This window comes from Rhododendron vialii, chromosome 7a, assembly GCF_030253575.1.
Source record: "Rhododendron vialii isolate Sample 1 chromosome 7a, ASM3025357v1".
Classification (NCBI taxonomy): Eukaryota; Viridiplantae; Streptophyta; class Magnoliopsida; order Ericales; family Ericaceae; genus Rhododendron; species Rhododendron vialii.
The window spans coordinates 5,003,139-5,059,770 of record NC_080563.1 but is presented as its reverse complement, the minus strand read 5'-3'; the positions used below and the strand labels follow the sequence as shown (position 1 = coordinate 5,059,770).

At 36.7% G+C, this 56,632-nt stretch overlaps 3 protein-coding genes and 1 long non-coding RNA gene across 7 annotated transcripts in view; 3 read left to right on the top strand and 1 right to left on the bottom strand.

The window, feature by feature from the left end:
- The first annotated feature begins 3,871 nt into the window (after positions 1-3,871).
- LOC131334177 (AT-hook motif nuclear-localized protein 23-like) lies at positions 3,872-5,180 on the top strand. Its single transcript, XM_058369077.1, has one exon. It carries the CDS (start codon positions 4,100-4,102, stop codon positions 4,847-4,849), a length of 750 nt encoding a protein of 249 aa, XP_058225060.1. The 5' UTR covers positions 3,872-4,099; the 3' UTR covers positions 4,850-5,180.
- Positions 5,181-14,401: 9,221 nt separating this feature from the next.
- Positions 14,402-19,012, top strand: LOC131334176 (uncharacterized). 4 transcript variants are annotated; one of them, XR_009202068.1, is made up of 4 exons: positions 14,402-14,473; positions 16,849-17,295; positions 18,174-18,326; positions 18,446-19,012. It is a non-coding gene; the product is annotated as an uncharacterized LOC131334176 (long non-coding RNA). The 4 variants fall into 4 exon arrangements; XR_009202067.1 differs by having other exon boundaries at positions 14,403-14,473; positions 16,297-17,295; XR_009202066.1 differs by lacking the exon at positions 14,402-14,473 and having other exon boundaries at positions 15,166-17,295; positions 18,446-18,518; positions 18,644-19,012.
- A 5,100-nt stretch (positions 19,013-24,112) lies between these two features.
- Positions 24,113-30,742, top strand: LOC131332559 (uncharacterized). Its single transcript, XM_058366865.1, has 5 exons — positions 24,113-24,319; positions 24,446-24,583; positions 25,279-25,352; positions 25,567-25,682; positions 30,643-30,742. The coding sequence occupies exons 1-5, from the start codon at positions 24,175-24,177 to the stop codon at positions 30,740-30,742; spliced, it is 573 nt and encodes a 190-aa protein (XP_058222848.1). The 5' UTR covers positions 24,113-24,174.
- A 20,518-nt stretch (positions 30,743-51,260) lies between these two features.
- LOC131334175 (protein DA1-related 1-like) overlaps positions 51,261-56,632 on the bottom strand; it is a 6,052-nt gene continuing 680 nt past the window's right edge. Inside the window, exons 2-7 of the mRNA XM_058369076.1 lie at positions 56,343-56,453; positions 54,144-54,365; positions 53,210-53,266; positions 52,397-52,503; positions 51,996-52,054; positions 51,261-51,755 (exon numbers count right to left, since the gene is read on the bottom strand). Of these exons, the coding sequence (XP_058225059.1) occupies positions 51,457-51,755; positions 51,996-52,054; positions 52,397-52,503; positions 53,210-53,266; positions 54,144-54,365; positions 56,343-56,453 (855 nt within the window). The 3' untranslated portion in view covers positions 51,261-51,456. The remainder of the gene's footprint in view (positions 51,756-51,995; positions 52,055-52,396; positions 52,504-53,209; positions 53,267-54,143; positions 54,366-56,342; positions 56,454-56,632) is intronic.

Genomic DNA, 56,632 nt, shown 5'->3' with positions numbered 1-56,632 from the left:
TTTGTGGGGGGACTCCTCTCAGTTTTTGGAGTACTCTTGGAACAGCATGCAGCTGAATCCGGGCTGCGTGCTGTCTCTCAGGGACAACATGCATGTTGGGGCTAATTTTGGTGGTCCGTGCTCAGCAATAGACGACTCAAATTGCAACTCGATCGAACAAATCTCGACCGTTCATTGCTGTTCAGCTGAGATACAATCTGAGCCGTTCATTATCGAGCATGAACGGCTCGGATTGGCCCAAGAAGCATGTTGTCCAGCAGACACCCTAAATTACATGCAGCTATCCGTACAGTAAAATCTCACTCTCTTCTTCTTCTGTTTTTTTCCCACAGAGAAATGAAGACATAACTTAGTAATCTTGAACAATGGTACATAGAGAGAGAGGATTGAGAAAAATTGATACTAAGCAATTTCTCAAATCAAAATTATTAATTTGTCACGTGACCTCAGAAAATGACATCTAACGTTCAGTCATTTCTCAAAGCGAAAAATAATATTTTTCAAGTCAAATTTGGCACAAAAAATAATTAAGTCATGATTTATCATCGTATCAACATTTCTATGCCATTATCTTTTTTCCCGGAGTCTTATGAATTGATTCAAATAATCCAACTATCGTGATAATTTAATGGTAAAAAGAGACTTTGGCACCATTGAAGTAACTTTGCCAGATTTTTAAAAATTACTACTACTACTACAGTAAGCAAAAATCAACCTTTGCTTTTTAGTAAATGACTCGAACCAATGGATCGATATGTTGTGAGAATGTAATTCCAACATAATTTTTGAATGTTGTCCAATGCCGAATGAGCAATGATTTCAAATTTTCAACTAACTATTCAAAAATCAAGATGATATATTACATGCACTCTTTTTTCTTTGTCTTTCCCATTAAAAATACTTAACATTCTTATTTTTATAGGAAGTTGAGGGGTACTGTATGTATTGAACAATAACGTAGAGGGGAGTGTGAGGTAAAAATGATTAAAGTAGAAAGGGTGTAAGTAAAAGTTCTCCAATTTTTTGAGACAAAAATTTAAAAAGTTGCCTTTCTCACATTGAAAAGTTACTTTACTAAATTCGAATTGCAGATGGAAGCGATTTCCAACATTACGAATCGGTTGAAAAATAAGAGAACTCATAAATTGAGTTTCGGAAAAACAAAAGCAGAACAATAATCGTATTATCCGAAAAATAACAAGAGAACTGATTTTTGCAGTTCAATTCATTTAAATTTACATAGAAGAACACAAGTACGACAAAACAAGTTTTGGAGTACATTTACAAGGAGTAAAGTGCAAAAATAATTTTCAAGAGACAAAAGTGAAAAGGCCAGAGAAAAATTAAGAAAAGGGAGTGGGGGGGACCGTTGAAGAAGAAAGTGCGAACACAACATGCGCAGGGTAAGGGGCCGGGTGGTGGGCACGTGGAGTGAACCCCATTCCTGACCCCATTTTTACGGTCCAATTCATTTTTTTGTTTTGTTTTGGGCCCTAAGCTCCCCTTTGACTGATTGATTCCCAATGAAAGTTACTACCGCCGATTGACGAACTGTTCTATAACGCCGCGAGAGAGAGAGAGAGAGAGAGAGAGAGAGAGAGTATGATTGACTAAATTGTGAGATGTATATATAGATGAGGAGATTGATGAATCAATGGCCTAGCAGGAGGAGTACTTTAGATCAGCTGTCATCTGTGTAGTACTAAAAGTACTTCCCCTGTTTCTTGTGGAAGTTGGCTTTGTCTGCTTTTCAGATCTGTTTCCTAGGATTTTTATTAGTCTTCAAGTATTGGATTCTTTCACTGCTTCTCTCTATGATTTGGGACAAGACCATTCACCAACTGTGTGTTTCTTTAAAAGGTGCCAACTGAAGAATTACTTGATGGTCTTGGAACACCGCTACGCTTTAACAATCCTCAACACCGTACAGTCTTATTATAAGACAAACCATGCAGTATGTATGGTTTGAGGAGCGTAGGGGTACCACTTGACAGTGCTCCGGAACACTAAATGGTTACCCGCTCTAACTTGGTTAGTGTAATTATCTTGGTTAGTGTTGCATCTAGACAGCAAACATACTAGTCATGGCCATGTTTATTTAGGGACTTTAGACTCAAATTTTTCTCTCTACGCACGGTCCTTAATAAATTTTTACTCTCATTTCCCTCTCTCTCTCTCTTCACTTATTATTCTAAAAAAACTACCTCAAAATCCAAAACGAACATGGTCGGCCTTATTTTGATAGATATATGCACATATGTCCGTGCGAACATGAGCGCGATGTAAAAGCGTTTTCGAAAAAATTTCAAACTACTAAATTTTGATAGGTTGGAAATTGAGATCGGGAGTGTAAGGTCTTACAACACTAAAGAATTATGTAACAGAAGCTGTACATGTTTGTTTTGCGAATTGATGTTGAAGAAAATTAGAAAGAGAGATGATATATATGGGAATAAAAGAAACAAGTGTGGTTAACTTATGAGGTTTTGTTATAGGCATGACCGGGCAGGGGGAAATCAGTAATTGGTGAGATCATAAGCACCGGGCAGGGGGAAATCAGTAATTTTGCTATAGTAAGGTCAAATATTTATGAAAGACAATAGTGAAAAATAAATCAGGTAGTAATAGTACGCGGACAAGTATTTAATTTTAATTGGGTATTAAGGATAATCTTATGGTAGTAATTTTTATGGGGTCAACTTCATAATAATAGGTTAAATTAGTGAAGGAACTATAAATCGATATTTATGCACTGAGTGGGGTCAAATGACCCCCTACCTATCAATATTTCGAAAGGTATCTACTATCTACAACGCGTACTGACCTATATAACTCATATTAACCGATATAATTTGAGCTAATAAAAAATACATACTGTCAACTCTCACGTCGCAGATTCACTCCCCGTATATAGATTTATAATTATTGAGAAAAACGAGTGGAAAAAGAAGGTAAAGTTAGAATGTGAAAATCAGTTCTTTAAATATAAAGTTTTGACAATCGGGAATGAGGAAACACACATTTTGATTTTACTGTTTGTGTTGAAAAATAATGGGTTTCCTTCAGTCCTCCCCCACCTTAATTTAGAAACTCACAAAACATGTTTTCCTGTCTGTTTGATCTGTTCACATAACATATTTTATGCTTTCATTTCTTTTTTCCTTTTCTCCTTTTCACGTGTGGAAACGTACAAGTCTAGCTTCCATTAATGTCAAGAAAATCAAACATAGAAAAATAAAATATAAAGCTCTCTTAGTATATATATAATATATGGCACATCACTTTAACATGTCATATATATGATTTTGCTCAGTTTCTCCCGCAGGCACATACAAATAGTTATGGCACATCACTCTTAACATGTCAATATTACTATGAGTTTGTGTGTAGATGTTATAAATTTTTATACCATATATAGTTACGAAGTTAAGATTGATGTTATGAACTCATGTCCAAATGTTATGAATTTTCATGCAACTTAAGGGTGCATCATGCCGTAGGCGCTCGAATATAACGTGTATATTGTAGTAAATTTTTTTTTTATTTTTTATGGCAATTGGTGAAAGTTTTTTTTTTCCTTTCATCAGCTCGATCCATACTGTAACCTCAACATACCGATAAAATGAAATCACTTGCGTATCAAACAATACACATTTGACTCGTATCTAATTCGTCGGCCAATTGACGTATGATCGATGCGACTGTTTCAATGCTGTGAATTTTCTTTCGGAGTGAATGATTTTGTGAAATTCACAAACGTGAGACCAAAATGTCATTTCACTACTCATTACACCTTTGACCGTCACCGCTATGTATCCTGTGTCCATATATATTTATATTCCACTGTAGGTATGAGAATGGCTTCCCCCACCACTGTCTCTCTCTCTCTAGCGCTCTCTTTCTCTCTCTATCTCTCCTCAATCCCTTACCTTTCTCTGTACCCCATTAACCCTTTGTTTTCTATTCGCTCTAGGGTTTGAATTCCTGTTCATTTCTCCCTTGTTTAATCTCCGATAAAATAATCATCTCGTTTTTAATACCCCATAGTAATCATACTTTATATTTTTCTTTGTTTTCTGCTCCATCTTTGTTGCTGTATATGGCTGGATTAGATTTAAGTTCTTCCTCTCACTTCCTCCACCACCTCCAAACCCCCAACCTCCACCTCCACCACCAGCAACCGGACTCCACCGATGACAACTCCGGCGGCGACAACACCCCCAACACCGGCTCCGACGGCATCATGGCCCGCCGCCCGAGAGGCCGCCCACCGGGCTCCAAAAACAAGCCGAAACCGCCGGTCATCATAACCCGGGAGAGCGCGAACACTCTCCGGGCCCACATACTGGAGGTGGGGAGCGGTTCCGATGTGTTTGAGGCGGTGGCGGCCTACGCGAGGAGGCGGCAGCGCGGGGTCTGCGTGCTGAGCGGGAGCGGCACGGTGACAGACGTCACGCTGCGGCAGCCGGCCGGGGCCGGCGGCGGCGCGATCGTCACCCTGCGGGGCCGCTTCGAGATACTCTCGCTCTCGGGATCGTTCCTGCCGCCGCCGGCCCCACCGGGGGCCACTAGCTTGAGCATATATTTAGCCGGAGGACAAGGTCAAGTGGTTGGAGGGAATGTGGTGGGGGCTCTGATTGCTTCGGGTCCTGTCATAGTGATTGCAGCTTCTTTTACAAATGTAGCCTACGAGAGGTTACCATTAGATGAAGATGAGCCACTTCAATTTCAAGGTTCTGCCGGTGGTAGCGGCGGTGACGGTGGCGGCGGCAGCGGCGGCAATCCGTTTCCGGATCAGCCTATGGGGCTACCTTTTTTCAATCTGCCGATGAATATGCCTCCTTATTGACCTAATTTTCGGTTCATCATCGTCCGACTGTTGCTGAGCAGTTTTGGGATATCAAATGGATCTCTCCGGAAGGTGCAAAGGTCAGATTTGTCACTAGAGCTTCGTCTTTGACTTGTACAATTAGGGTTTTTTTTTCTTTTTCTTTTCTGGGTTTATGATTTGTGGAAAATTCTCTTATTATTGTTGTTGGTGTTTCTCTTTGTTGGACTAGTGACTTTGGTTAATCTTAAAATGTTTTCAGGTTCATTTTTTTGGGGGGGAAAATACTCTCCCTTTTTTTTGTTTTTTTGAACGGTACTCTTCCTTAATTTAGCAATTTGCTTCAATGGATCAGCTTCTGATTACATATTGTATTTAGAGTAATTGACAACATAGCTACTTTAGGGTTTTCTGCTTAGTAAACGAATTAGTTTTCGGTTTTTTTTATTGGTAAATGAAAACAGAATATAATTTTCTAGATGATCTCCGAGAATTTGGATATATTTATGAATGCAACACATAATTTAATCATTTGCTAGGTGATCTTTTGGTACATGGCCTCTTTGCAAAGAAAAGTATATCGTTCTTCCATTACAAGGCTCTCTCTCTCTCTCTCTCTCTCTCTCTCTCTCTCATGGAAAACCCTTTTTTTCCCTTTCCTTGGTTAGTTCGAGATGAAACACCTAATCACTGGACCAGCTATATAGAAAGTTACCCAGATCAGCTAATATAAGCTGTGCAACAAGCGCTGATTAATTGTAATATATATAGTATTAATAGATCCAAGTTCAGTTGCTGTTTCATAAAAAAAAAACAATTTTTTTTTTTGGTAAGTGATTTCAGAAACAGTTTGTCCTTAAATTTCATTTTTTTTTGCTCGGCAAAAGAAAATTTTATTAAACTCGAAGAGGGTGCATCGAGTAGAGAAGAAGGGAGAACCAGAAAGTTCACCACATTCTAAAAAGATAAGGAAAATAAAAGGAAAGATACACCTATAAAAAATATTTAAAATATTTTAGCAAACATAAGAACAGTACTAATTGTTCTTTTTTTGTTGGTTGGGTTTAGAGAGAATGGGTTACGAGAAATCAGAGGCATCGATTTCGGTATCGATTTCGGTAATTTCTTTAAAAGAACAGATCATTTTTCAAGAAAATTGTAAGAAACAAGTTTCTAATTCCATCAACGAAGCGGATCAAAAAAATAAATCCATCAACGAAGTTAGTTTTGGCCAGTTCTCAGATGAAAATAATTTATGTGGTGGGTAAGCAATTTTTATGAAGCTTTGGTGGTGTAGCATTTAGTCGATCTAGATATTTGTCTGTTTTTTTTTTTTTTTTTTTTTGATCGGCCTAGGTATTTGTCTGTTAGAGAAACATCACAATGAGCTAATTTAATTTAACCTACAACTGAAAAGTAATTAAATAGCTTCCATCCAGAGCGGCTTCAGAATTTTAGTCTAGCGTTGACAAGTTAAAATATATAAAGTCTTATGGAATCTGTATATCGTATGCTACAAAATTTATTAGACGGAGTTTATTTTTGGTGTTGTTGGGCCATACTATTTACTATTTAGTTGCTAACAAACTGAATTGGAGTACTTTAATTTTGGCTCCTAGAGTGGTATGTCTTGTTCACCCTCTCCTAAGTTCTCGATTAGATTTTTCCATGGCCATGTCAGTTGGACCCGGGGCTCTGCTGCCAAGGGAGGCGCAGCAGGCCCTACCCGCTGTTTAAAGGGAAAATGATGGCCTATGACGTGTTTTGATAATTAATACCCGCTAAGAACATGTTGAAAACATTTGTTAATGCTAAAAATGTCCTTAGAGGGTATTAATTATCAAACACGTCCTTGGCCGTCATTTTTCCCTGTTTTAAACGTCGACGTTTTGGTATTAAAAAAAATTCAAACCTTCCGTTTGCAATCCTATAGAGCAGAAACGTGACTATGAAAGCCCTACAGACAAAATTTAATTATGACTCTTTAAAATAATATGATCAGAATAATATCTTTACAGCCGTTCAAACGGGGTGAAAATTGGAATACTTAATTTTTTAACTATATTTTTTAATATATAAACAGTCTCAAAAAAGTGCTCAAATTTTCACTCCGTTTTAATCGGTGTAAAAATCTTGTTATTCTGATCATATTATTCTAAAAGATCGTAATTCATTTTTATCTTTAGGACTCTCATATTATTAAGTATATGCTCTTTATTTAGGACCCTGTGGAGCAGAAATGTGATTATGAGAGCCCTATAAACAAAAATTAATTATGACCCTTTAAAATAATATGATAAGAATAACAAAATTATTGCACCGATTCAAATGGAGTGAAAATTTGAACACTTAAGTTTTTTTAGACGGTTATATATTAAAAAATATGGTTAAAAAATTAAGTATTTCAATTTTCACTCCGTTTGAACGGCTGTAAAGATGTTATTATTCTGATTATATTATTCTAAAGAGTCATAATTAGATTTTGTCTTTAGGGCTTTCATAATTACGTTTCTGTTCCATAAGATTGCAAACGAAAGGTTTGGATTTTTTTTATACCAAAACGTCCACGTTTAAAATAATGGGTAGGGACTGCTGCGCCTCCCTGGGCAGCAGAGCCCCCGGATCCATGTCAGTTGATCTCTTGCCATCCTTGTATCCTCTTGGTGCTAGAGTGACATATTTTGTCGTGCTCTTGCTCCTTTTAATTTTTCTATCCATTACGTACATTTGATTATTAAAATCTTTGTACTTTTCGAAAAAAAGATTAATTAAATGGTGGAATGAAATTAATATTGGGGAAGCTAACTGCTAAGTAAGCTATTACAATCAGTTCTCTCATATTTTTTCTCCACAAGGCACTGAATAATGCATTGTACATTTATGTTCAAAACATGTTTCTTACCTAAGTTTGTGAAAATGAGGATTACTTGAACTTCTTCTTCTTACCTATATATATATATGTTTTGTGAGCTGAACAGAAAATTAGACAAGTCAAGAGCAAATGTGGATAAGTCAGAAAACATAATTACAAGCAATCCACTTGTACATTTACTCACTGAGATTAAATTCTATCCACCACCGATGTAAAATCTCACCTTTCCACCATCGCCTATTGTGGGTCCCACCGAATATCTATTGTTATAATCTAAACCGTTCATATTTTAAGACTTGTAATATAATATTGTCATGCAAAAAATCAGCTTGATCGGAAGTCAATAAATATATCAAAATTTAAATTTTGGTTTATAAAATGGACAATCTGATTCTGTCAATAATAATAAAGATAGATTGCCCATTTTACAAAACAAAATTCGAATTTTTGATACTCATGTTGATGTCCGATCAAGTTTATTTTCTGCGTAGATACATTACAATATGTGATTTACAAGATGAACGGTTTCGATCAATAATAAACATATGGTAGGACTAAAAAAGGCGATGGTAAAAAAGTAAAATTTTCCACCGCCGGTGAAAAGAATTTAATCTCTTACTCTATCTCTAGCTATTAGCCCAGAGTTAATTTGGTGATAAATTGATAGTAGTATTAACCCATACTTCATCTTCTTCTTGTTTCAGTAAGGAAGTAAAACAGGAATGAGTAAAAGTACACAAACATAAAAGTTAATACTGAGTTACAATCTCAAAATGTCATTTAGTCAACAAGTTTTCGGTTTTCTTCAAATTCTCAAATACGATTGGGGAAAATAAACGCCATGTAACAAATTAATAGTTGCTAAAACGACTAAAACGTATTCTGGTAAACTATTCTTGAAAATATTAACCGAACAAGTACGCTTTTCTTCAAGTTGTTGATAAGCGTTATCGTACATGTACATTTATGCTCTGAACTTGTTCTTTCTTACCTAAATTTTGTGAGATTAGCAGAAAATTGGACAAGATGCGGATAAGTCAGAAAACATATTTTTACATTACTCTAGCTATTAGCCCCGAGTTTGGTGATAATTTGATAGTATTAATATTCATCTTCTCAATTCTTGTTCCAGTAAGCAAGTAATTAAAGTGTTCATGCATTAACCTTGTTAGATATCTTGGAAGGTTCCAACCTAAAATTAATTGGCTATAGGTGGAGTAGCTTCTAGATTTTATTAACCAAGTTTGGGTGGCTTAGATGAGCGATATGAGATAAGTCTAATACAAGACCTAGCTTTGATAAATACCATGCTAGATTTCTTGAAGGATTCCAACCTAACTAAAACCAATTGGCCATAGGCGGAGTAGCGTCTAGATTTTATTAACCAAGCTTGGGTGGCTTAAATGAGCTATGTGGGACAAGTCTAACACTCTCCCTCACATGTAGCCCGGATGCATGTGGAGGTACGAATTGAGAAACCTGGAGATTTGACTCGGGTCTCACGTGCAGCCCGAATACACTCGGAGGTATGAATTGATGAGGTGACTCGGGTGACCCCTCCAAGAAATTTTACAATGTATCAGAGCTAGGTCATGGGTGGCCTCATATCGTGTGGTCAAGTCTCGGTCGCCCGAGTCGAATCTCCTGATTAATCTAGAGGCTACTCCACCTATAGTCAATTGGTTTTAGGTTAGAATCATCCAAAAAAATCTAACAAACATTTTGTGTTGTTATGTAGATTCAGATTTTTTAAAATACTTTTTCTGAAACTTGATTTATAGTCAACAGATTTCAAAAACTTGCTTCGAAGAAAATTTCAGTTTCTTCAAATTCTCAAATACTATTCCGGAAAATAAATGCCATGTGTTAAAATCTAATCTATGCATTAAGCTTGTTCGTCAAAAAAAAAAAAAAAAAATCTAGTCTGGAAACTTATTTTTGGAACAGTTAATTGCTAAAACGACTAAAATGCCTTCTGATAAATTATTCTTGTAAACATCAACCAAAACAAGTACAGTCGTTGATAAGCGTTATCATAGACAGTACTCTTTAATAGTTAATCATAGATAGAGCCTAGAGGGGGCAAATGGGTGAGTTGGATTGCATTTGAACGGGTTGAAAAGAAAAGTCTGACATCAAGGTGTACTCGGTCGAGGTTTTTAAGAGCTTTTTAGCTAGGTGGCCGGAATTCATAAACTGAAGCTCTAAGTATGGTCTTGAGGTGTTGTAACATCCAACTTTTGGTTGGATGCTCTTTTATATTTTATGTGGTTTTATGGTTTGTGTTTTGTGAGTGAGTAAGTGTTAGCTCACGTTTCTTTTCCTCCTCGATGTGTCCCTTTAGAGTTTTATAAAATTCGTTTGTTTTGTTGAGAAATTTTTTTTTACAGGGTTAGATATATATGAGCTAGTTGGGTATTGCTGATAATTATTAAGTGTCGTACGTTCAGCTATATATCTAGCTATTTAGATGAGAAGGATAAATAAACCGAATCGATCTCATGGGCACGTAGTACGTTTGAAATTGGAACAAAACATATACACCTAAATTATTTACATAAGATCTTACTGTTGAAATTAGGAATTGGAAATTGATTAATTGAATTAATTAATTAATTGATGCATGTTTTCAAACATATGTATAATAAACCTTTAGGAGGCCTATCCACCGGTTTGGCTATCTATGTCTTTGTCTAAAAGTGGATATGCCCTTTGATGTTTTTTTTATCCTTCGTACTGTTTATCAATGAATCGATTATAAACCACGCGCGAGGAGCAGATATCGATCTGATATCCTTTCATTGAATCTAATTATTTAAGGCCCTTTCGTCCCTTATTAATATATGAAGACTCTGCTTTTGGTACTATTCCGTACGTATAATTAGTTACATGAAAATGTTTCAAAAGTTGGGAAGAATTCATGCTTTTCAATTCAAATTTAAATTTGGATTGTACATTTTACAGATCGATTCAACGATCTGAAGCACTCCACCTTTTTGGAGGTCGGATGAGTTTTTTAACAATGCTAGAAATTATGTCAATTTGCTTCGATCTGAAGCACTCCACTTTGGAGGTCGGATGAGTTTTTTAACCATGCTAGAAATTATGTCAATTTGCTTCGATCTGAAGCACTCCACTTTGGAGGTCGGATGAGTTTTTTAACCATGATAGAAATTATGTCAATTTGCTGTCAATCGCATCACACTAATTTTGGGCATTCTAGTTTAGGCTTTTTGTGGCTCATTCAATTTTTCATTGGATGTATTTTCTTTTCTTTTCCTCTTATCTCGCTCTTCCCTCTTCTCTTGGCTCTATTCTGCTTCAAGATTTCTTGTATTCGATCAAGTCCCTTAATGTACTCTTTGTCGATTTAATAAAATTTTGTTACCGATCAAAAAAAAAAAAAAACCCTCTCTTTGTTGAGATAAATGTGTTGCGAAACATATATAATTGACCTGAAACTAATCGACGTTGTTTTTGACACGATAGATTTGCTCAAAGAGCTCTAAAAAATAAACTTCGACTTCATCCTTTATTCACCAAAAACCATAGCTAGAAATTTAAGAAAACTCATGCATGGAATATGGTGATTAATTGCCGAGCAAAAAAAAAAATGGTGATGAATTATTAGGGAAAACATCTCTTTCTTTTGATTGACCTACTCCTGGTACTATACCCTCTACTGCACAACTAATAACAACCCAACCTTATTTTTATTTGGGACCTTGCTTTTTTCATGCAGTCCCCTTGGGGCATCCTCGGGTCGAGCCAATTTGCGAGCTCTTGCCGAGCATGCAAGAATGGTCAGTCCCATTCACTTTTTAGACCATGTATCGATCTTACAACAAAAATCATGTTGATCGGATATCGGTGCATATGATTTCGGGATCCATTTATAGTAAAAATAAAATGTTCAAAAGAGGGGACAAGAAAGTCCATATTAAGTATATTACAAGAAAATAAAACGAGCAAAAAAGATAAAACCGCTGTTACAAATCACAAGTCAGTGAGTGATTTGTAGGAAGATCGAAGCGGCAATACAAACTGCAAACGTAGAGGATCTTATGGAGAACGTAATACTCCGTAGTAATTAGTTGGACCTTTGATTAATCAATGATTTTGCTATTATTCTTTGGATCCTTTTAATCGTTGTAATTTGTTTCAATGATTAATAAAATTAGTTTGCCTATAAAAAAAAATGACTTTCTTTTTATTGGGCCCTGCTTTGTATTCTACCATCTACCACTAAACAACTTCATTTTTTTATTTTTTATTATTATTATTTTTTTTGGGGGGGGAGGGGGCAGCTCGGCAAAGAGAATTGTGTTTATCACTCGAAAAGGAAAAATCGAGGAAAAAATTGAAAAGCACATTAATAAATCGAGATTTTGGGAGACAATCACATAACCCCCTACAATACTACGGGCAATAAGGTAAAGAGAAATTCATCATAACCGGCACCCTTATTTGATATTTTCTTAAACCTATCTTCTGTTCCCCAAATTAATCATCCCTCAAACATGACAAAAAAGCAAACTTAACATTTCCTAATAAGAACCCAAGTAATTTAAGAGAATACCATTTCCTAAGTACAAAGAAAATGTTATAATGTCGTCAAGTTTTTGACAGGCGTGGTAAAATACTCTTTAGCTCTCTCTCTCTCTCTCTCTCTCTCTCTCTCTCTCTCTCTCTCTCTCTCTCATATTATCCTTTCCTTAGTTCACTTTTTCTCATATATAAATCTAATAAATTGGAGTGAATAAATGTAAGTGCGAACGGTTATCAGTGGTGTACGATAATCAACCCCGAAGTGTTTAATTAACGGTTAATCCTCTTGATTAGTTGATATATAGTATGTTCTTACATATCGTCCAGCTATTTATTTAAATGTGAAGTTGAATAAACCCAATTTAACGGGAATTCACAGTACGTTTGGAAATTGAAAAAAAAAAAAAACTATTCAATTAGGAATTGGAGAAAGTGATTAATTGTATTAATGTTTTTTAATATATGTCTAAACTAGGAGGAGCAGATATCTAATTAATATGGTTTCATTGAATTTAGGACCCTTTTGTCCCTAATATAGAATACATTAAACTCTGCATTTGCGACTGTAACTTCATTAGTAGAGGAGCCCTGCTCGAACATTACAAAACTTAACTCGATTCGTTTACACATATAAGCACAACTATTGAGAAAGATTTATTTTGAAAGGACTACTGAGGAATTGGAAAATGAACAATTGATTACTTAGCGTGTCTGTTAGAATTTCGAGACTCCCTTTCCACAGTAGGGCCATTCATTATGAACCAATTGAACTTTCCGGGGAATGCTAGGTACAAAGAAAATTTACCTCGAAAGTACCCCGAAAACAGCAATCAATGGTTGAGAATCACTTTGATGATTGTGTCACACATATCAAAGTGAATCTCAACCACTAGTTGATCTTTTCGGGGTGGTTTCGGGGTAAATTTTCTTTGTCCATTTCTGATTCAAATTTCATTTCTTACAACAATTACATCGCATTTAATATTACATCACAATTCAATGAAATATAAAATACCATTAATCATAACAAAATATTACTGTCAAGTAGCAACCTTATCCTTTTCTTTTTTTTTTCATGGACATGAATTTGCGGAGGGACTATGCAGTCAACTATTTTGTGAGCTCGCGCCGAGTGCACTTTAACGAGACTGTTTATTTATCAAATTCAGAACAAATCAAAATGCATTAGGCCTTGTTTCCCTTGAACTAAAATTCGCATTGAGCCTTATTTTGTCTTTATTAAAAAAATATTAATTTTTCATCAAAATTTTATGGATTACCGAATGACCAGCCCTCACACATGCTAGAAATGGACCCAACTAAGGCCCAAAAAAGATGTGTAAGGTATCCAAGGGCAGAAAATCTAAGGTTCTCGACGGAGGGCTCCTGACCGGATTCTTGACGGCGTGCCGAGTCCACTCCGGCTACCGGACGGATAATCCGAGCTGTCCAAAAATTCTAAACAAAAAACCGAGTGGGCCTTGGCGAGAATCAACGGTATTGGATGTGTGTAAGTGACCGATCCAAACCCTCCATTTTTGTGTGTATATGTTCATTTTTGTGTGCATATATATACACACAAAATAGAGTATTTTGATCGGCCACCTACACACATCAGATGCGATTGATTCTCACGTATGCCCACTCGATTTTTTTTTATAAAATTTTTGAACGGCTCGGATCACCTTTCTGGTAGCCGGAGTGGATCCGGTATGCCATCGGGAATCCGGTCGGGATCCCACCCGTCGGAAACTGCAGCACCAAGGCCTAAAAGCCTTCTGGAATTCACGCGGGTGGGCCGGACTGACATGAAACGGGCGGGGGTTCATGGTTTTGATTGTGTGTGGCCAAACGCATTTTAGGAAACAAAAATACACAAATAATCATCAAGATCATGTACTAAATTGCATCAAATTTAAAGATATTTCTCGCATGGATTGTGCTTTCTAACAATCAATTAAAAGTGAATGTATCAGATCATTGAAATACTATGACTTATGGGGCTAGAAATCGACCGTGCAGTCCCCCAAGAGTTCTAAAATCGCGTGATGAAACGGCGTAGTTTGGATACAAATTGTATGTTGGACTTGCGAAGTCCCAGGTCAACGACAACTAGTCCAGTACCTTTTGTGATTGGTCATCATCGAATCCGGCATTCAACCCTTTAAGCTTCTCTTGTTCGGCGACGGAATGCACTTAGAAACCCTAATATCAGGCTCAACTAGGTACTCTCTGTCGTGAATTTTGTGTTTTTCTTCATGGGTAGTCCTTTGTGCGTTCTGGTAGAAAGTATCTTTACGTTATTGACGACTTGCAAGGGAAGGGAAGGGAAGGGAAATAGGGTGTCAGTCCCGATTGAGGGGAAGCTCTGTCCCTCATGCTTTGTTTGGTTGATTAGAAAATGTAGGAAAATAGATGAAGTTAACCTCTCAAATGTCTGCTTTGTTCTTTACTTTTTTCGGTAAATTTCTGCTTGTTCTTAACATTAGCAACGACGACAACGAAAACAAAATGAGCGGGCCGATCGGCGATGAAATGTAGGAAAGCAAGAAGGAACAACGGGAGTGAAGGAATTTATCAATTGGTTTTGCTTGCTCACGCGGTTGCCTGCATTTTCCTTACAAGGGTCTTAAATGTTTCTCCTGTAAGCGCACTCTTTATAGTATTTTGCAAGAACGACTAAATAGAGGAAAAGTTAAACCCACCTTTTCCTTCTTATTTCTATGATTCGTAGTAGTAGAAGAAAGCGAAAGAGTAGCGAGATTGTTTCCCGTCGTGTTTTGTCCCCTTCAACAAATTTTCAAGATTAAGACAATTTGAAAAATTGAGCTTTAATTACGAAATCCGAGAATTAATCTTCTGCTTTGATATTACTAGCAGAGTGTTATTTTTGGGTCGGGACAATGTTTTGTCCCCAATCTCATCCGCATCCGGAGCAATGTTTTTGTTGATACAATCATTTCTAGCCTTCCAAATTGGGAACATCCCTACATGTATACTAGTTTGTATTTTCGATCATTTCCCTTCCAAATTAGTAAACAAATTTGAAACCCATTTGATAACAGTAGCAAGATGTTAGCGGGAGACACCAACTGAGATTCCACCAGTTAATTTTGATAGACCACACCTTCCATGTGAATATTGGCATTGCAACAGAAGGTGCACTGGTGTTTCAATCTCAGTTGCAGTGTTGCACAGAAAGCACATCCCTCTTGACCACTTCCTTCTTGGGCATTAATGCCTCTTGTAGCAAGAACCGACCTGGATGCAATTCTATTTTGAGTAGCTTGCGAAACAAAGATTTCCTCCTTTCATGGACATAAATTTTTACAACTTGATCCCAGAATCTTGTTTGATGGATGCATGAATTCCTCCCACTTTGCATGAGAATATGTGATTTGCACTCCATGTCCAGTATAAAGATTCATCCCTGCCATTGTGAATTGGTACCCCATACAACATCTTTAACGATGTGCCTTAACAGATATCCTAAGCTAAGATAAAAAGATATGATAAGATCCTATGCCTGGGGTGTAATTTACGCTTGAGGGTTTGGGGAAATGCTTATTGTTGATATATTTGCTTCCTTTTTTATGCTTTTTTTTTTTTTTGGAGTATTACTTTTCTGCTTTTGGTGTTGATCCTCCTTTTAGGAGTTGCTTTGTTTTACGTGTTTATTTATTGCCTTCAGGCTTCTTGTCCTCTATTATTGGCTCTGTGTTTTACCGCAGGTTCTTTTTTAGCGGTGCATTGGTTTAATGATTTCTTTTACCACATTAATAACATACATCATATTTTGTCGGGTAAATTATTCACCTGATTGCACAAAATCATTAGTCTGTTCTTGTAGCAGCACTACGACATACACAAAACTATGCAAAGAAATATCTTGGTGGGGCTTAGACTCATTCCAGATATGATATCACTACATCACTTTTTTAATCTGAACTACTCATTTTTTCTGCTTACCCTGTAATGTTGGATTCTGTGGTCCTATCTTTTTCTGTTCTAGTAAAGATGCTAATTATATGTTCTTAATATTTTTCAGGATGGGTATTAACTGGTAAGTCATGGATGCAAGTGGTTCACTTCCCGATTCTCAAAAGCAAACCAAGAAGTTTCGAAAGCATAAAAAGTGTGAAATTGACAGAGACATCATCAGTAACTTACCTGAGAATGTTCTCACTCACATACTCTCATTCCTTCCTACAAAGTATGTGGTCCGAACTAGTGTATTATCTACAAAATGGAAAGACACGTAGATTAAAGTTACAAATCTTCATTTAGATGATGAATTGCTTTTGTCACGCAAAAATATGACTAGAAGGGCATACTTCATGAACTTTGTGGATCGAGTACTTCTTCACCTCGAGAATTCTAAGATACATAGCTTCTATCTTTCCTGTGATAATTATTCAGATGCATCTCATGTCAGTGCTTGGATTTCAGCTGTCATAAAGCGTCAAGTTTAAAAGCTTGACATTAAATATAGAAAAGAAGAGTTTGTGGTTCCCCGTTGTGTTTTTGGCAGTGATTCCTTGAGAAAACTAAACTTGGTAGCAAAGTGTATTATCAAAGTTTCTGCATCTTGTTTTTCAAGGTTGGAGATCGTGGATCTTTCTGGGGTTACATTTCTGAATACGTGCTTTCCAAACACTGAGGAAATCACTTTGACTTTTCCCGTCCTCAAAGTCTTGACTTTATGCTCTACCAAGTTGTTGAATGTGAAGGTTGTCAATCTAAATGTTCCTGCTCTGCATAGCTGTGACCTAGATGCTTATGAGTCTGGATGGGTCCCTGATGATTCTCATGATTTGTTAATCAAGATTTGTGGACAAATCTTAAGAAATTCAAATGCTCTAGTTCTCTCTCAGAAAATTATGTTCTAGATTGTGCATCATCAGTTACTGAGGTTAATATCGGTATATCTAAAGTCGATACAGAGTATAATTCTCAAGAGAAGACTACAGTTGGTTTGCGAGCATGCGACCTTCTTAAAATGTTCCTTGGTGTGGAAAATCTCACATTATCTTGGCATACCATTGAGGTTCGCTTCATTATTTTGTACAATCTAACTTTTATGGTGCATCAGGTCAGAAGCAATGATATTACATACCAGTAAGTGCATGCCACCCAATTTGGTGTATATCACATTCTGAAAAATGGTAACATGATATAAATTCCTACGAGTGTAGAATATTTTGAATTTAGGTGTATGGATAGATATTTGCTTTTGAACGTGCTTTTACGTTTCATTCATTGAGGAATCCAAAAGGATTAGTGGAATGTTGGGACCGCAGGGTGACAAATTGTCTAATAGATCATGATTAGTAAATGAGCACTTAAATGCTACAAAGGTAATTACATAAATTAAAAGAAATACTCCATTTAGCAACAACCTCCAAAACAATGTACGGGATTGAACGATTTTGTACTACAGTTAGTACAATGCATAAGGTTAACGCAAGTTCTGAAGGGAATTTGACACCCAAACTTCAGTACCCAATTGTTATGCCAGCAGTTACTCCACTTCATACTATACTCATGTACTACATATTTGTTATAGATGCCAAATATAAAGTTGTAAAGCTAAGCAAGTGTAACTTCAAACACGTATAGTGGGAAGAGGTGACACTCTCTGTGGTTAATAAATAAAACATGTGATGTGTGTGTGTGTGTTTTTCTCTTAAATGTTGGAAAAAAATGCATTAGAAACTTATATTTGTATTCCCAGGGAACGCTTGGCTTAAAAAATATGGGGAGCGAGCAGTGATGCCCTGAGAAAATAATAACAGTTATGCTGTGTGATGATATACTTGTGCTCCGTGAACTTGTTTCAACCCGTACAAAATCTCTGTAAGAATAAGCTCTATACTGAATCTGATGTTCCATTTATTGACTTCTTTCTCTTGGTAATTTGACAAGGTTCTTGCCCCTCTGGAAAATTTACAAGCTCTTCTACCTTCATATAGTAATCTGGTCCACTTGGAATTTTCGGGGTTCAAATTAGTTTTTGATGCAACAGTTATGGCCTTTCTTCACAGCTCTCCAGTTCTTGAAACTCTGATCTTTGAGATGGTAAATTATATTCCACATTCAGTTTCTCGTCTTTGATTTGTTGTTAGTATTTGTCATTTTCCCAAGGCAGGCACATGAATAGATCAATGCAATACCCTTTTGTGCTTTTGTCATTTCAGGGCTGCTGCACTTTGCAGTTTAAAGGACGTGGTGCAAGAAATGGTACCTCAATGTTTTCTGTCTCACCTTAAGGTAAGGTAAATTTGTGTGTTTCAAAGGGAATACACGTGAACTTGATCTAGCCAAGTTTTTATTGGTTAATGCAATGGTCTTGGAGGTAATGATCATTAATGCTTCTTCGTCTCTGAAATATCAAGCTGAAACAAAATTCGAGCCGGTCAAGAAACAGTTATCTACATTTCCAAAGGGTTCAAGTCACGCTACGATACTGTTCTCTTGAAGGTCTTGCATGCTTTCCATTGGCTTAACCAAGTTGTATGTCCAGAAATCAGAACCTGTACTATTCCTTTTGACTTGTGTTCTTACCTATAGTTGCAAGTGTTTTGATTGCAAAATAATTTTTTGCCTTCTTAAGTTTGTATTGCTGCTTGCGGCTGATAAGGCCTCCCAATACGGGGAGCTCCTGTATTAGACTATTTTGTGCTCTTTTGGGGTATTGTGGGCCTTTGGTTTTGTTGTTAAATTTCAATGGATTCGTTTTGGAGAATACATCATGGATTGCTAGAGTTTCCGTTGTGAGATTTTGAATTACTATCCACAGGGCATTTGTCTTTTTACTTTGTCAACTTATGAACACACAAAACAAAGAAAAAAATAAGTTTAAGGAGAACCCTACGGGTTTGACACCACTGCCAGACACATATCATGATGAAAGGCAAAAAAAAAATCACTAAAGACGAAAAAATACGAAACACGTGTCTTTTTGGTCTTAAATATCATCTTATATGAATTTTTTTTGATATCAATGCCCGCATCTTTATACATTTTTGATTTGTCTTGTTGAAACAAACGATTTATTCCAAAAATCATGACGAGAAATTAAACAAAAACTAACAAAAAGTAAAATAAAAAAAACCCAAAAAAAGTTTCAGATTTAAAAGTTTACAAGAACCCATCCTTAGATGATGCATAGGGAAAAAAGAAAGAAATTTGGATCATCCATCTGTAAGAGTTAATGACTTTTTTTAGTAGTATGTGATAGTTGCTCGAGCGTGTATGTTTTTCCCCTTGATTAGGTTCCTACAGGATGGCAGTATGCTATAGATGTTTCGTACAAATTTTAAGTGCTACTGTTCGTAGCCTGGAGTCAAAAACATGCACGCGCAGTAAACTCCTGTACAAATTGTTGCTCATTTTATGAAACTTTTGTGGCCTGAGATTTGAATTTTGTGGTGGTTTACTTTAGGAATTTTTTTGTTACTTTTATGAATTTTTTTGGTGTTCACAAATTTTTGTGGTGTTGTTTATGAATTTTGTAAAAAAACAAGACGGCACAAGGTAAAAAACGATTGCTCAAAGATATGAATTTTGTGGTGATTTACAAATTTTGCTGGCTCAAAATACAAAAACACATACCGTAAACCAATATAAAATAACACTCTTTCTTAACCAACGTAAATAACCATACACATTTAGCTTCTATGATGACAAATTTGGACGTTCAAAGCTGGATTTTAAGGGAAATTTTCGTAGGGTACAAATGGGCAAACGCATAATTGCTTCAAATATTTTTATAATCAAATGGGACAGCTATACCATGAAATAAATATGAAATTCAAAATCTTAAATTAAATGCCAATATCAATCTCTACAATAAAATCATTTTCTCTCTTTACGACAACTTTTTCAAAGGAAAAAAAAAAAAAGAAGAAAAAAAAATTGGGGAGCACCCAATACATCTGTGTGATACAAAAATTAAAACTAAATAACGATAAGAAGAACCAATCTCTCTCGTCTCTCTCTTTCATTGACCATTATGACACTCACCTTGGTAAATACCCAAGCCTTCGATCTATTTCCCTTAAATTTTGGCTAATCAAGCCACTCAAGTTGTTCGCATCATTCGTGTTCAGATGATCAAACCAGCTTCTACCATCCAACCACTAGTACATGAATTGGCTCATCTCATTCTGTTGGTTCTCCCTCTCTAGTTTCTTCGCTTTCCCCACCATCTTGTCGAGCCTTTCCCGAGGGGAACTTTCTTGGTTCGACATTCCTCCGCTTTTTGCTCCAACTCAGGCATGTTCCTGAACCTCGAGATAACTTTTTGAGCCTCCAATTGAGAAGGCCAAACGAGTACGTGGCTCGTGATTGTAAAGACATAAAAGGATGGCGCACGCTGCAATATCGTACAAGGTGATAAGCTCGTACGCCTTTTTCATTAGGCCGTCCTTTCTTTTGTTGAATGTGACTCTTCTGGCAGAATCATTCTCAATATAAACAAGGTTCACTTTGCTTTTCGGCATAATTTTGAGATGGTTTAGCAATGGGAAGATGGTACTACTATTTCTTATCCCAATAGTCTCTATTTATAAGCTGGTTTGAGGACTAGTTGGACAAATTAATTGCATCCTCTGATATTGGTAGGGTTCATTTAGTGGAAAATCAAATAATTTAATTCTCATTATGTGTGAATCTTCCATGGTGGATTTTGTGGTTTCGAACTGAAGCAAGGCGTACCTATTGTTCGAACTAAGAATCACAAACTTATGTACGACATAATCATTCAGTCTTCAATGCTTTGTCTCGTCTAATCTTCGGGTACATATAACCAGCTGTCTTATGCAATAGACTAGATAGATGACTATCGGACCATGGTCTTATATGTGAGATTTTGGAATGAAATTCAAAATTAGCCCACCATTTCAGATTAGAACATTAAATCTCCAATATAAGAGTACTGTAATAAGGCATTTCTATGTTGGAATCGCAATGGGGCGGAATGGGCTGAATTTCATTCTGAACTCGAAATATTTTTTATACCTCTAAACCTGTCCCGGTCTTTTTTGAGAATTTTTTCCCCGATCTTTGTTGGGAAATTTTTCGGGCGCCCAATCCTTGCTGGGTTCAAGACTCCAAACAAGTATCGCAAATTTTTTTTATTAATCTCTGAAACCTGTCAACTAACCATCATGATAAACCTGTTCTATTTCTTATCAACAGCAATCAAAATAAAACAAGACAAGTCAACAAGACAAGTCATATCTTCGTATGACAAGGCTCTTTCTTAGATAAATTGACATTGAACAAGTGTTAACCGTTAACCCAATGAGATTCTTATTTTTCAAGCACTTATTTTTTGCTTTACAAGATAAGTTATTCTTTCATATCACTTAGCGGAATAGGGCCTTATTCATGTTGTTTCGTACCCGTGCTTTTTTTGTGCCCGTGATTTTTCCATGCAGTTGTAGTGCCCGTGCCATGTTTTTAAATGTCACCCCTACCACTTTTCACAACTATTGTGCTCAATGAACACAAATTATTGACAATATAGAAGTCCCATATCACATGTTGTTAGTTCTTAAATGCGCATAATATAGAAGCCTCCCCACGAAGTACTTCGTCTATGACGGCGTCTACCATCTCGTCTGTTGGACTTGGTGTTTCCGCCATCTCCACCTCCTCCGCCGCAAGAGTGCGGAGGTAAAGAATCATAAAGGAGGTGACCACAATGGCCACTCCTGCTACCACCGCTACCGTCACAACCACCACCACCACAACAGTGGTATGACCAATTTTCCCAGTCCTTGGCGGAAGACCGGGAGGAGAGGGCGAGGGGTGGGGATGTACCGGGGCTCCGGAGGAGGTGGTATATCAATGCCTATCAAAAAAACAAAGTTACAGTAACTTAAAATTAACAAAAAGGAAATGTGATCGCGAAGAAATCACCCGACTGCCATCAACCCCCCTCTCTCCCTCCAATTACCACCATGATCCTTCCATTGGGCAGCATCATCCTTGTTGGAGTTGCAATTAGGCTCTTAGGATTATTCATAGTCGCATTGTCTGTGATGGTGGTGAATTATTGTCGCTAGATATTCAAACAACCCCATGATCAAGATGATCATTAAGAGCAAGTACCAGAACAACAACCCAACCCCATGATCAAGATGACCATCAGGAGGAGCCACCCCAACAACCACCATCACCATCACCATCTCCACTGATCTTGCCACCAACCCCTCCCCATACATCCTCATCCTCATCTCCACCGATCTTGCCACCAACCCCTCCCCACACATCTCCACCCGCTTATGTTTTAGCAAGACCTTTAGCATCACTACTACCACTATCACCACCTTCACCCTCACAGGCCTCATCCCCATCCCCATCCTCATCTCCGCTCTTGCCACTGCCATTGCCACCAACCTTTTACGACTTAGAGGGACCCTCGGCATCACTACTACTGGCACCATCGCACTCCACCGATCTTGCCACCAACCCCTCCCCCACACATCCTCATCCTCATCTCCACCGATCTTGCCACCAACCTCCCCACACATCTCCCCACACATCTCCACCTGCTTATGTTTTAGCAAGACCTTTAGCATCACTACTACCACTATCACCACCCTCACCCTCACGGGCCTCATCCCTATCCTCATCTCCGCTCTTGCCACTGCCATTGTCACCAACCTCTTATGACTTAGAGGGACCCTCGGCATCACTACTACCGGCATCACCCCCATGGCCGGCGGTCAACCATCTCCCAGGAGAGGAGGTAAAAAATTTGGGTGGGCAAATTTTTTTTCAATTGTATAAATTGTATCAAATATGTATCGTGTATCTTAAAATATGTTCAAGATTTTTAGAGGAGGGAGAATACTAAAGACAAGAGTGGGGAAGGAGAGTGTTTGTATTATATTTGAACTCAACTTTTTTTTTTGCTTGGTACAAAATGGTTAGAACCTATCCTTATTTATACAACTTCATGAAAAGTTTTAGTTCAAAGATATTTTCAGAGATAATTCTAGAATTACAAGCTTTAGTACAAAGATATTTTCAGAGATAATTCTAGAATTGCACATATGATTAATTCTCACAAAAAACTCTACATACTTTACAAGGATATTCTAGAGCTTCCAAAAACCAGGGGTGAAGCTATGTTAGGGCCCGGGGTCCCGACCTAGAGTTTTAAATTTTTTATATTTTATATACTTGATTTTGAATATTATTGATAATTATTCATGTAGGTACTTATAATTTTAATAATTTTTGTTTGATTTGATAAAAAATCAGTTATTTTACATTCTCAATTTTTTCATAAATGAAAAATGAACACGTGACTGTTGAAATAGCTTAAAGAAAAAAAGCAAAATGATTGGTATACTTTAACTACATTAGGCTAAAATTATTTCAATTTACAAATTTGATGTGTTGGAAAGCAAACACTTTATGATATAATAAGTATCCTTCCGATAAAAAGGTTATAACTATTAAGCCGGTCCCCTTCAGATCAAAATCGCGACTCTGTTACTAGTAAAAATTAGATATTTATAATTTTTGGGGGGGTTTCTAAAGTGGACCTGGGCTACAGCCCAACCTATGGTGGGTGTACTTCCGCCCTTGAGATACTCCTCTCCGCCACATAATGCGGCACACCAGCCTCCACGGCCATTTACGGGCAGGGTAATATTAAACCTCATCATTATATTCTCTCCTCAGGAATTAAAAAATGGGTTTGTGTTTTTTCAGAATCAGTTAGCTAGGGTGCGGGAAAGGAAACTCCTTTTTTTCTTCCCTTCTATCTTATATTTCCTTCCCCTCCTTAATAAGAAGCACTTTCGCTTGCCAATTTAGGCTGATTACCACTTTCCCCACGTGGCACGATGTTCTCACTTGATGACTTTCCACAGTATCAAAAAGAACAAGCCATTCCATTTTGCAGATGGCAACAACCACGAAGAAAACCCTCCTCTTCCCACCTCCTCCGCTATTTCTCTCTCTTCTGCCCCCACCCAACTTCCTCCGCCTGGCTCCGGACTCCGGAGACCACCTTCTGTGGCCTCCTCTTGAGACGATACTGCTCGATGGTACGGATCTCGGTCACTGGCTTCTTTGTGATGCCTTTTAGGGTTTCGAATTGATTTCTCGGAATATGTAGACGATTATCCTTGATTGTGTGCCTATTTGTTAATTTTGGGTTGTTCTTTTTGCAGGAAAGGTTCACGGATCGCTGGCTCGTGCTGGTAAGGTGAGAGGCCAAACCCCGAAGGTGGCCAAACAGGACAAGAAGAAGAAGCCAAGTGGCAGGGCTCACAAGCGCATGCAGTACGACCGTCGCTTCGTTACCGCCAGTAATCATCTTTTAATATTTTAGTTTCTAATGTTTTCCCCCTTCTTGATTTCTATTGCATGTTAGTACTGATGGTTTCATTGTTTCAAAATCATAGAGTACTTCTGATTTGTTGATTATGTGCCAGTTTTTTCAGAAATTCCTCTGTTTGCTATGCTTGGCTGGTTTTGATGTTTTTTTCCTTCTTCATTTCTGTTGCATGCTTGCTTTTTTCCCCTTCCTGATTTCTGTTGCATGTTAGTATTGAGGGTCTTGATGTAGGGTTTTTCAGAAATTTCACTGTCTGGTATACTTGATTGGTTTGGTAAGTGCAGTATTAGAAAGTGAGGAGTAAGTAAAAATATAGTCTGATTTGTTTGTGTCTTCAGCTACTATTAATATAATAACTTCTAATTTCATATATGTTGACTTGTTTTTAATTGTTAAAGTAATTTTTTTTATATATGATGATTAGAATATACATATGTTGACTTGTGAGTATCATAATTAACCTTGGAAGAAGTGGATGAGAAGACGAAGCCTTTCCAAGCATCTATTAATTTTGTTGTTGGGCTTTGTGGTTAAACCAAAAGGAATGTTTTGGTTTAACAAAAAAACCAAACAAATCAACAACAACAAAAAAAAAACCCTCTCTTCCTCCCAAAATCTCTTTTATTCTGCATATAATCTTTGTATGTATGTTTTTCTTGGCTGTAGAGAGGTTAAGAAGTGCTGGAAGCCATGCTCGTCTCGTGAAGAAGCAGAATCGGCTCTCCGACCATATAATCTTTGTATGTATGTTTTGCCCTTTTAGTGTTAGCTTGGTGTTGTTTTTTTTTGGGTGAAATGGTAATTGCACTGCTTGGACTTACTGGGTTACGTGTTTGGTTCTGGGGGCTTACTGGGTTACGTGGCAATAGGGGGTGAACATTTGTGTTTGGCTGGTCTTTATTTCCTCTGGTTTTTCAATCCTAAAAAAATCTCCACTTTGCATCTCTTTTGTAGCCCAAGATTCAAGAGTTTCAGGCGATTTTGAGTTCGACGATGACTGAGTTTCAGGCGGTTTGGGACTTCGCCGCTGACGATCCTGTCGGAGAGGGCGTTTCTGCTACGTTCTCTATGTATCTCCATCGCCGATCATGGAGTATCTCTTTTGATTTGCTGCATTTGTTCCTCTGTTTTTTTTTCCCTATATATCCGATTTGCACGCTTTGCATGTCTTTGTCAGTGCTAATTTTTCTGGGTTGGCAGTTAGCAGATTAGAGAAATAAAGAGGGCAGTGACGTTGGCAATCTGTGGTGGTGGTGATTTTGGTGGCCGGAGACAACCAAAACCAAATCTGTGGTTTGCTCTCTCTCTCTCTCTCTCTCTCTCTCTCTCTCTCTCTCTTGAATCTACTGCTCGCCCTCTCCCCTAAATCTACTGTCCCAAAACCCATAATAATAGCGATTTAGTTTCTGAAGCTTTACGTTAGAGTTTCACTGTTTTTGAAAATTTGAGAAAATTTTGTTGAAAATTAAAATTACTTGAAATGTTGTTTAATTTACGCAGATCTAAGAGTACGTAATTCTCCAACTTTTTTTGTGGTGACCAAAAACGGAAGTTTTAGTTCCGGAAGATAAATTTTGGCGAAGAGGTCAACGTTTGATTGATCGGATAGCCTTTCAAAAAAAAGTAATTGATTTGATAATTTACTTTCTTATGTATGTTTTCTTTTTCATTAAGTACTTTGTGGTGTATGTTCATTAAGTATTTTGTAGCAAAATAAGTTAGGGTTTTGGTGAAATGATTATGGTGACACCAGTTGTATGGTGCAAAAGCTAGCACAATTTTAATTGGCGAGCTTTGTTTTTTTGGATTTGTGAACTTATAAGCCATAGCATGTTAGTTTTTATACTTCCGTTTTCTACCTTTTGTAATTGAACATTCCTTATGAATTGAGGAGATGTTGCTTTTTAACTCAAACTGTACCCAAAGCAACCATGTATATTGTGATTGTCATTTTGAGAGTTGGGTTTTGTTCTTCAATGGGCAGTTGCCACTTGCTAGAGTTCATGATATGCAATAGATACATATGGATGTGCTAATTTGTTTGGGGATACATTACTTCATATTTAAACTCCCCCTGCTCTTCATCTCTTAATGCATGTATGTGGGCTGCCAAGCAAAGCCTAGCTTGAAGTTGAATCCGCCCAAATAGCACCTGCCCAACAAGGACATAGCAATCGAACCATTGCAAATGAAGAAAAATGGCATCATTAAGTATGCTACTGTTTGACAAATTAAACTATAGTCTCAAAGTAGCGAAAGTTTCTTGGCTTGTGCATAGCTTTTTAAATCTAACGGCTCTTCGGTGTAGACATAAGGAAGCGCTCTTTGGTTTACAATTCTTTTGTACGTGCACACCTTTCGGACACAAACAAGGACACAATTCTCTTACAAAACATGAGTCTTGCAGTTTGTAGACCCTGTGTGGATCAGACCCCTCGTGAGAATATGTGAAATTGTAATGCGCCACCATCGTTGCTAGAACTCCGGGAACAATATGCAATTTACAAGTTTAGTTTAATTTCAAAGGGCAGTGATAATGCAGAAATTGTTGTTGTTAGTGCAAAAACTTCAGAGTATAAAAGTCTTGTACATTGCACATGGGACGCGGCTTTTTTTTGCTTTCATTCTAGTACACGGCTTTTGTGCACTAAAGTTTTGGCACCAATAAAAATAAGGGAAAATGATGGCCAATGACGTGTTTTAATAATTAATACACGTCAAGGACATTTTCAGCATTAATAAATGTTCTCAGCATACTCTGAACGAGTATTAATTATCAAAACAAGTCCTGGGCCGTTATTTTTTCTTAAAACAATGACGTTTGTATTTGTACTAGATCTACAAAGGTAATGTAAACATCTCAATAATCAGAATGAAAGCAATTTTTATGACGAATGTCAAATATATAATATTTGGGCTTGATTGCAAAATTAACTGTCTAGTGGTGACGTGGCTTGGTTAAGATCCCAATTTCTCTGAGGATGTGGCACCGCTCCTAGCCTCCTATCACCGTGGGCCCCGGGCGCGTAAGCCACTTAATTGGCGCATAATTAATGTCAATACTCCAGTTTTAATTTTAAGAGCAAAATGCTACATACACATAAGTTGTGTTACACCTCAATCACATCCTTCTTATATAAGGGTGGGTCCTAACCAATCGTGTATTTCGCTGTTTGATTTGGTTCTCGGAGTCGTCAATCTATGAGAGTTGGTATTGTTCTTGGTTTTTACCACAAAACCGAACTAATTCGATTCATACTCACCTCTAATTTTATTTCACGAATAAAGTCCCACTTGCAGTATAATAGAATACATAATGTGAAATCAATTTCTGTTACATAATTTCATTTGAGATTTCAAAACTATGGTATTATGGGAAGACGCGAGTATTTGTCATTTACACGAAAAAAATTTGAAGTACTTTAAAATATATAAATGGAAGAATACACACAAATGAAGTCGCATCATTCTTTGAAATATGTACTTAAGCCCTCTTGGTGCGTTTTTATCATTTCATGTATCTTTGAAAAAGAATAGGTAATCGATTTTGTCACTCAATCTTTTGATAAATACACTCTAATATTCGTCTTTTACTGTTCAAAATACAAATGACAAGATTAATAAAAAAAAATATTAGGGTGTTGTTATCAGAAAGTGGAATGACAAAATTATTGTCCAAAAAATATCAAGAAAGATATGTTATCGTCGCACATCAAGTTCGCTAGTAAAGAAAAAAAAAACAAGCAATTAGTTCAAGACACATGGCATGAGGGTATCAAAATATTCGTTAGGAAAGCAAAACTCAATAAAAGACCATGCATGTTCTTAGTCCAACTATATATGGAGAAATTTTTCGGTGCTAGGTAGGTATATTTCATGTGGTATCTGTTCCACACATTTGGGCCGTCAAATAAACTTTTGGACGGCCTGATCGAAACTCTTTCTCTTCTCTCACCTCAACACTTTCTCTCTTCTTTTTCTCTCTCCAAATCCAAACCGTCCAAAAACACAATGTACGGCTCGGATGTGCCGAGCAGACACCACGTGGTATCCACTCAGCACTGAAAAATTTTCCCCAACCATGAAAACATAATTGATCTTGAATAATCCAAATTAAAGAACTTAACAAGATTACTGGGGAAAACTTCTAGTCTTTTCTTTCTTTTTTTTTTATCGGCAATAGAAAATACGATTAACTCGATAAGGGTACATCGAGAAGCAAGACAATCACCCACCAAACCAAACCAAAGAGTTGAATGAAAGAACACAAAACATGCTATGACTAAGCCTGGAAGCAAAAGCATCCCGCAGGGCCGGAACGTAACCGTATACTTACTTGGTAAGGGCACTGTGGTCCGGGGACATCGCATGTTAAAAATGCGAGGATTTTGAAACGCCATCGTTTCCATGATGCAATCTTAGTTCTAAGTTACTTCTAACGACTCTTGGGGAACTGCACAGCCGATTTATACCTATATTGGGCATATTTTAGTGATCCAAAACATTCGTTGTGAAGATAATGTTAGAAAAATGAACCGTGTAAAAAATAATAATTTTGATTAGATGCAAATTAGTACCTAATCTTGCCTGATCGTGCGGCTAATTTTGGGCCTTGCTTGGGTCCATTTCTATAATTGGTGAGTGGGCTGAATCATTCTGAAATTACATATTAGTACTAATTAGGTACTGACTAATGCATTCCGAATTACTCCTGAATCTGATTAATATAATTTTTTACATGGTTGGTATTCTTAACAAGTTCTCAAAAATGTCGAGTGGGACTCAGCGTGAACCCACAAACAGCATTCTGCAGAGAACTATGTCCAAAAAAAAAATAACGTTACTATTTCACGAGCTTGAGTTAATGGGGTACGTACGAGATGTACCCAACAAATCAGCCTACCATTGTGGTTTGTGGTTTGCGTCGGCTTTGTGTAAAATCCTCAAAACATAAACCTCGACTGCGTTTTGCATCAGAACGGCTGAAATATTTGTAACACAATTTTTGCTTTAAATTCAATGATTTTGTAAAAATATAGGAGTAATAATTAGCCATATCTAATTTGGAATATCAGTGTCAATATTTCTGGTCAAGAAAGATTGGAAGAAAAGAAAGATAAACAAATCAAGAAAGATTAGATTGTCAATAATAGTGTATCAACTTAAATAATGATTTTATGGCTGTGGTATGCTTATTTAAATATCGTACGTATATGCCAGCAGGAAGACAAAATAGAAGGGATAGTTGTGCGTCGCCAGGATGTTATTAGAACTCACATATTTGCTGTAAAGCCCTTGGCTTTTTTACCCTTTCAGAACTTGTCCTTATGTTTTTCCTTTCTACCCTTAGGTTTGCAAAAAATTTCGCCACAACTCCCAACCAAGCTTACAGGTTTGAACCCTAAACTCATTCTGCTACAAAATTAAGCTAGAAGCAATATATTCATGGGTTTGTTCTTTGATCAAATCAACTTATTTTAGTTGTTCACAGAAGAAGTTTGCGCAATAAACTGATTTTAGAAGCTTCAGTCGATACACTTTAGGATGAGTTGGTTCCTAGTTAATAAAAACACAAGGAAAAAAAATGGAGATCGAATGGGAATGTTTCTTCTGAATTGTCATTTCATATTTTGCTTTACTCTTTTGTGCTCATACAATGACGACATTTTACTTTACCTGGATACCAGTCATATGACGCTCCTTCTCCTCAAACTAAAATTGTACATGGTTCCACAAATTTAACGTAAGATTCAGTTTGCTAGCAATGATAGACTAAAAGGCAATGGCCTAATTTACGTAAACTAACAGAATACAATTAACAGAAAAAGGTTATTAGGCACTACAAAAATCTTGGCATGGAAACAAACTCTCGACAATTTTGTATACAAACCTAAATTGTGCGCTTTGAGTTCTAAAACTCTTTCTTTCTTTCTTTTTTTCTAGTTTTGGATGGCTAATAAGGTTAGTTTGGTAATTTGACAAAAACTAGTAACACTTGTGTTCCTCTTTTGTGGTTTTGAAAATTTTCAGGTATTACAACAATGCATACTATGCAAAAGTGGGAGGAATCACCACAGTAGAGATGAACTTCCTTGAAGTGGATTTACTTTTTGGATTAGGGTTCCATTGAAATGTCACCCTACCACTTTCCACAACTATTGTGCCTACCTACAGTGGCAGAGATGTTGGTGGAGCTGCCCCTAATTTTAGCAGAATCCTCCTTGAATATTGGAGTAAGGTCACAAAAGATTCAATTGTGTTATAGTCACTACAAAAAAATTGACATTTTATAGCGTTTGAAAAACGTTGTTAAATGATATAGACAGCGTTTTTGCGAACGCTGTATTAGCCGATATTGTTAAAAGTCTTGGACCTTGGACAACGTTTTTAAAACGCTATAATATGGTAGACTTTAGATAGCGTTTTAAAAACGCTATAGTATGGCAGACTTTCTACAGCGTTTTTCAAACGCTATAGTATGGTAGACTTTCTACAGCGTTTTAAAAACGCTATAGATTGTTAAATTTCTATAGCATTTTAAAACGCTATAAATTGAAAATTTCCCACAGCATTTGAGAAACGCTATAAATTGAAAAGTTTCCACAACATTCAAGGAACGTTGTAAATTCAAGGTTTTCTATTATTCACCATAAATTTTCGCCCCGTTGTCCATTGTTAATTTTTTTACAGCATTTCAAATTCCAACTGGTTTCTAGCAGGTTTCATAACTTTATACAACCTGCTCGAAAAAAGAAGATGGCGGCTCCAATGACATCCTTGGCAATATATTTCACAATATTCCATACAAAACCAACAAAATGTCTCCAAACATCAAAGCGATTACCATTACAAAAGAAATTCAATATACTAAATGTCCTTCCAACATTTCTATCTAGTACAAGCCTTGTTACCAAATATCAACAAAAATGCCTTCCAAAATATCTATGTATCCCAAAAGTGGAGTACAAGACTTGTCACTAAATATCAACAAAAAGACTTTCCAAAACATTTATATATTCCAAAAGTGGAGTTCAAACCGTACGCCAAAATATTAACGAAAACGCTACATGCAGATGGCATTTTAACGAAAACGCTATAAAATTATTCCGTGTTTGCGGAACGCTATGGAAGTCTTTTCTCTTTTTATTCCGTGTTAACGGAACGCTATGGAATGCTATAAAATTATTCTGTGTTAATGGAACGCTGTAGTTGACAACTTTTCATAGCATTCATAAAAGATCGCTATTGTATTATGCTATTAAAAGTTATATTTGTTGTAGTGCTTGCAGCAGTGTTGATTCCCCCTTTCAACAGTCAACTCAATATCTCAAGCAAGAGGCATATCAATATCATCGTCTTACGGATCTGCTCGCCAAAAATTTAGGAAAAAACCATGTGGTTGTCCAAACTGGTTTCCAAAGATTTAGGAAGAAACCTATAAGACGAAGGGAAAACGAAACTACTAGGTTAAAAACAAGCTTGGTACTTTGGGTTCTCCTAATAGAAGCATGTTTACTCTGCAATCTTCCATTTCTACCTATCTTCCTCCATTTCAACCTTTTCTGTAGCAAGATATTGGTTCAACACATAACTCCTCTCACCCCATTAATTTGTATCTCAACTGAACCAATACTCTATCGAAAGTATAGGAAACAACAAAGCCAGAAACGCTATCGAACAGATAGTGCTTGGGAAAAAACGCTATCACCTAATGCTATAAAAAGCCTAATTTATTGTAGTGTCAGCAATCAGAATACCATAATATTCCAGCAGATACCTTAAAGATAAATGGTAGAATCTTCAGCTTAGAAAGAGGATACACAGTAGCAGAATCTTCAGGCATTGCTTTCTGTTTCTCTCATCACTTCAATGGCATATCCGTGTTCAAGCTGCTTCTAACAAGTCCGTTTTCTGATATGGAGCAAGGCCTCAGATGATAGGGAGAAAGCATTACTTGATGTAGCCAATGACGGGAAGCTCTTTTCTTTTCACGGATGTGGTCAAATACCATTCTTGTGGTGTTATGATTCTGCTCTAACTCTCTTCAGTTTTGATAGTAGGCCATCCTTCAATAATTTATGACAAGAGCAGGTGAGAAAAGGGATATACACTTATAGAAAGAAAAAAAAAGTGGCTTAAGTATCAGATTATGTGTAACAAAACTTTTGAAGCCAGGGCCTTAGCAAGGCCCTCTGTCTACAAGTTGTTCAGAGCTCTCCGCAACAGCATGTTCTGCTAGCCTAAAGGTAGAGTAGAATGTAGAGATCTCAAAAGCGTCTCCATTGAAGTTGACAATAGCTTAAAATCGGGAACATGATCCGGACCTTCGTGGACACATGAATAAGATGGCACAATATTAATATGTTCTGTTTTCAAAAGCAACTAAACATAGGTGACGTTGGAGAATATTTGTGCTACAATTCCATGTTTTTGAAAGCAAATGAAAGTAGAGAACAGAAGAACTCAAATCTGTACCAAAAAGAATCAATCACCCTCTGCCTCCCATTACACATGATATGCAACAACTTAGAAGGGAGCATCTTTGCAAATGATCAATGAACTTTTAAACATGTGCCTTGTCTTAACTGAATTCTATGAATGTAAAGAATGGTATAAGGGAAAAAGAAAGCTGTGCTTTAAGAATTTTTAAAGCTGGGCCAGAGAGTGAGAGTTCAGAAAAAGAAGAAGTTTCACACGTATGTAGTCAAATTGAATTCAACTAATCCCTACACAATTGAGGAAATCGAGGAAATTCATACACTAGCATTATTATTAGCGTTGCGGTTTTCTCTACATAAATTTCACTGTAGAAATAATCCTAATGAGTAGAGATCATAAGCACCAATAGGACACAGAAACATTAGAGTGCAAAAAGATGAGACAGACCTAAAAGAGAAACTTGAGCAACATCTGACGGCCACCACTTATAAGCTCGTAGTTAGATTGTAAAAGCTAGTAATTCTATTCAACTTCCAAGAACTTTGAACAAAATAAATGTCAGAGCTAGGTAAAATAGCCCCACAACAATGCAACAATAACCGAACTAAGAAAACACTAAATAATTTACTCCTATACACATTCAGTCGAAAAGCAATGTGGAACACTGGAACCTACCAAGAGATTTCTAAGTATTGAGCACTTCATAAAAAGAAAAAGAAAAACTTAATACCAAGGGAAAAGCTATATTTGTTGTAGTGAGCAACCATATGTACGCAGCAGAAGCATAAGAGTAATGAGGTTATCTATCATCACATAACTTACATGTACACAAAAAAAAAAAAGTTTTTGTTTCAATTTTCAACAATAGTATACCCCTTGGAGTGATAGGAATACATATATCAAGTGGGAAAGCAGAGAACCATAGACCTTAGACTAATTAAAACTTTTTTTTCCTTTGGTAAAATTACAAAAACCAGAGGTCTAAAAAAGGGAAAAGAGAAACTAGAAACACTTACTCCATGACTATATACACATAAGAATCATCCTCAAATGTATTATAGAACTGAACAACATTCTCGTTGCCACCTAAGGCTTACAATATTTTGACCTCTTGCTTAACATCCTCAACAGCTATCGGAAGAATCATCTCTAACCAAATGCAAGAATTTATAGCAATACATTGCACGCAATAATGCTAACAGTGTAACATATAGCAGCTAAATTAAACATACCAGATAAAACATTTCTAAAAGATTTGGATTTCACATAACTAGTCTTTATGCTTTTAATTCAAACTAAGATCCCACAATTAAAATAGTAGAGTACCATATACTACTCAATAAGCAACCAAATTACCTAGGTTTCTCTTTTTGAAGCAACCATTGCATGAAGATGGTTAAGCACAATCATAAGAAGCAAACTACCATCACAAGCCCCACAGTCAATAGAAGCCTAGGAAACTCGAAATTGTAGTTTTTTGATATGACAGAACCATAATAAACCAGTCTTCTCGATGGTGATACTCTAGAAATCAACTGTAAATACATACAGGACATGTTTGGATTTTGGATATGCGGAGGAATTTAAGGAGAAATGAAGAAAAGGCAAAAGGAAAAGAAAACCACCAAAGGAAAATTAGCTTATTCATATCATGATCTACTTGTCTTTTGCTTTACTTAAACCTTTCCCTCCATTCAAGCAAAACCCTTTCCTTAAACTGTTAAGGCATAGAACAATCATTTAATTCTAGATAAAGCAAACCTACCCATGTCTACCTTAATCTGATAAGCTGGCCAAGAATTAGGTTTATTCTTTGCCAACATACGGGAATTTAGTATCAGAACCAACATCTTAGAACCACTCACAAGATAACGACTCTCCAGTCACAAGATATCAAAAAAAAAAAAAAAACTATCCAAAAATTCTTCATCAAATGAGTAGGTGCTTATGAAGCCCTTAAAAGGAAGCTGGGCAATTCTTATTGAAAAGCCTATAGACCCTTTCAAGATCTTCCAATCTAAATTATCTAATACCAATTATTAGAAATATCAAAATTTCCCATGATTCAGTAGCAACCAATGAGTTGCTAAACCAGTGATTTATTGAAGTTCCCTCCACATGGAGATCATGCCGCACGGAGAAAACTCAAGATCAACCCAATTCCCCATAGATTAGAGCATGCCATAGAAAAGCCAAAAAATAATTTGGAAAACACAAAAGGCATCAGACAAACAAAACCCAATTTGGGAAAAAGGAGAGAAAATAACCCAATTCAAAATTTTCAGAAAATTACCTTATTCTTCTCAATTCTCTTGACAGCAACACGATCTCCGCTAGACTTGTCGGTGGCAACGTAGGTATACCCAAACTGACCATGCCCCAACAGCTTCCCAATCATGTACCGTCCATCGAAATCCTCATCGTACCCAAAATCCGTCCTTTTCCCGCACAGAGAGCTGGGGTTTACACTTTGGGCTTAATGTCTGGAAACAATTAAGGGTTTTCGAATCTGGTTTCTTTCCTAGAAAAAATCTAGAGTTTTCTGAAATTGGGAGTTATAGATTTTATATACGCTGTAGTATTTTAGGCGCCTATTTTTCCTCCGCTTCTCGTCACGGAACGCTATAATTAGTTCCTTTTCATAGCATTTCTTAAAAAACGCTATTAGATAATGCTATAATAGGTCATGTTTGTTGTAGTGAGTGAAGATGAAGCCACACATCAACTAGCTGTTTAAGTACTTTTATAATTGGCTCTAAAAATTGCAGCTAGAAATGGAGATAGACTCTCTTTGTCTCATATCTTGTACTATCCTTTTTTTTTTTGAAACGCAAAAAAATTTCATTAATCTCTGAAATCTGTCACCTAACCATCCCGATCCATAATGATAAACCTGTTCTATTTCTTATCAACAACAATCAAAATAAAACAAGACAAGTCATATCTTCGTATGACAAGACTCTTTCTTAGACAAATTGACATTGAACAAGTGTTAACCGTTAACCCAATGAGATTCTTACTTTTAAGTACTTATTTTTCACTTTACAAGACCAATCATTCTTTCACATCGCTTAGTGGAATAGGGCCTTATTCATGTCGTTTCGTACCCGTGCTTTTTTCGTGCCCGTGCTTTTTCTGTGCAGTTGTCGTGCCCGTGCTTTTTTCGTGCAGTTGCCGTGCCTGTGCCATGTTTTTAAATGTCACCCCTACCACTTTTCACAACTATTGTGCTCGATGAACACAAATTATTGACAATATAGAAGTCCCATATCACATCTTGTTAGTTCTTTAAGTAATATGTTATTCTTAAGTTCGAAAATTGCTCGTAGTTTCATGGAGGACCAATTTTATGGGACAGCGAGAGTATATAATTTTTGTTTGTCACTCGATAGATGTCTGGCCTACTCCTAAGGAGATGGAAAAGCGGTGTCGCTAAATGGCATACGGGCCGGGGGCAAGCCGGCCTAAAGGGTATAAATCAACACACTAAGTACTCGCGCAAGCTCCGGCAAGAATTGAACCCTCGATCACCTTCCATGTAAAAGAAGTGAGGAAGTGCCAAGAGAAATTATGTTTTATGAAGGTTTTTCAATATATACCGTCTTAGTTGCGCATTAATTCTCTCTGGTTCCTACATTAGAAATCCTTAATTCATTTCTTTTGCAAGGGGAAGAAGATCAGTCCACGCGCGTCAAACAAAAAGGAGATGATGTCAGGAGTAAGATACCGTACATCAATGCCTATCAATATATATACACACACAGAGTATATCAATTACAGTAACTTAATAAAATTAATAAAAAAAGAAATGTGACGAAGAAATACCGGACTGCACTCTATAAATCCATCAACCCCCTCCCTCCCCCCCTCTCTCTCTCTCTCTATCCATCAACCCCCTCCCTCCCTCCCTCTCTCTCTCTCTCTCTCTCTTTCTCTCTCTCTCTCTCTCTCTCTCTCTCCATCAACCCCCTCCCTCCCTCCCTCCCTCCCTCTCTCTCTCTCTCTCTCTCTATATATATATATATCCATCAACCCCCTCCCTCTCTCTCTCTCTCTCTCTCTCTCTCTCTACCATGATCATTCCATTGGCCAGCATCATCCTGGTTGGAGTAGCAGTAGGGCTCTTAAGGTTATGTATAGTTGCATTTTGTGTAATGGTGGTGGCTAATTGTCGCCAGAGATTCAAACCATCCCATGAACAAGATGATCAGGAGCCAGTCCCAGTACCAGTACCAGAACAACAACAACAACCACTGCCACCACAAACACCATCCCCATCCTCATCTCCAGTACTGATCTTGCCACCACCCCCTCCCCCACACCTGGTACCACCACCCTCACCATCAGTACTATTTCCATCTCCACCTGCTTGTGTTTTACCAAGACCCTTAGCTTCACTAGTAGCACCATCCTCATCCTCACTGGACTCATCACCATCCTCATCTCCGCTCTTGTCACTGCAACTGCCTCCTCCCTCTTACGACTTATCGAGACCCTCGACATCACTACTACGGGCATCATCCCCACGGCCGGCGGCTGACCGTCTCCCGGGAGAGGAGCTGGAGGTACCCCTCCGCCACATAGTCCTTGCGGCACACCGGCCGGCCTCCACGTCCATTGCAGATCGATATGCGCACCCCAGTACTTAATTGTCGGTTTCAGTTGAAGATATATATACTCCAATATGAACAGAACAATGTAGTACAGTAATTTCTTATGAGCTAGCTTACGTATTACAATATGGTACTATTAGATGATCGATCATACGAATGGTTTTTATTTCAATTTCTCTCTCTTGTGGTCTCTTTCGATAATTCTGCTTGATATTCGGAAATGTTTCAAATTGGCCTCTTATTTGCTCGTTTGACCCGCTGAAATCATCCAAATCACGTGCCCGTCAATTCTTTCCTTAATTAGTTTTGTTGCTGTTCACCCCATCGATTAGTTGATCTTTAGGTAGCTAGTTATAAAAGAAAATTGGCGTTTAACATAGGAGTATCAAACTGAAATTTATTTGTGAATTACTAAGTCACATTTCACCAGGCTTTGTCAAATAGGAGTACAATTTTTAGTTCTTCTTAGGGACTTTCATTGTGATGTGGGGCTAATTAATTAATTAAGTAGAATGAGCATTTTTGCAAAAGATACACGCGTGTATTGAATTCTGCATTTTCTTGAACTCCAAGGTTGTTTAGTATAGATTTTGTGGGAGGATTTTGAAGTAATAAATGGAGAGATATAGTCATATATATAGATAATAAAAGATGAGAGAATAACAAGTGGAAAGAAATTTATTTAAAACGGAGTACAGATACAAAGGTTTTGAGACCCCATAACAACCGAATATTTTCATGCTTTTCCTCTTGTTTCCTTTAGCATGCTTGGTTAGATAAGTGATTGAAAACTTAGGGACATTTTATCACACATACTGACATACCCAAATCATGTTCTCATAGTCACACAAAAAATTGAAAGATCTCAGGTATTCCTAAAACCCGTTATCTTTCTTTTCTTTTCTTTTCTTTTCTTTTCTAGCAGGAGTGATAATGAATCATACACCACTTAGAAAGATAAATAGATTTCTTGAACAAGCATTTTAGAAATGTTATGAGCGGTTTTAGCCTAAGTTACGTGACATAACCTTTCCAAATGTTTTGCCCTTCCGTTCTCAATCCTCATGCTATGCTTACGTTCTCAATCTTCGCTCTCACAAAATTTAGTAGTTGGAATCATGGGTTGCAAAGGCATTTTCGCCCACCCGCTCCTGCCCACACACGGAAATTTAGGTTGTTTCAGCATACTAATTAAGGAAAGCGTGCTATATGCAATTTACAAGTTTAGTTAATTTCAAAGGATAGTGATAATGTAGAAATTTTCTTTGTTAGTGTTAAAATTTCGGCGTGTAAAAGTCTTGTATATTGCACATAGTATAAGTCTTTTGTGCACTAGAGTTTTGGCACCAACAAAAACAATGACATCTATATTTGTACTAGATCTTCAAAGGTAATGTAAACTTCTCAATAATCAGAATGAAAGCAATTAATTTTATGATGAATGTCAAATTAATAAGTGGGCTTGATTACAAAATTAACTGTCTAGTGGGTTGGCTAATTAATACTCCTAAGTTGAAGTGATGACGTAGGTTGGTTAAGATCCCAATTTCTAACTGAGGATGTGGAACCGCTCCCAGCCTCCTATCACCGTGCACCCCGGGCGTGTAAGCCACTTAGGGGGTGTTTCTACTAAAAAAAAAATGCTAAAAAATATATTTTACTATTTTGTTTTCATTAACAAATAAATTTTAGTATTTTGTTATTTCGTTTTCACTAATAAAAAAGTTGTCAACAAAATTTTTTTTGCTACAGTAATTCTACTAACAAACGCACATCAATAACTTATTCACTACCGGAAACACCTAATAACTTATCAACCACAAATAAAAATCTTCCTTTTTTTCACTACCGGAAACACCCCTTAATTGGTGCATAATTAATGTCAATACTCCAATTTTATTTTATTTTATCGGCAAACAAAATTTTATTAATCTCGAAGGGCCGGGTACATCAAGGGGAAAAACGAGAGACATGAAGTAGATACTGAAAATAAAAGAAACGAAACATACAATAAAAGAAATGAAACATCATCCAACAAAAAGTTGTACGAGGAAACAAGTGTAATGTTCTATCGCGAATCCAATCCTAACCAATTGTGCATTTCTCTATTGATTTGGTTCTCGGAGTCGTCGTCAATCTGTGAGAGTTTGTATTGTTCTTCGTTTACCACAAAACCGAACTAATCCCGTTCATACTCACCTCTAATTTTATTTCACAAATAACGACGTCCCGCTCGTATTATAATAGAATACATAACGTACGTGTGAAATCAATTTCTGTTACATAATTTCATTTGAGATCGATATCAAAACTATGTTATTATCGGAAGACGTATTTGTCATTTACACAACAAAAATTTGAAGTACTTTTACAATATAAATGGAAAAATACATACAAAAGAACATAAGACTTTCTTTGAAGTATGTACTTCCTTAAGCACTCCTAGAGTACTGTCTTTATCATTTCATGTATCTTTAAAAAAAAATAAGTAATCAATTTTGACACTCCACTTTTTGATAAACACACTTTAGTATTTGTCTTTTACTGTTCAAATAAAAATGACAAGATTATTAAAAGAAAAATATTAGAGTGCTGTTATCAGAAAGTTGAGAATACCAAAATCATTATAAAAAATTATCAAGAAAGATATATATGACTCAAGTTAGCTAGTGAAACGGAAAAAAGAAGAAGAAGCAATTAGCTCAAGACACGTGGCTTGAGGGGGTAGAAATATTGGTTAGGGAAGCAAAACTCCAGGTAGACCATGTTCTCTTCACAATAGTACAAACGAAATGCAATCATTATTATTATTATTATTATTATTATTATTTTGCTCGGCAAAAGAAAATTTTATTAAATTCGAAGAGGGTACATCGAGTAAAAGGGAAGGGAGAACTAGAAAGTTCACAACAACCCTAAAAAGGGAAGAAAAATAAAGGGAAAGTTACACCAAAAGAAGACACCTAAATAATGAGTCATCTAACACCGTCAAGGTTTGATTTGATATCTTCCACCGTATACACCTTTATATCAAACTTAACTTTGATCCACATTGCTGCTCTTGTTAGTCAAAGTCCAACTATGAGAACATAAGCGATGATATTCCAAAAAAATTGCTGCCACCGTTCCATAAATTTGGTTCCTTAAGTTATAAAATTACATGCAAATTTCAAACTAAACAATATATCTACTAAAATAATTTTTTGATTTTTTTTTGTATCGTTCAGAAGATCTCATAAAAAATTATCAAACAAGATGCCTATTGCACAAAAAAAAATGGTAATAATTATATTATTTTTAAACTTAAAAATTACATATAATTTAGTAGGGGACAAACTTTACGAAACGGAGGGAGTAACAAGGATTACTGGGAAAAACTTGAAGTCTTTTTTTTTTTATTATCTGCAAACAAAAATTATTAACTCGATAAAGGGTACGTACATCAAGAAGCAAAACAATCGCCCAGCAAAAAGTGTAGAATGAAAGAACACCAAAAGAAACACTAAACATGGTCAACATCGATCCAAAGGAAAATCCGAAACTAATTAATTAAGCAAGCTAAGGCCAAGCCTAGAAGCAAAAGCACCCAAGCAGACTTCCAGTCTTCTGATTTTTGCTCGGCGGAAAACTTCCGGTCTTGGCAATGTGTTTCAATGTCTTTTTGAGGCCATATTCGTCCACTGCTTTTTTAGCCTCTCTGAACCCATCACCATAGATCTCCTTACCATAAGCGTCACTTTCTATATTGAAAATTGACATTCCTCTCAAAGACTCGGTAAATTGATCATCCGAAGCAAATTCCTCTAGCCACATGCGTGATATTAGCTGGCACATTCCTTCTTCCACCTTTCTCTCCCAATGACCATACCAACCTATAATGTGGACCAAACATCTCTTTCTATAAACAACTGGAAGACTAGATCGAAGTACCGAATGCGTGAAGATAAAAAAGAATGCATGGGACGGATGCCGCGCAAGACGTACGGCATGAAAACAAGGTAGAAAGAAAGGGGGGGAAAAACATGTTATCAAATGCTCTCTTGTCTAATTACCTTGTAGCCATATCCAAGCATGCATCATCTCATGCGCCATGATTCCTCCCGTTGTAACCCTACAATTAATTGGGCTCTTTAACTCACAAACCATGTTAAATTGAACGATACAAATACTTCAATTGAAGAAGATAAATATAGTTAATGATGGAATTGGAATGATAAGTTGACCTTTTCCTTGATCTATTTGAAAGATCCTTGCATAAGTATGAAGGAATTAGGACCTTTTTTTGTTCAAACATGAAAGGAATTACTATTAATCTAGATGGTCAATGTCAGGAAACCAAAGTAGCGTCATACAAAATAGATAACAAAAGGTCGCGAGAGCCAAAATCTAGGTTCTAAGGTGTCCCATTCCCTAGGAATCAACAAGAACAAACTCCCTGGCTACGAGCCGGACAATAGTAGCTAGTGACAACGCGTTACATGAAAACATAAAATGAAGCTTTTTATTTGATGGTGCGAACTATTTGATGGTATCAAGATGCAAATTTCCAACGGGAAAAAAACTCCCCTTCCAATGGTATTATCGGAGAAACTCTTTTTCCTCTTTCAAACCTTAAATGAGAGAGAACAGAAATGGACGAGAAATACTTGCGGCGGTTATATCTTGTGGAACTGCAGTGGTAGTCCCCCATCCGGCTTGGATTTCATTTGGCTATCCAACATGTGCAAAACTTAAACCTCAAATCCAAAGGTAAAATGGAATTGAAACAAATATTTATCGAATTGAAAACAACGCGTATATCAGTTGCACAGACACAAATACTGGTCATAGAGTCCGGATGGGTTCACGCTATTGATTAACCAAAGTTTCAAGTTTTTTCAGTATTCAGTTTGAAATTACCAACTATCCAAGAAAACTCATTTTTCTTAATTAAATGGACTAATTGGCAATTTTAGTGGAAACTAGTGGTATTTTGACATTAATATGAATTCAAAAAATATAGCTAGCTAGCGTGATTTCAACTCAAAAACTTCAAAACTTATTGAATAAAGGGGCAAGTTTATAAAATGTATTAATTCCACAAAGCACAAATTGATGCTTCTTCTACAATCTCTGTGTCATCCATGCACTTTACTACGCGCCTGGTTGTTGGGTTAATTAGTTTTGTGACAATAATTATCATAGATTTTGCAGTAATTAAGAAGGAAATTACTTTTTTTTTTTTGGGTACGGTAAGAAGGAAATTACTTACTTGTTGACTTATAGCATACCCATGATATTGGCATCTGAGGAATTCCTCTTTGTCGACCAGCAAAACGGGTACGTGTGTTTCAAACTTAAGATTAATTCAAGGTGTTATTGAAGAATTTATACATTCTGCGAGCAAGGGGTTCACATTTTCGGGTATCCATGATTGAGGCAGAAAGACATTCGGGGCAAAGCTTTCTACCATCACCCATGTCCACACATTGTACGCGCCTTCCCTGCACAACTCGAAGAAAGATATATTGCTATCAAAAAACACTTTCTAAAAAATGTTACTTATGTTAGACGAATTTTGAAAAATTACAGGATTCATCGATAGACTATGTACCATTTGTAGATTCAAAAATATAGATAACCAAGTGCAAGCCCCTCCGCCCTTTTCCAAACCTTTTCCCTGGCCATTTTTAACGAAAATTATTTCCTGTGCTTTTTTTTAACTTAAATACCAAGTATATTTGTTTTTGCACTGTCTTTTTACTATATGGCATACGCACTTTTCATTTTCTATTACTCATGTGAATTTAGAATATTACACCACCTTTTTGTAGAAGAAAATAAAATTGATAACAAAGTGAGAGTATTAATGGAAGTTCTCATGAATGAAGATAAAAATTATGCGGAACAATAGAAATCGGACTGCCAAAGTCGCTACCCAAATACCAAATGGAGTGGAAGCTTACTTAGGATTTGGCTACTGATGGCTGAGTTAGGTCTGCATATATAGTACGTGCAATCTCGGCCGTTAACAAGTATTTTTAGGGTTCAGATTTTTTAAAAACTCTGACCAACAAAAATATTTTCTTACTAAAATTAGAATATTACAAAGATTTGACCCATTGATTGCTGAAATGGGCAATCGAGGTGTTGCGGTCTAGCAGAATTAGACTGCAGAGAAGTCGGATTCGTTAATTTGTAAACTATTTTCAAACGAAGACCAGTAGATGCAACAATATTGACAATTAATGTTAATTAGCATTAATGTCGATACGAAATGGTGTAGAAGATTTTAATTGACATGAAAAATTGTAACCCTTAGGTGAGAATGGTTTTTCTCTTCTTTTTTTTTTTTTTTCTTCTGGTTCTTTTCTTTGGTGTCCCTATGTACGTGGGATTTCTCCTTGTTTGTAGAGCTTCTATCACCCATGTGTGGGTGTTTTTGGTTGTTTTCTACAGTGCTCCATTTGTTTGGAGTGATGAGTTTAGTTGGAGTTTGGTGTAGTCTTTGAACTGCGTCCCCTCCTATTTGGTTTCTTGATCCTTTGTTTAGGGATAGAGTTTCTTTTTGATGTACTGTTTCTTGGATCTATAATATCACCTGTCATCGTTTTGGCAAAAAAAAAAAAATTGAAGTATCTTTCATCCCAATTCTGTTTTTTCAAATGGCTTTCTTTTTTCTTTTTTCTTTTTTCTTTTTTGTGTTGCACAAACCTGAAATCTCTGGCAGCTGCAGCACCTTGTGGTATTATCATACATATGTTCCTAACAAAAAGTGGAGCCCCAGAATTGATCCGTGCATATCATCGGATGCGAACCGTTCTCCTACAACAAAATAAATTCGAGAAAATGATTAACAAGATGCTTTTGAATTTCCGAAAACTAGTTCCGCTAAACAAGATACATGTGAAAAGGAAGAACATTTTTTTAGTCAAAGAGGTACTTGAGAGTAGTTAAGTATGCGCGCAATAGCCACAAGATCGAGAGAACGTAACCTACTACAAAAAAATGTGATAGAAGCCCTGTGTGTGCTATATATTGCTGTTGAGGCTTGGGCAATTCGGGTGGTATTTTCTATGGTTGTGTTCTGGGAGACTCAAAATCCTAGCATTGAGTCCGATAATGCTCGAATTTTTCAAATGCTCAATGAGCATACTAATTGGACAGATTGGGAGATAAAAACCATCATTAAAAAAAAAAAGATTATTTAAAAATAAATAAAATTCAGTACTGATTTTGATGATTAACAAACATATACGTATTGGAAGAAACTCACACCTCCATGTCAAAAAAGATTTTTTGGAATTTTCCTAAGAAGAGGAGTTTTCCTAATTAAGAAGTAATAACGTCCTTTAATTGATGGTAACTTCTCCGAACAAATTTTTGAACCCTATAATTATTTCTTAGTAGTGTTTGGTTTCTTGACAATTTTGAAGAACTCTGTCAAAGTGCTATCAAAATCTTGTAAAATTTCAGTTAAATACTACTAAGAAGAACAATTAATAAAATAACATCTCACTTTAGGTTTTTGGGGCCAAAGGCCCTTCTCTGACTTTAGGCTATTGGGCTTCGGCCCATTTTTTGATATATCCAACCATTGATTGGTACTCTCTCCCCTCTCCCTCTTCCCAACTTTTTGTTTTATATTCACTTTTTGCTGATAAAAAAAAGAAAAAAGAAAAATCGTATAGCTCATTGAATATTAGATCTATAATTACTGTACATACTAGTTCGCCGCAAACGTCACAAAATTTCGTTCTTCCCTCGGTCATCACTTCCCCGAATATGATGTACCTGAAATAATCCAACAGCATAAGGAAAAAGGACAAGAAATCAATCAATCTTTTGTAGACCCATGTGCTTAAGGCAAGTTGTCGTCTTCTTCCTTTTTTTGTAAGGAGGAAAACTTGGTCCAGTGCTTCAACATGAGATAATTAATCCACTATCTATACATCATAATCCTCTACTATATATCTACTGCACTATATACTGGAGTAATTAAACACTATGGCCTTATAAATGAACCAAACTACTAGAGTTAGAACTCGTGTTCGTTTGTTAAAAGCTCGTTGCAGATCTATTTGTTACGTACAAACGTATATAGCTCAAACATTGTTGTTGAAGCTCATTAAATTTTCAAACTAAGCTTACAAGCTACAACTCAGCTTATTCGGCTCATAAAATATAAAAAAAATCATACTACTCGAGATCGGCTTGTGTTCATCTTGATTAAAGCCCGCTTGAGATTGGCTCGTTCCGCAAAACAAGGTAAGCTTGAACATATATATTGTTTTGAAGCTCGTTAAGTTTTTAAATCTAACTTGAACAACTAAATGCTTGGCTTGTATATCACCCCTACTATTGCATGGGCCCAAGCATGCAAACAAAATTGATTTATCGCTCTTTTTATCATATATATTCTTCTCTTCCTATTGTGAAAATTTTATGAATTCACAACCGCATGAATCGTATTATAATATAATATGGCAAGAGCGAATTCGAACCCTATATAGAGTGACTTGTGTGATTTATAATTTATTTGTTGGAGAAACTAAATAAACCTAAAGTGATCAAACCCTAACCTAATTAATTACCAAAACTTATATGGTTAATTGCTTTCTAAACTAGAATCTAAATAAACGATGACAAAAGACACAATTATTCTATCGCAGAAAACCCGAGTTTTGTGCAAATTAGTTAATGATCCAAGAAGGAAAATCATACGCATAATTTTAATCAATACTACTAGTAGGGTTTCTGATCATCCTCAACCCTAGTTGAGGATTTTAGCTGGTCATATGTAGGAGAATTTTAATCGTTTGACTGAAATCCATAACAAAAGTAATTAATAAAGCTCACAATTTAATACTATTTGTATTGCTCCAAAGCCTTCAACCGTGATCTCTGATGTGCTTCTGTGTTGCTACTTGCTACAAATTAAAGCTTCAATGCCCGCCATTATATAGTACTACTTGTATTTGGAAAATACTATCGGTGACTTCTTTTTCTTTTTCTTTTTGTTTTTGGGAACTGAAATATATTTATTTCCTTTCCGATGATGCGGTTAAGGATACTATTTGGAAACAGTATCAATGAATGTTATTTTCCTTTTCTGTAATATTGTGAACCCAATCCGCACACTACTTATTATATATGCTAAACCATTCAATAAAAAACTGCTCGGATCAAATCCTTCCTGATCATTTTTTTGCTGATTTCTCGCGGATACCTTTAAAATCACGTTCTGATCACTTTGAGCGGCTAGGATCGTCCCAGTTCGATCGGGAAATGGGAGTCCCGCACGGTAAGCCCGTGCAGGATCCCTTAAGGGAACCGGACTATATATATATATATAAAATATATGCTAAACCAAACATAATAAAGATGTGTTTAAAGAACCCATTCACATATTTGTCTCAGTCGTTCGATGCACATGGATCAACATTCATCGAGTTGTTTCGGACATAGTTTATAATCGGAGTTGTATTTTAAAGATGCGTGCCTAGACATTGAGCATTCAAAAATTACTAACTGTATGAAAGACCGTAATTTCAATTTAAGACCGTAATTCTTTAGTTTCCTTGTAAAGGACCCACCATTTGATTAAATCCACCATCATTATAGTAATATTGAACCCAGGAGGTCAGTTTTTTTTTTCCCAACCAATTACAGATGTTATTAAAACCACGAGGAAAATCATTACATCAAGAATGAAATTCGTTCCTAACTAAGGGAAGTAACTACGATGATGGAGAATCAGTCCAAAGACTAGACCCAATACCAACTATACCTTTGCTCACCAACAGATGAGTAGCCTTATTGCAGAACCTATGGGCAAAAGAAAAAGAACGGACTTGAAAACCTTCCACCCAACTCCTGACTAGCAGGGACGGAACCAGAATTTCGTAAACGTCGGGGCTGAACTATGAACAACAAGATTTTGAAATTTTAAGGTTCGCGAATTTAATAGTTTGTTTGGTTAAGGTTTGCGGGAGTTTTTTTTTGGTAATAAGCAGAGAGATAGAAAAAGAAATTAGATTAATAGTTGAAGGAAAAACTTATGGAAGACCGTGTGCAGGGAGAAAATTTTGGTTGTGGGACCTAAAACAAACACATTCTTCAAGTATTTAATTGTGTAAATAACACCCAATACAAAATACAATATCCACATATTCTTAAGAAACTAAAAAATAACTAATATTAATATTAAAATTCGGAAAAAAAAAAATTCCCAGAACCACACGGGGGCCATGGCCCCCATATGCCCCAATGCGGTTTCGTCATTGCTGACTAGTCACAATTTGCCCATTTATCATATCAAACACAACTTGAGCATCACTCTCCACCACAACTGAACCTAACCCCGACTGGCTCCCCAACAAAATTCCAGTCCGGATTGCCATGGCTTCTACCACTGCAGGGCTAGGACACCACGACAGCTTCCCCATTATAGCACCAACAAAGCTCCGCCTACTATTCCTTGTCACGGCAACGAAACCGCCTTCACCAGATTCCATCTTCCATGCGCCATCTACATTAATCTTGAATGACCCCTCGCCGGTCGTTGCCAGAATTGCCGTGGCATGCACCTCCCCACCTCTTCCTCTTTCATTAATTACCAACGGATTCACTGCCAAAAATTCCTGAAAAGTAGCCAATGCTCGTTTGCTAATCATTTCAGGGAGGAGGAATTTTGTGATAAAAAACCACATCATTTCTCCCTTTCCAAATTTTGAACTGCCGAAACACGAACTTAAACTCGGATAGCTGGCTTCGTTCATTTATGGGTCTTGTTTGCCTGTGTGATAATCTCCTAGACCTAGTTTAATTCAGCCACTCTTCGTTCATTTATAGGGAATGAGATTTTCATTTAGGCTCCGTTCAGTTGCCAGGAATATTGTACGGGAAAGTTATTCTCAGGAAAAGTCAAGTAAAGTGAAGTAAAGGAAAAAAAAATTATTTTCCTGTGAGTGTTCATTTGACAAAAGAATTTTGCAAGAATAATTAAGGTTTAGTTGTTCATTTGTCAGGAAAAAAAAACTTTCGGGAAAATTTTGTGAGTGTTCACTCATTTTCCTTTTCCCGCGACGCAAAATCCTGTGTTTTTTGCAGGATCACTTTTGCAGGAAAGTAATTCCTACAGGAAAACTTAAAAACATGTTTCCCACTACTTTCCTGCCAACTGAACACTACAAAAATCATGGAAAAGTTGATTTTCTCATCCTTTCTTGTATTTTCCTGGCAACTGAACGGAGCCTTAATAAGGAACCTTGGGTATTATATATATATATATATATATATAGAGTTAGGTTCCGGTGAGGGATCCCTCATTTTATTAAAATGCGGGACTCCCCTTCCCAATTGAATTTCGTTGATCCAAGCCGCTCAAAGTGATCAGAACGTGATTTTAAGGGTCCCAATGAGAAATCAGCAAAAAAAATGACCGGGAAGGGCTTCATCCTAGCAGTTTTCATAGAACGGTTCAAAAAAAACTGCTCGGATGACGCCTTTCCCAGTCATTTTTTTTGCTGAATTCTCGCGAGGACCTTTAAAATTACGTTCTGCACACATTGAACGGTTCAGATTTTCAAATTTTGATCGGGAAATGAAAGTACCTCATTTTAACAAAATGAGGGATCCCTCACTTGAAAATTTCTATATATATATATATATATATATATATATATATATATATGTGTACCATCCACATCCTTCCTCATAATTCTTCAACCCATGTTTTGTCTTTACGCCATTTTGTAACAAATGTACAGATGTGAAAACTGTCCACCTTTTGTTCCATTCTATTAAACGCTAAAAAATCCGGTCCCAACAAATTAGTAATCGAATCTGACCATGCTCTAATTTGTGAATGAAATAGACTCAGAATGCCTGTTTGTTTGACTAGACTAATAACATCGATGCTACATTCTACAAATCATGTATATATAATATTCCACACTTTGTATTTGTACTAGATCTACAAAGGTAATGTAAACTTCTCAATAATCAGAATGAAAGCAATTTTTTGATGAATGTCAAATTATTAAGTGGGCTTGATTGCAAAATTAATTGTCTAGTGGGTTGGATCGATAATAAGTTGAAGCGCTGACGTGGCTTGGTGAAAATCCCAATCCCCATTTCTAAGGTTCTCTGAGGAATTGGCGCCGCTCCTAGCCTCCTGTCACCGTCCACTCTGGGCACTCAATTGTTCTATCGCGATCTAGTCCTAACTAATTGTGCATTTCGCTGATTGATTTGGTTCTCGGAGTCGTCAATCTGTGAGAGTTGGTATTGTTCTTGGTTTACCTCAAAACCGAACTAATTCAGTTCATACTCACCCCTAGTTGAAGCAATGACGTGGCTTGGTTAAGATCCCAATCCCAATCTGTGAGAGTTGGTATTGTTCTTGGTTTACCTCAAAACCGAACTAATTCAGTTCATACTCACCCCTAGTTGAAGCGATGGCGTGGCTTGGTTAAGATCTCAATCCCCATTTCTAAGGTTCTCTGAGGATGTGGCACTGCTCCCAACCTCTCACTGTGCACCCCAGCCGGACGCTCAATTGTTCTATCGCGAATCCAGTCCTAACCAATTGTGCATTTCATTGATTGATTTGGCTCTCAGAGTCGTCAATTTGTGAGAGTTGGTATTGTTCTTGATTTACCACTAAACCGAACCACTCTGGTTCATACTTGCCCCTAATTTTATTTCACAAATAACCTCCCGCTTACATGCAGTATAATAGAATACATAACGTGTGAAATCTTTTTCTGTTACATAATTTCATTTGAAATTTCAAAACTATGGTATTATGGGAAAACGTATTTGTCATTTACGCGACAAAAATTGAAGTACTTTTAAAATATATATAAATGGAAGTATACACACAAATGAAGTCACATCAGACTTCCTTTGAAATAGTATGTACTTAAGCACTCTTGGAGTGTCTAACGGGCAGCAAGAACTTCTTCTTTTCCAGCATATTAAGATTGAAACAGGAAAAAATATAGTGACATCACTAGATGAGTAAAGAAGCCCTAGGAACGAAGCGGAAGAAACGTATCTTTGAAAAAATAGGAAATCGATTTCGGCACTCCATCTTTTGATAAACACACTTCAATATTCGTCTTTTACTATTCAAAATACAAATGACAAGATTTAGTAAAAGAAAAATATTAGGGTGTTGTTATCAAAAAGTGGAATGACAAAATCGTTGGTCCAAAAAATATCAAGAAAGATGTGTTATCGTCACATATCAAGTTCGCTAGTAAAGGAAAAAAAAAAACAAGCAATTAGTTCAAGACACATGGCATGAGGGTATCAAAATATTCATTAGGGAAGCAAAACTCAATAAAGACAATGTTCTCAGTCCAACTATATATGGAGAAAATTTTCAGTACTGGGTGGGTATATCTCATGTGGTACCTGTTCCACACATCTGGACCGTCCAATACACTATTGGACGGCTGGATTGAAACATTTTCTCTCCTCTCACCTCAACACTTTATCTCTCATTTTTCTCTCTCCAAATCCAAGCTGTCCAAAAACACACTGGACGGCTCGGACGCGCCGAGCAGACACCACGTGGTATCCACCCGGCACTGAAATTTTTTTCCCAACTATGAAAACATAATTGATCCTGAATAATCCAAAAGAACTTAACAAGATTACTGGGGAAAACTTCTAGTCTTTCTTTCTTTTTTTTTTATCGGCAATAGAAAATACGATTAACTCGATAAAGAGTACATCGAGAAGCAAGACAATCACCCACCAAACCAAAGAGTTGAATGAAAGAACACAAAATATGCTATGACTAAGCCTGGAAGCAAAAGCATCCTGCAGGCACCCGAGCAGGAGGTGGATTAAAGCTTCCAGTCTTGGCAATGTGTTTCAATGTAGTTTTGAGGCCATATTTGTCCACTGCTTGTTTAGCCTCTCTGAACCCATCACCATAGATCTCCTTACCATGACCATCATTCTCTATATAGAAAATGGACATTTCTCTCAAAGACTTGGTAAATTGATCATCCGAAGCAAATCCCTCTAACCACATCCGAGATATTAGCTGGCACATTCCTTCTTCCACCTTTCTCTCCAAACGAACAAACCAACCTATAATGTGGACCAAACATCGATCTTTCTAAAAACAACTGGGTATGCAGTGTTTGGAAGATTAGAAATATGGAAGGCATGAAGGAGATGCTTACAATTTTAAAAAATTTAAGTACAAGGTCGAAAAGAATGCATGGGATGGATGCCCGTGCGTTGAAAAGGAAGGACGACATAAAAACAAGGTAGGATTAAAATAGGAAAAAAAGTAAAGAACATGGAACCAAATGCTCTGTGTCTTACCTTGTTGCCTTATCCAAGCATGCATCATCTCATGCGCCATAATTACTCCCGTCGTAACCCTACAATTAATTGGGATGTTTAACTCACAAACCATATTTTTGAATGAGCTACATATTAAAAGGAATTATTGCATTGATCGATACAAATACTTCAATTGAAGATAAATGGGTCACGCTAAGCACAGCACGATGCACGCGCGTTTGGCACGGAACAAACGGGGCTGGGCCAGCACATACAGCACGGCCCATTCGACACCTCTATTACATAGATTATATTATAAGATATTTTAACTCGTATGAATAATTGTTTTATATATCTTTGTTTGTGCATGAAATTATTTTTAAAAATTTGTAATTAAGTAATCAAACTGATCATCATGTTCATTGGAGAATGAGAGTTACATTGGCAAACCATAAATAATCACAATCGCTGTCACTTTGCGACCCGTCACGTGCACAACCTCCTTAACAACTTCTATTTCGTCCCCTCTCTGTGCGCATTTTACAACCTGCATATAAATTCAAGTGAAATGTGAATAACATTGCTCCTTTAATCTATTTGAAAGATCCTCGCATAAGTTTGAAGAAATTAGGACCTTTTTTTTTGGGTCAAACGAAAACGAATTACTATTGAACTAGACGGTCAACATCAGGAAATCAAAGTAGCGTCATACAAGACAGATAACAAAAGGCCACGAGAGCCAAAATCTAGGTTCTAAGGTGTCCCACTCCCAAGGGATAAGCTAGAACAAACTCCCTGGCTGTGAGTGGGGCAGTGGTAATGACTACACGTTACATAGAAAAATAAAAATGAATCTTTTTATTTGATGGTGCGAACTAATTGATGGTTTGAACATGCCAATTTCCAATGGAAACAAACTCCCCATCCAAAAAAAAAAATCTCTCAGAAATACAATTAATTAGAAGAAGAACTAAGAAACTACGAGTAATTTTTATTTTTATTTTTTATTTTTGAGAAAAAAATAAGGATAGATATTAGTTGTGAGTACAATATTTGGTTGTTGGTTAGTGTGAAATTAGAACTAAACTCCTAGATGTTAAAAAGAAATTGAAAAGTTTATAAAGTTTTGCAGCCACTAGCTAGCCACCTCATATGCCTTAACATGTCTCTGACTATGGTATTAGGAGAGACTTTTTTTTTTTCCCTTTCAAAACTTAACTGAGAGAGAACAGAAATGGATGAGAAATCCTTACCGTCGTTATATTTTGTGGAACTGCAGCGATAGTCCCCAATCCATGCCTTCGATTTGGCTATCCAACATGTGAGAAATTAAACCTCAAATCCGAAGGTAAAATGGAATTGAAAGTAATAGTGTGTTTGTGTGTGTGTGTGTGTGTGTGTATATATATATATATATATATATTGAACTGAAAACATTGAACTGAAAACAACTGATATCAGTTGTACAGATACGAGGGACTGTGCTGCGCAGCCCCGTACTGTGCAGGGAAAATCGTCGCCTCTCCGGTCTCATTCTGATGATCGAAAACGTTCATTTTGTAGAGCTCATCGAGTAAAACAAGTGTACCAAAAATCAGCTCGATTGGATACCATTTAGTGACTCATCTGAACATTATTATCTCGATTAACCAGAGAGGGTCAGTTCACGCTATTGATTAACTGATATTTTTGATATATATTTTCAGTATTTAGTCTAAGAATACCAACTATTCAAGACAACTCATTTTCCGTAACTAAATCGACTAATTGATAATTTTAGTGGAAACAAGTGGTATTTTAACATTAGTATGAAGTTAAAAAATAAAGCGTGAACTCAGCCTCAAAACTTCAAAACATATTGAATAAAGGTGCATGTTTATAAAATGTATTCCGCAAAGGCACGAATTAATGCATCTTCTACAAATCTCTGTCATCCATGCACTTTATTACGTGCCTGATTGTTGGGTTAGTCGGGTTTGACGCAATGGTAAAATTACTCCATAGGTTCGAGTCGCAAAAACCGTCTCTCTGTTTGTAGAGGTAAGGCTGCCGGCTGTGTACATTAATCCTTTCCCAGACCCCGCAATGGCGGGAGCCTTGTGCACTGGTTTGCCTTTTTCTAATTTTTGGGTTAGTTTTGTGTCAATAATTATCATAGATTTTGTGCAGTAGGAAGGAATTACTTACTTGCGGCCGCCGCCCATGAAGTACACATCGAAGGAGTTCCTCTTTGTCAACCAGCAAAACAGGTACGTATGTTTCAAACTTAAGATTCAAGGTGTTATTGAAGAATTCATACATTCCGCGAGCAAGGGGTTCACATTTCCGGGTATCCATGATTGAGGCAGAAAGACAATCGGGGCAAAGCTTTCGACCATCACCCACGTCTACATATTTTACACGTCTTCCCTGCACAACTCGAAGAAGAAAAATATTGATATCAAAAACAATTTCTACAAAAAAAATGTTCTGTTGGACGAAGTTTAAAAAATTATAGGATTTATCGATAGACTATGTAGTGTGCCATTGGTAGATTCAAAAGTTCAGATAACCAAGTGCAAGCCCATCCGCCCTTTTCCCCATATTTAACGAAAATTATTTCTTGTGTTCTTTGAATGTAAATACCAAGTATACTTGTTTTTGCACTCTCTTTTTACTATAGGCATATGCACTTTTGTTTTGTTGTTACTCATGTGAATTCACAACAGCACATTTTCGTAAAAGAAATTAATGTTAGTTCTTATGATTGAAGATAAAAATTATGCCGAACATTAGAAATTGGCCGGATTGCCAAAGTCACTACCCAAATACCAAATGGCGTAGTATTTAATTGTTAAGTCTGAGTTTGGTTTGCATATATAGTACGTGCAATCTTGATTGTTAAAAAATATTTTTAATAGTTTAGATTTTTTAAAAGACTTTGAATAACAAAAATCTTTTTCAAAAGTGCTATGGGTACAACAGTTATGTACACTATTTGTACACTACCGGCCATGTGGCAAAAGTAATGGCCCCACTTTCTTCATTTGCATTTCAAAATTTCACCAAAAATTTTGACCGGGAGATTTACCCCCCTCAAACCCAACACTTTCTGACTTGATCTACTCTATCCCACCATCAACGCCATTTTCACGAACCCATCCCTGTCGATACCGGCGACCGCCACCACCACCATCGACGCTGGCGACCACCACTGCCACCATCAACGTTGGCAACCACCATCTCCAACTCCCATCTTTAAATCCCCTGTTCTGAGAATCACAGGAAAGAACACCCAATTTTTACCCCAAACCCAAAAGCCATTGATGACCACCTGACTACCAGTGACGACTTCATCTCTCCCAAACCACGGACCACCCGTCACTGCTCCCCGAACTCCCATTCATCCCTTTCTCTCTTTGTCTCTCTCTCACATGCAACTGTCAACTCAAAGGTAAACCCAAATTTCATATGTTTACTCTTTAATCTCTTCTTATTTCTTTCTTTAACGTGCTTAGAGAGAGAGATGGGAGTTGTAGGTGGTTGCCGACGTTGATGGTGGTGGTGGCGGTCGCCGGTGTCGACAGGGATGGGTTGGTGAAAAGGGCGTTGATGATGGGATAGAGCAGAAGAAGTCAGGAAGTGTTGGGTTTGAGGGGATAAGGGGGTGTTCCCGGTAAGGTTCTTTTATTAAAAGTTCTTTTTCTTTAATTTTTAAATTTAAATATAATGAAAATGAAAAATAAATTTTTGATTTTTCTTACACCGTGTAAAAGATCTCAATGAAATCTATCAAATAAGATCCATATTGGTAGAAAAATTATTTGCGTAAACACATGATTTTTAGGCTTGAAATTACCTTTTTTTTTTCAAAATTTTCTTTTTCTTTAGTTGGAACACCACCTAAATCTCCCGATCAAAATTTTTGGCAAAATTTTGAAATGCAAATGAAGGAAGTGGGGCACATTACTTTTGCCACATGGTCAGTGTACAAATGATGTACATAACTAGTGTACCCATAGCACTTTTGAATCTTTTCTTACTAGTTAGAAGAATCTTTCAAAGATTTGAATCATTAATTGTTGAGATGAACAATTGAGATGTGACTGTTTTATGTGGTCTAACGGAATTAAACCGCAGAGAAGTCGGCTCCGTTAATTTGTTAACTATTTTCAAAGAGGACAAGTAGATGTAACAATAAAAAAAAATTATTTACAAATAATGTTAATTGGCATTAATGTCGATACGAAATGGTGCAGAAGATTTTAGTAATTGACATGAAAAATTGTAACCCTGAGGTGAGAACGGGCATGAGAAGGGCTGGCCTTGATTCTTGGGCACGTATCCTTCATGGCCCAATTTTGTATTTTCAAATGGAATTGGCTCATTTTTTTTTTTTGCACAAACCTGAAATCTCTGGCAGCTGCAGCAACTTGCAGTATTATCATGCTTATGTTCCTGACAATAAGTGGACCCCCAGAACCGATTCGTGCATATCATTGGATGCGAACGGTTCTCCTACAATAAAATAAACAATGAAAGTTTCAACACACTTTCAAGAAATTTAACCCAAAAAAATAAACACTTTCAAGAAATTTGGGTTTTTTTTTTATTTATATTTTGACCAATCAAATTTCCCTCTCACTCTCTCTCTCGACAAATTTGGTTGGTTGATGATCTTCTAAAAACCAATCGCG

Bases quoted from the DNA above. Each gene is read 5' to 3' on its own strand.
- LOC131334177 (XM_058369077.1), top strand. From the start codon at position 4,100: ATGGCTGGATTAGATTTAAGTTCTTCCTCTCACTTCCTCCACCACCTC.
- LOC131332559 (XM_058366865.1), top strand. From the start codon at position 24,175: ATGGCAACAACCACGAAGAAAACCCTCCTCTTCCCACCTCCTCCGCTA. The intron at 24,320-24,445 runs GTACGGATCTCG...TTCTTTTTGCAG, and splicing joins TGAGACGATACTGCTCGATG to GAAAGGTTCACGGATCGCTG. The intron at 25,683-30,642 runs GTATCTCCATCG...GAAAATTTTCAG, and splicing joins GTTTCTGCTACGTTCTCTAT to GTATTACAACAATGCATACT.